Genomic DNA, 72,089 nt, shown 5'->3' on the forward strand with positions numbered 1-72,089 from the left:
AATGTGAAAATTGTTAGAAGTTGATATATAATACATTATTCATTTACATTTAATAATACATAGTATTTTAAATCAGACATTTGCAAAATACCCAAAAGATTGCCACAGAATCTCAGGTTCTTCAGAACACACTTAAAAAAAAACAAAACCTCTCTGCCTTATGTATAATTAACTTATGTTAATTATGTCTAATTAATTTTAACTTGGTTTAAAACATGACAAATAAGATCCTTTCCTTCTATGGTAACTCTCGTCCCTAAGAGTTCAAATCTAGTCTTTGTATAATGTCTTCAATTCTGGAAATGAGACAAACATTCCTTGAGCATAAGTTGTCTCTATTTATCCAAGGATGATGCATTCCAAGACCCTCAAAGGACACCCAAAGCTACAGATAGTAGCGACCCCTAGATACACTGTGAGCACGCCTCACTCCTGCTTCCATCCAGCTGTGGAACCACATTGGGCAGAGACCAACAGATACCAGCCACAAGAGAGCAGGTGCCTTAGCTAATTCTGGGATCTGTAACAAATTGCCACAGGTGGGGTGGCTAAAAAGCATCATGAAGCTTATTTCTTACAGTTCTCAAGGCTGGAAGTCAGATCAGGGGCCAGCAGGTTTGGACTCCAGTAACTGTTGACTTCTGATTGTGTCCTCACATGGTGGAAAGCACAAAGATGAAGCAAGCTCTTTCCTGACTTCAACAAGGGCACTAGCCCATCCATAAGGCCGCCACCCTCACGACCGCATCCGATCCCAACCATCTCCTGAGAGCCCCACTTCCTGACACCATCACATGGAGTGGCAGGGTTTCACCAGTTGAATGTGGAGATCATAGTTCAATTCTTAACTGAACAAATATCTGTGTGGCTACTGTGGCAAAGGAAGAACCAGAATTTTAAGAGAGGAGGGAGGGAGGGAGAAACTAAAGGATCTGTCCCAGGAACCACTGTCAGCTTTGTGTCTGATTTCATGACAGATCTCTGAAATCCAGGGCCCAGACCATTATGTCCAGAAAAGATCCCTAGTCAAGAAAAGTCACAAATCCCTGAAAAACATTGCGATTATTTTGAAATAGGTCCACATGTTCTGTGCTGTCCCTTTAAAAGATGGGATCTAAGTCCCCTCTCATGACCTATGGGCTATATTAATGGCTTACTGCTAAGAAGTAGAATGTAGCCACAGTGACCGAAATACTGGTGCAGGCCATTTGGAATCAGAATATGAAAAGCCTCCAGCCTCCCTCCTTGTAGCTTGAAGCCTCTGCTCCAAAGGAAGCCAGCTGTCATGAAGATGCCCCATCAGGCCACCGGGGCCCATTCAGGTGAGGGGGTGAAGCCCCTGTCATGGCAAATTGGCCACCCCTCTTGGAGGCAGAGCCTCTAACCCCCGCCAAGCCCTCTGATGTCTTCAGATTTGCCTAACAGCTTGGCTGCAACTCCCAGGAGACTTGGAGGCATACCTCCCAGCTAGGAGCAACCTTTCCGACCCACAGATAATAACTGTGCATGTATTTAAATCACCAAGTATGGGATAATATATCACTTAGTAATAGATACTCCACAACTCTCAGGGATCCCTGTAAAAGACTCAAGGAAGCTTCTCTAGGAGTCTGCGGAGGGGCTTCTGGCAGGCCAACCCCTCGCTCCATAAGAAGTGCTGGCCAAGGTCAGACAGGGCATTTTGCTAAGAAAAAAAAATGTGTTATGGCCATGAGAAGCCCCAAATGGAATCTAATATGTGTCTGTAGGAGCGAAACCACCCAGGTCTTTCTCCCAGAGATTCCACTTTAATAGGTCTTCTGGTAGGCTGGATTTTAGAGGGCTTGGGGACCTGAATTTTTCACAAATGCTCCCCATCTGGAGTGTGGACCCCTTTTAAGAGGAAGGGTAGGCATTTTATCTCTCCTGGGCTCACATGGCACACAGGCAGGGTTATGCTGGATGAGTTATTCTTGGAATGGCGTCCAACAATTTTCTAGGGACTATGTTTACTAACGTAAGAGCAGAAGCCAATAAACAAAATAGGGAAGGTGGGAGACGATTCAGTTACCCCGTGTGCCAAAGGGAGAGCGACCCCTGGGGAAGAAAGTCATGCTTTTTAGTAGCAAAGGTAAGAGTATAGCACAGCACCACCCCCAGGGGTTGGGCTGCCCTCCAGACAGATGTTGGATCTGCTACCCCTTTCACCTTCTAAATAATGGTACAGATGCCCATAGTTGAGAAGCAGTGAAGCAGACAGGGTCCCAGCTAGAGAAACATTAGCTCACAGCAGTCTGAGAAGGGTAGAGGCAGCCACTGCCATGAATGAGGCTCGGACCTCTTGTGTTCAAATTCCCGTTCTCTTCTTATGACCTGTGTGGCTTCAGCTCTGCCTCAGTTTCCCCACTTGTACCCTAGGGGTGATACTCCTAGGCTGGTTGAAGACTAAAGGAGACTTTCTCCTGTCCCCCCACCTCCCAATTGTAGCAAGCGAGGATAACGTGGGGTACAGAGGGTGACATGAAGGACCTGGCTGCATCCTTAGAGGACTGGCACTTAGTAGGGGCAGTGGATATGGCAGCCTCGTGCTGGTCTGATGGATTGGTGGTCTCAAGGAAATCTGCTGTAGATGCTCTGGAGCTCTGGGTAGAGTCCTGATCCTGCTGGTGGGAAGCATTCTCAGAGCATGTGTGTCCACCCTAGAACCCACTGTCAACTCCAGACATTATGAGGGGCCCAGGCCCCACCATCATTCTCTCGCAAGGAGATGACTTTACTGCTAACTGCCTCCAGGAGCTAACTCAGACAAGGACAGGAAAATTCTAGCTTTGAGCAGACCCTTCAGGAATGCCGTTTATCCAGGTGCCAGTGGTTCACGCCTTTAATCCTAGCTACTCAGGAGGCTGAGATCTGAGCATCATGGTTCAAATCCAGCCCAGGCAGGAAAGTCCCTGAGACTCTTATCTCCAATTAACCACCACAAAACTGGAAGTGGCACTGTGGCTCAAGCGGTAGAGTAATAGCTTTGAGCTGAAGAGCTGAGGGTCAGCGCCCAGGCCCAGAGTTCAAGCCCTGCAACTGATCAAAACAAAAAACCAGAATGCAGTTTAGCTCAAGGAAGGTCAGGCCCCCCTGGGAAGCGTCGTCCCTCACCATGTAAAGATCCCTTGGTTTCAGGAAAGCAGTCACATTCTAAGAACTTGGGACTCCCAGAGCAGCCCAGGGAGGAGCCCTTAATGCTTTCTCTGAGCTCTTCTCCAAAATGGCCACTTTTCCCACCATCTTCATTAAAGATGGTAAAAAGCTTCTAAGATGATGAGTGGTCGTAATCATTGTGATGAACAAGATAAATAACCCGGCCTTCCAGGAAGCCCTGTGAAATCTGAGATGATTGTTTCAGCAGGCAGACAGGGGGCGGGTGGGAAAGGTCCCCACAGGGCAGAGCATTTCTGTCTTAGCTCTATCAGCATCCCTACAAACCACTCTCCAGTCCCAAGTTTCCGTCCTTAGTGATTAAGCCCAGCTCCTTCGTTCCCCTGTGCACACTGTATACTTCCTACCCAGGTAGTGCTGACAGGGCAGCTAATATCAGGGCAGGTCTTCTCAGAGTTGAACCTATTCTCTCTGCAACCCTTACTCCTCCACCCAACTGGACACAATGATCGACAACTCTCTGGTGTCTTAAACAGAGAGGATCTCATCCCAGTGTTATTCTTTCATTTAAACACACCAAAAGGCCCCCAAGGTATTTATTTACTAAAGGAAGGAAAGAGGGAGATGTCTGCTATGGGGAACAGAGACACTGTCACGGCAGGCAGTTCCGAGGGAAGCAGACCCTTGAGCTCCTGGAAGGCATGTTCTATCCACCAACCAAGATCCCTGTTGAAAAACAGGGACAAAAAGATCTCTAAGTTGACCCCTTTCCGAACCCTAAGCATCTCCACCCAGAGGTTAGGGATCAGAGTTGGCAGCCACTGCATACAGAGGAGCAGTGAGCACACTGCCTACCTGCCCAGGGCAGCCCCATTGGCAGCCACTCTCCTGTGCCTTCTCCAGGCTACTCAAGAATCCCTTTTGATATGCCTAGTACATGCCAGGCACAGGACAAATCAAGACAAATGAAATCTACCCTTCTATAATTATATATCCAGTACTAATAAAGTCACACACACACACACACACACACACACACACACACACACACACATGTACATGCAGAGAAAGAAGGTGATAGCTGAGGCAGAATATTTCAAGAAAAACGTTAGGAATTTGGGCTGGGCATGGGAGTGCACACCTCTAGTCCCAGGTACTTAGAAGTTAGATGTAGAAAGATCATAGTCCAAGACTGACCGGGGCAAAAGCACAAGACGCTATCTGAAAAACAAACTAAACACCAAAGGCATGACTTAAGTAGTAGAGACCTTGCCTGTCCAGTGCGAAGACTTAAATTCAATCTCTAGTTCTGCCAAAAAGAAAAAAAAATAAACAATAACATTGGATAGAAGCCACAGACCATGCCAAGGCTTGCAGACAAGCTGTAGGCCAGCGTTTGCTAAGCAATGACATCACACAGCGGGAGCGTGTGAGTGTCGTAAGAGCACCTATACACAAGAGAGGGGTCAAAGGCACAAGAGGAAGCAAGAGTAGACTCAGAAGGGGAAAACACTCACTCCGCTCACTATCAGTCACTGCAGTGAGAAGAGGCTTAAATCCCTTCCATAGAAAGGGCTTCTGGAACCTCGTCCTCTCCGACCACGCCTCAACTCTGGAAGGGCCTGCCCTCTCTCCACATTCATGTATGTGCCACATGAATTTCGAGGGGGCACATCGCACCTAAACCATGACCCATGTTCCATCTCTAACATGTCTGGACCCCAAACAGCTACTGAATCTGAAAAGTGGAGGGGAGAAATTCGTTTCTAACTCAAGAGTAATCTTTACTCTCTATCAGCATGAAACTTTATGACCGGCTCCCACAACTCCTGAATGTGCTTCAGAAGAGTCCGAATGGGATACGAGAGGAAAGGAGGAGGGAAGAAGCAGGAAGAAGAGAAATAATAACTACCATCTTGTAAAGCTGCCCAGCATCTGGTAAGAAAATGAAAAATAGCTGAATGTGCAGCTTGGTCTCTGGCTTCAACTGCACACAGATCGATATGTGTTTCCTGGCACTGACTTTTCTTTTTGTTTATTTCTTCTCATTATACTTTTCTTTTTTGTCTTTTGACAGTGAACATTCTCTTCTCCTAGGAGAGAAGCGTATGTCCGCAATTTAATTCTTACAAATCCTATTTAATACATGATTATCCAAAGTTTTTATTTTCATCCAAGTAAGAGCTATCACTAAGTCCTAGCTTAATGCAAAAAAAGGAAGATATGGTTTATTAAAATCAAATGCTTGGAGATTATAGAATGATGTCCTCTATTAAGTAGCATGAACAGGACTTCCAGAAGCCGATGGTAACTAAGTGTTCAGTCTGGTCCCTAATGAAACAATTTTTGGAAGTGGGCATGGGTACCTGATGAAGAGGAGGGAGAAAGGAGAGGAAAGGGGGAAAAGGAAGAGAAGCAACTGACAAGAGACAGTTGTCCAATCCAAGAAAGCACTAATCTGTGCAATCTCTAATTATTGCATTTACAAAACAATATGTGTATAATTTGTAGACTTTCCTCCCTCTTTCCGGCACAATAAAGAATTCATCTCATAAAACCCCTTTTTGCTTTTCTTTGAGGAGATTTGGACAAAAAATAATGCATCTTTAACTATGAAGACAGATGAATGGATCTCAGGAAGATTTATCTGAAATCAAATGCAGTTGTCATTCTATATTGATAATCTTTGTTATTCATTATCATATTCAGCCATCATTTATATGCAGATAACACTATCACTTATGGTAGTAGATTATGCTGAGAGAAAGCTTAATATTATCTTCAAGCTGATTTAAATGAGCTTTAGGATCATCTGGCACAATCTAAATTACTCTTAAATATTAATGAAACAAAGATCATGTTATTTGGCTCAAAACAAAAAGTTAAGAGAATTGAAAAACTGGCACATACCATGACCTTGTAAAGAAAAAGCAAGTCTCAAATATCCAAGACTTGGGATCCATCCTGTTTTCTTCTGTGACTGATATCAATCTAATCTGCCCTGAAAGATTGAAAAATCACAACTTTTATGCTTTCTCTCTTTTTTCTTTCTTCCTCTTTCTCCTTTCCTTCTCTTTCCTTCCTTTTTCTCTCTCTCATTTTTAGAAAGTTGTTTTCTATCTCTCCATCACAACGATGTTGAGTTTGCTTGATTTTTTTTGTATCTGAACACAGCTCAACATTCGTTAGCCATGGTAACACTGCTTTATCCTCTTATCCAGACAGCTTTGCCTTGAACTATACATCTCATGAACATTACAGTCTGTCAAATTTTCAATAATTGGCTAAAAATTAGAGGATACTCCCATGGTGTTGGAATAATAGCTTCACCTACACACACTATTTCCCACCAGACTACTTTTTGTCTGCAGTCATCTACATTTTCTCATCAAAGAAGAGGAAATGGGGAACAAAGCAATAGCTGGAAAGATCCCCCAACAGCCCACGGTATTTGTGATTCACGTGTGTGTGAGTGACTGTGCTCGTGTACATGCGCTTCGGTGGGAAAATGCCTCACGTGTAAATGCCCTCTTCACTCTCAAGTATCTCGCCAATGAAGAGGAAATCCTTCATGCCATTCTTCAGTATGATGGAGCCTGTGGGAAGCACAGCTCAGATCAGCACACAATCATTTCCCTGGCCAACCTCTCTGGGGAGACAACAGATGCTCCTGTCTTCTAGAAGACTGAGCCCCACCCAGTACACCCCCGCCTAGGGGACATAAAACCAGCCAGTGATGGCAGGAACCAGAGGAAGATAATGATGAGAGTCCTGGGACATGACATCATGTTAATTGCTAGGGTTTTCCTTTACTCGCCTGCCTGACTCTCTAAAGATCTGCCTAGCCATCAGCTTAATTGAGCCATGTCTGTGACCTAATCATACTTTCCAGCCACAGCAGAACCATCAACTAACAGGGGCCTCTTAAAGGTGTCATGTCTTGGATAGTGTATGCACCTGTCTCACAGGTATCTCGTTTATTCCATATGGTGTCTCTCCCTTGCAAGATTTTCCTTTATCTGCCCTTCCATGAGAAGGAAGATAAAGCAGAGAAGGGTTGAATGTCCAAGTAGGTGGGTGAATGGATAGATGGATGGTCACTCTAAGAATAAAAATAGAGGAGTCTCTTTGTTGTCAGCTTAACTGACCTTTTATTTATATCTTTAAGAGAGAGAGAACTGGGCACCGGTGGCTCCTGCCTGTAATCCTAGCTACTCAGGAGGCTGAGATTTGAGGATCACGGTTTAAAGCCAGCCCAGGCAGGAAAGTCCGTGAGACTCTTATCTCCAATAAACCACCAGAACATCAGAAGTAGCGCTGTGGCTCAAGTGGTAGGGCACTAGCTTTGAGCTGAAGAGCTGAGGGACAGCGCCCAGGCCCAGAGTTCAAGCCCCATGACCAACAAAAAAAGAGAGAGAGACACACACACACATACAGGGAGGAAGACACACACACATACACACACACACACACACACACACACACACACACACCTGCAAACACATAAAAAGGAGGGTGAAGGGAGAGAAGAGAAGAATGTCAGACTAGCTTGGGAAAGCCATGGGGATGATACTGCCATCTCTCTGAAGACATAAGAGTCTGAAGAATATCACCTCCATTAGAAAAGTCTGGAAAACCTGCTCACCATATGACACTTCCTCTAACTCTCCCGGGAAGACTTTATTGCTTCCTGCTCTATACTCTCACAGTTCTTTATCTATACCTGTTTTCGAACCCTTCTGTTTTCTGTGCATTACAACTGCATATATGGTAGAATCTTCACTGGCCTACTTCAGGAGACATCTACCTAACCCTCCCTACTGCCCCTTTGTCCTGGTACCACAGCCCGGCTTGGTTTAGTATGAGCAGTCTAGGGCTTCAGGGGGGCAGACTCTTCCTATCCCCACAAGGTGAACCCCATTTGCCTTCTCCAGTCTCAATGATCCTGTCATGTGTCCTCTGTGTGTGTGTGTGTGTATGTGTGTGTGTGTGTGTGTGAGAGAGAGAAACAGAGAAACAGACAGATAGAAATAGAGAGAAAGAAAGAGTGACAGAGAGACACAGAGCAGAGACAGAGACAAAGAGATGTAAGTTCCACCCATGAGACTGAAGGGAAAGAATCTTTGGACGCAGACTTCCAAGAGAAGAAGTGTATCACCATGATGTAGGAATATTAATGTTCTGAGATGCGGCCACTATCCTGTGGCCAGGAGAGTCCAGATGGAGGATAAAGGCCAACAAGCCATGAGAAGCAGAACCCAAACATGAAAAGAGTCTGGAACCTAGATGTCATTGGATCCACCCAGGAGTCACACCATCTCTAGACTGCTTCACTTGGCATTGTGTTTTCTGAGGCTCTCGGTCCAAAGAACCTGAGCTGGTGCATGCCCTACCACAGTGCCACAGGCGATTGCTTCCACGTTGGATAATCTGTATTTTATTATGAGGTGTATCATTTAAAGTTCAGGTACTGCTCACACTTTGCACAGCAAGGACTCAGTAGCCTCGTGGGCTAGGGGGTCACTTCGGCACGGAGCACAGAGTAGAGAACAATTCGCACCCTCGGAAAGTTGAATGGAACAGCATTGCTCCAAACTGCAAAGTCCTCGAAAACAAAGACTGGATCATGTTCTTCTTGATTCCTAGTATATCAACATAACAATAACAAAAAAGATAAAGAAAAATTGCTAAAAATAAAAAAGGGAGGGGGTGATGCTGACTTTGACTCATTTTGCAAGTAGGGTGTACCTCTCTACCCTACAGACTTCTTAGTTCAGGCAGGTGACAATGTCTGTGCTCATAGTCACCAACTCAGGGGCCCTCTCCACCTTTCTACAGTTCCACTCAGTCTTTCCAGGGCCCCCTTCAATCTGTTCCCCTCACATCTCTCCACCATCTCCAGAAATCTGACTATTTCCAGCTTTAGTCAAGAGCCCCAGAACCTTCACCCATCCACCTAACTCTTCTCCTCTGAAGGTTGCATTCATAATGAATAACCATTTGAGTATGTCTGCCCCATGCTTAGAGTAGCATGGACAGGAGAAGTGCATGGGTTGGACAGAAGCAGCTCACACAACCAGACCGAACACCACTTCAGCGCTGCCCAGCAGCCAGCGACCCACCAGGGGTAGCGCTGCCCGCACCACACTGGCATCTGGGCTGTTGCCAAGTACATTTCATCAGCAAAGCCCATGACTGGGCTCTGCTCAGAGGGAGGCGGTGCACTTGGAACGGAGCCCGGGGCGGCAGGAAAGGTCATTCATTCCACGCAAACTTCTGCCGAAGCATCTGCGGCCGCTCAGAGTCCACAGGTGAGACTTCCTCCAGTGGCCGGGTTATTAGGAGAACCCAAGGCCCAGCTCATTAATCTGTCCCTTCCCCCAAATTAAAGAACCGCCCACCCTGTGCTCCCAGAGAATCTCCCTTCCCATGAAGGAAGGGGTACGGCATACACTGGGGTTTCTCTGCCTCCTTCACTCCCTACCTCCCACTTCTGGTCCATAAACTGAAAACTACCCGAGAGTTAGAGATCACACTCTCTTGACTGCTTAGGAGTCTCAGGCTCAGGGCCCTGCCACAGAGACGGCCTCCAATTCAGTCCTTTGGGCTGTTCCCAGTGCATTTAGACAGAGACTGTCATCTGCCTTCCATGGCAGCAGAACTGTCTTTTATTTTTGCATCGCTCCCCACCCCCTCCTTCCACCCACACCTCACAGGCACACACAGATGGTGCGGATAGGCCAAGCATCACTGAGTGGGCTGTGTTTTCCATTCTGACTGGTTTAGGCCACGTGACATGGATACTGAAGTCCTTTTTGAATCAGAAGGGTACCCAGAAATGTAGGATCTGTTGTTCTTCCTGGGGACTTTGGAAGGTTGCTCGGAGACACAGGCCTTGTCATTGTTTAGATGGGGAGGGGGGGGGCTGGGGGGAGGAGAGGCCTACGTGTCGGCCTCAGGGGTCTAACTCTATTGACCCTGAGATCTGAAGAGGCGTTTCATTAAGCAATGTCCACACATTCGGCTTTAATTAGTGCCTTCCCTGCGCATCGACTTCCTGGGCTCAGTTTTATGAGCGTGAACTTCAAACTGTGGCATGTCAAATGTGGAGAAAGATTTAAAGTCAGCAAAGCCAGGGGTGAAATATCCACCCTGCAGACAGCTGAAAGACAGGAGAGAGCCTGTATGCGGTAGAGACAGCATCGGGGGACGGGCAGGGCTGAGGGCCCAACAAGGCCAGCCCAGCCCATCTGCCCCAAGTACAGGGTGCTGCCAGGCCTCGCTGGAGAATTAGGTTCACTGGGACACCACACCAGCTCCTCGTGTTGTTCGCCGACTGAGTGCATCTTGGCTTCTCTGAGCCTCAGTTTCCTCACCTCTTACTATTTAGATATAATAATGAGACGGAGGCAGGCAGTAAGAGGAGGGTCACAGTTGCCAGGGAAACAAGTCTAAAGCCACTAGCCAGCCCAGGGATGTCCCCACAAAGTGCACCTCACCCCAAGATGACCTCCACCAGGGTGTCATAAAATGCTGCTGGTGAAGTTCATGAAGCCAGACAGACTGGTGCCAGGTCCTGAAAACCAAGGTGTCATCCACAGGTAGAGTCTCCACCCCCGTGCGCATGTACAGAAGGTAAGAACCATGACCCCATGGCAACTTCTTGACCCTAAGGTGCCCACAGGGTCTCAGGATTCCTCTACAGGGGGTCTGTGCACAGGATTTCAACAAATCTGGGCCTGTGCAGATATACTTTTGTTACGTTGTCACACCTGTCCATCTGTCCATCCACAGCCTATACTTATCCTAGAATTTTTTTTAATCCCCACTAAACAAAGCCTAGGGCTCTGGAGACTGGCTTAAGCCCACGACTCTCTTGCATTGTTCTCGCTTGCTCTTTAGAGAACCTCCCTCACATTTTCATTACACATCCTGTCTTGAATTATCCAGAAAGGGGAAAGACTCAAACATAAGCAGCAGACATTTTTCTGTAACTTTTTATGAGGTTTAGTTGCTTACCTTTCCAGTGATGGATTTTTCTCACCTCCCCCTGAAAACTGCTGTAAAGATTCCCAGAGAAAGTTTGTGGGTAATCTTTAGCAAAATCCTCAGCATGGTCCTAAATGCTCAGAAAATTAAAGGTGCCTCACTTTCATAAGAGAAGTCAGATTACGATTGTTTGTTCAAAACTGCAAGGCCTCTCCATCCCACTCAGTGTAAAAATCTCTCGTTTGGCATGCACTGTCCCTGTGCCTGCTCTACCGATTCTCCTTTGCCTTCCTGCAAACTAATAATTTTCTTATTCATTGCACAGGAAATCCCAGGTACCTGTGAGCCTCAGGCTCCAAGGAGACAGGATGAAGAGGCCCTGCACATGCTCAGTCAGGATGCACGGCTCTCGCCGGGGTACTGCGGGTGTTTGATTCATTTTTCCTGTAACACTGCTCAGCTCTTAACAAAACTCTCACCTTATCACTTCAATTAAGCACATTGACTTGTACTTTGGGGGGTTTGGCGCAGGGCAGGAGGGGGTTGAAGTCTGACAAAATGAAAGGCAGGAAAGCACTCAGCAAATTACATTGGATTTAAACACAACTGAAAATCATAGGGAACTTATTGCGAGCTTCTCTGCCTCATCAAATACACACATGGGAATATGACATGTTTGGTTTGAAATTTGTTTTGCTTGTTTGGTTTTTTCACCATGCAAGCGTGGTTAAAAAAATAAAACACGAGTAATAAATCCACAAATAAGGCAAGTTTATTGCCTGTTCCATTGGTCATGAGCCCCATGAAGATGGAAACAGAGATGTGGTTGCATCTACGATCACATCCCTAGCACCTTAAACTGCCAGGATCCCACACATCATTGGTGTTCCATAAGCATCAGGTCAATCAATGGTCTACACTGCTGTAATTATTAGTAAGTTCACCGGCACTCAAACAACTTTGCTGCTTTGCTTTGACAAGGGTCTTTTTGTCCTTCCTCCCTTTTTAAACTGTTACTTCACCATTTGGGGCTTGTTTAACCAGAGAGATGGCCTTGGTTTACTCATACAGAGGACTTTGCAAATAGTTGCTACTAGCCCTGGTTCTGTACACTATTCCTGCCAGGGCGTCAGGAACTAGGGCCGCACCCTTGGAGCTAGGGGCCACTCCTTTGCAGCTGGTTCCTTTACCATGTCAAGGATACAAGCCAGAGTTAGGCAACAGCCATAGTGGCAAGAAAACAAGAAGAGGTGGCCTCCAAGGAAATAAAGCCAATGAAATTGGGCCTTGGGTTAACTGGAGGAACAGTGGGTGTCCTGGGCTCTGGGGACCTCAGGAAGGGGTGTGTTCTGAGAGCTAACATGGACCCACAGAGGACCAGGACAGCATCCTCGCAGAAGAATTTTAAAGGATATTTTAGTGTGCTTTGGCCTAGAATCCTATCTAGAGAGAGAAGTCCCTGCCAAATGAACCCCATTATGAGGCTGGCTTCTTTTTTTAATCAATAATGTAGCAGATGGAGAAGAAAAGCCAACACATCAGGTCCTCCTGGAAAGGCCAGTGTCACTGTCAGCAGGAAATAGCTCATCTTGCCCCTGGCACCAGGGATCCTACCTGGAACCCACAATCAGGAACCAGACAATCAAGAAAGTTCTGGGAAGACAATGACTCTTAGATTTTTCTTCTTTCCTTCTATTTATTTTTGGGGGTTGTTGTCTGAGGGGACCTGTTTTGGTTGTTGGTGTTCATGGTTTCCTTTCCCTTTGATCGCCCTTTAACGTCAATTTCCCTTTGAAAGTTCTAGCTTCTCTAGCTTGTGTGGTGAGGGACGATTGTCAGAAAGAGGGGTGGCAAGGACCCCTCAGGAGGACCATCTCTACAGATGCTCCTACACACTACCACCAAGAGACCCTCCTCAGACCCCTCCACCCTGACCTTGGAGGGCTCTGGTGTCTTGCTTGCAGGTGGCTCTCTGAGACCAAGAATAGGGTAGTACTGTTAGGGGCAGGAAGACAGAAACACTGGCCTGCGCCATACTGGTCATTAGAGCAAGCCATACCCATTCTCCTTTCCAGATCTAGCCATGGGCATGGAAGCACCTAACAATCCAGCCAAGACCCAGCTGCACTGGCCGCCGACTGTGGGGAGCAGAGTCCTGTCAGCACACGAAGTGAGTTGTCACGCACACAGGAGCCACTAGCGCAGAAAACGTGGATGGCCGAGTTCCACACATTTCTCAATAATAGGGACTAACGTTTATCGAATGCTCTCCACGGGCTAAGCACTTTACCCGGATTATCTCATTTAATCCTCACAGCAGTCCCATGAAACTCAGGAAGGTTAAGTAGCTCGCCCTCAGGCCAGGGTAGCTTTAAGGGGCAGAATGGACATGCAGCTCCAATAGACTGCCTCCGGAGCCCACATTTAGTCCCTGGGTTCTTGGTGTCTCCTCACCCAACCATTGCTCTCATCCTAGAGGGGCTGCCTGAGCCCATATCCCTTCCTATGCTGGATCTTCTCCCAGGACACCAGCTCATCTGAAAGTTATGTCCCTAAACCAATGGCTCTTCTATCTAGTAAGTTCCAGGGAAGCTGAGATATGTGACCTATACCAACCCAAGAGGTGGTAGGAAAGGACCAGGTGCAAGGGAAGACATATTAGGTACAGTCCTGGGTACCACCTAGGAAGGAAGCTAGCTGTTAGGCTGGTGTTTGAGAGCTGCCAGCAGAGTTCTTTCCTAGGCGACTCCTCAGAAGGTCCTAACACAGCATAAAAGGGAGGCTGGAAATCAGGAAGAAGGAGAAAGGGTGCATTCCTCCCTATTTGCTGGCTGATCCATTCTTAGTTTCTTGCCATCCTCCCAGCACCAATGAACCTCCCAGAAGGAGGTCTGGAGGTTCTGGTTTGTTCTGTGTGTGTGTGTGTGTGTGTGTGTGTGTGTGTGTGTCTGTCTGTCTGTCTTTCTGTCTGTCTCTGTCTCTCTCTTTCTCTCTTTCCCTCTCCTTCTCTTTGTCTGAGAGGTTTGTTCTGTGTGTGTGTGTGTGTGTGTGTGTGTATGTGTCTGTCTGTCTGTCTGTCTCTGTCTGTCTCTCTCTCTCTTTACCTCTTCCTCTCTTTGTCTGAGAGCTCATCCTAGGTCCCAAGACTTCCTTCCAAGTTCCCAGTTTGGTTTCCCATCTTTTTCTCTTCTTTTGTCTAACTTAGAAGTGGCAACCACAAGTCCTTCTTCAAGGTTCTGTGCCCTCGTATTTCAAACGTCTATTTAACCAACTCCCTGCCGTCGGTTCTCTGTTACAGTCACTTAGGTGTACCCGATCATCCTGACATGCTATAGACACATCATTTTCTATGCATATCCCAGCAGTGAAAAGGGGTGGGAAGGAACCTTGTTGCCCAACTCCACCCTGATAAAATGGCCCAGAAAAGATGATCCACTAGACAGAGTTCATTCACAGACATGCCCATCTGAGAAAATCCCAATGTGAGAGTTGGAAGCGCTCCGAAGGAACATTTAATTGATCTAGACATATGCCTGAGACCTCCTAAGACCGGAACTGCAAAGCAGCCATGACTGTCATTAGCTCTGAATCCACTCCTGCCTGGGGGTGGGAGGGAGGATGGGATGGGATCTTCTCTTCCCAGCACCAGGGTTAAGCCATTATGACAAAGGAAGGTTTCACTTCAGACTTGTTAAATATTAAAAGCAGCAGTCTAGGATGGCAGTTCCACATCCAGTTTATCTTTTTTTTCTATTAATCAGTCACCCAGTATTTATGTTTCACCAGTAGACATCCACGCCAGAGGTGATGCATTTGCAAATGAGCATAGAAGGTAGCCTCTAGATATGCATTTATCTCCCTGTAAAGCACTACTGGGCTTTCAGCAAGTGCTCAATAGGTACTTCTTACAATTTCCCATTGTTGTTAGGCTATTTTTATCCTTTTATGAATCAAAATGTGACATACTGTCCCACTATTAAAAACCTTATTTTGGCATAAAAAACATAACTGTTTGTTTATTTGGAATCTTTTAAAAATTGTTACAGGTTGTTCCTCCACCTTGAAATAAAACCAAAATTATCTCATCATTAAATACTTTATGCTGAAAGGACTCAAGTAAATAACATCAGTGTGTGGAGAATGGACAGGAACTATAACCTGGAAAACCAGGTGAGCCACACTTCCAGGATCTGGATACACAAAGACAGCCTTCATTACATGTCAGATACCAGATTCCAGATGGCCTGATTAGAAGTTAGTCATTCAGGACAAGCTACATCCCAAGCGGTTAATAATTCTCTAGTACAACAGAAAATTCTCTGAGCCTCTTAGCACCTGTTTGGGGCTGAAGAAGTCTGTACTAACACCCAGGACCTACTTCAGGTGTGTATATAGGAAGATGGTGCCTTTAAAGGGGTCATTTTAATTAAGTTAAAATGAGGACAGTAAGGTGTGACCTCCTGTAGTATGGCTGGCATCCTCATAAAAAGAATGGATCAGGACAAACCAGGAGAGCATGCACGAGACACCACGTGAAAGCCTTGGAAGGAAATAACAATGCAAGGCCTTGCTGGACTATGGTTCCCTTGTCCCCTCTAGGAAGAGAATCTACTTTTCTGATATTTAAGTGCTATTTGAGCCATTTGGTCTAGGGCATTTTGCTATGGCAACCTGTGAGCTTTCAAAATATTCCTTAAATAGAGGGTTTACTTAGTTACAAATCCTTTCTCTACTTCTCAGTTGGGTAGAAGTAAAATAGGCCTTTGCCTGGGTCTCTCAACTCACCCTCAGATGAATGGATGAGGTTTAGCCCCGGCCTCGCATTTTGCTATTGGCTTATAGTTGTCCATCCAGAACCAGAGTCTGGGAGCAAAGAGAACCAACTCCTGATTCTCCATTATTAATGCAGACACAGGATCCATGCAGAAAGTTGAAATCTACATATACTCTATCCATATCAGCATGCTTAAACACTTCACAATTCATCCCTGCTGCTTTCCTTTGAGAAAAAAGGAAATCTCAGCAGTGCTAGGAGTTTATCTATTACCTCTAACTATTCACAAAATATCTTGGGTTGGAAAGCCTAAACTTCTGTTTGATAGAAACACTTTGAAAGTTTATGCGTGTTTTTATGGGGAAAAAATGGAACTTCTATATATCCTTGATTTATTTTAAAATTGCAAATGTCAAATTAGCATTTTGTAAAATGGTTCTGACACGCAAAATACTTGGCGTAATCCTACACGAGCCGGTTTTAAAGAGGGAGAAATGTATTTTTTTTCTAACTCTACCACTAAAAAAGGGTCTTAAAATCACAGTGCTAGGGAAGCTCTTATAGCTCACCTAGTCTGATGGTGTCTTTTTTATATTCTTTCTTTTTTCTTCACTTTCCCCTCTTTTAGCAGCAGTTCTGCTTTCAAAAACAACTGTGAAAACGTGAGATGGAAAAGAGATTCAAGCTGAGCATCTCAAGCTGCAGTAGACATGGTTAGCCTTGAACTGCTAATCCAGCCTCCTTGAATCTCATAGACTCTGAGTCTCTAAGGGAAATGCTTATTCACCATGAATCAGGCCTTTGGTTCTGTCCTCAAATGCTCAGCCTTGACCACGGCCACCTTTCCTACCATAGCCTCAGTTTCCAAATCTATAAAGTGAAAGGACAGAAATGGGTCTGTGGTTTCTAATCTAGCTTCCCTCAGACAGTTAGGGTCCATGAGATTCAAGGGGATGGGTTCAGAAAGTACTGGGTGGGGGTCAGGAGAAGGAGCTGGAAAGCCAGAGAAAGGGTAAGAATGCAGAGGAAATCTCAAAATGTGAACTGAGAAATTCCTGTGTCGAGTTATGCCAAAACCAGATGTTTTTTAGTCTTAATTATTATGATGATAATCCACTTAACTAGGAATAAAATAGGGCATGATTGTTTACTTCTGCCTGTTTCCCAAGACATGCAGAGAAATGAGAAGAAAAATCTCAGAGGTTTCACTCTTGGCTAAGTGGAATAATTTCCTCAATTAACCAGGAATAAACACAGCAACAAAATCATTTGTCTTTACATTACACAATAGTTGCAAATAGACTTCTTACATCTCCTTGCATGGGAAAGTCAAGGTAGAGATGGGTAGAGAACAGAAAACATCCCAAGTTTCCATCTGAAAAGACATAGCCCTTAGAACCCTCCTCAAAGCGTCAGCTGTCACATGCGACTTCCAAATGCTATTCTTGGTTCCTCTCCTCTGTGCTGAGCTCTTTCCAAGGCCACAAGATTGTGGGTTGGGTTGTAGAGAGATGGAAAAAAAATGCTTCTGAGAGCTTAGGGGAAAGCTTTCAGGGACACGAGAGAATGCAGAGAGAATAGCTAAGTTTTTAGGTGAATCTTTAATATCAACTAAGAATGGACACTGGTCAATGAACAGTCCTGCGATGCTGACAGAGCACACCTGTTAGGGAGTGACTCAACTGTCACGGTGTTGAGCTGATGGAGCATGGAGTGGAGGATTGGAACACAAGGATGTGTGACACCCTCACACAGGCCCCCGAAAAGGAAAGCTATTTGTACCTGTCAACTCTACATGAAATTAATCAGATAGTCTATAGCAGCAGCCACACTGTAAAGCACAAACTACATCCATGTATCTCCAATAGCAACTGCCTTTTCCTCCTCCTTACAGATAATTTTTAAGCACCTTTGTCTAACTAGAATCTCTGGAATGTTATAAATCAAAATACTTTTGCCCATTTTATCATTTTGTCACTCTGGTGCTCATTCTTTGCTACCTCTGTCTTTCCTTCCCACCCTGGAGATTTCTAGAAAAGGTCAATTGAGAGGAGACATCAGTGTGACCTGTCTCACCAGTGACGGTGTCTGTGTTCAGGACCAAGGACAGTGGTCCCCTTGCTAATCTGGTCCCTGCTCCCTCCCCCTTCCTTCCACAGGCTTCTCCACCAACATGTTAGTCACATGACATGTGCATCTGAAGGGGGAGGATATTAGAAATAAAAACAAGGCTGGATTCATAAGCAGAAGTGATCTTCCATGGATATCCAATTATTAGCAGTCTGCAAATACTTCCTAAGTCGGGGATGAAACCCGTAAAACTCAGGAAGTTTTTCCTCTTCTTCCTTGGGTAGCTCACAGAGGGCTTAGCTCTGCAGCTGGTGACTGCTGACAGGGAAGTGGGTGGCTGAGTCCCTCTGCCAACCCCACAGCTGCACTGATAGCTGCTCTCTCCACCTCTCCCCCATTCTAGTCCTGGTGCCACTGCTGGGCCAGCTCCATCTCACCTTAGCGTTATCTCTGAGACAGTAAGACATAGGCTACAACAAAGAACCTTCTCCCTGGCCGCACCAGCATCTTGAAGATACAGGCTAAGCTCTCCAGAAGCTCTAAGAGGCAGGAAGCTTGCTTCTTTCCTGCACCTTCTGGATAAGGTCAGAGCACAAGCATCTCCTGGAATAATGTGCTCTTGCGAGCTAGAACAGAAGGTACAGAGGATATAAATACCCTGCAATTCTGTGAAATACCTTTATTTATAGAAACGAGAGTTAGAGAGCAGGATTAATTGCTGCAATATGAAGAAAGTAGGAACTAATTAAAACTGAACATTTTAGCATGCTATCAAAGGGCCAGGGCTGTTTGTGAAGGTGACCTTCACAAACACAGGGAGGTTACACCACAGAGGGATTATTCTCTTCCTGATTTAGCCAGAGCCTCTCTCTCACCTTCTCCTTCCTTTCCCTCTCTCCTTCCTTCTCCTTCTCTGCCTCTCCTCTGCCCTCCCCTTTCTCTCCCCCTCTTCCTCTCCCCAACCTCCTTCCTCTTGCAAGCTCTCTGTCTCTGTCTCTGTCTCTGTCTCTCTTTCTCTCTCTCTCACACACACACAACTCAAGATACTTAGAATACTTAAGTCAGAGGAAAATGACAGAGAACAGGTCCTACTAACCCCAGCACTCATTGTGCCCATTTTCTCCATTTTAAAGATGAAATGAAAGATAAGATTCAACTGAATCTAGAACCCACATCAAAGCTACCAAGGTGTCAAGTGCCAAAGATGGTATCTCAGATCTTGACAGGGTAAAATAAGGCCATGCTTCCCATTACCATTGCCCAGAAACCTGGTCAGTGCCTGTCCCAGTGACCTCCCCAACAGAGCTGGCCAGCCGTCTGGGTAGAAGAACCTTCCATCTGCTTGGACAACTTCACAGGGAAGAACTCTGTAATCTTGCTCATTCAGCCAGAGTTTCTTGAGCATTTAGCATGCACCAAGACACTGAGAAAGCACTGAGAAATTAAAAATAGAGTTAAATAAAGATGTGCTTAAATAACCGTATGCCTCCATCTTTCAGTTGTTAATAATAACTAATAATTAATGTTAATAATAAATAATAATAATAATTAAATTAAATGTTAAACTCAGGCCCTGTGGTTGCCATGAAGGTAATCCCATATAAGTTTAGTTGTTTTTCAAATAGAGGTTTGCTTTTTGTGGACTGCAATCCTCCTACTTCTGCTTTCCACCTAGCTGGGATGGTCAGTACATGCCACCCAGCCCAGCTTTCATTGGTTGTATTTTCCTCAGCTGGCCTCCATCCAAATCCTCTCTATTTCCATGTCCTGATTCATGTGGATTACAAGGTGTAAGCCACCATGATGGACTCAATTATTATTGAAAATAAAAATGGACCAGTTGTATCTTGACATTGCAGAAATTTTCCTCTGTGATACCTAATTGCTCTTGAGCCTAATTCCCTTCTATATTCTCAGGCAGCTTTTATTCATTGTCCCCTAGAGTCTGTTCTATTGGATAAAATAAAATAACTTGGCTTCTTGGGCTGAAAGACTCTAACTCTCATTATCCTACCAAACAGAAAGTATCTCTCCTGGTTTTCTCACCACTGTCTCCCAAGTCACTCACAAAATGCCAAAGCTCCCTCCCCGAATCTGGTTTTCCTCCAGCTAAGCTAGGGACTACACTGTCTGCTTGAGGAGAATGAGCTGTTTGGTGATGTTTCTAAGACTGTTAACTTGGACAGGACCTTAAGAAAAAGAAGAGAGCTGGACCAAGAATGAGTAAGTTCTGAGCTAGGGCCAGTCTTCATAGCAGTACCTGGCACTTAGTTTGATTAAATTTCTTCCAATTTTACCTTTTTTTTTGGAGAGGGAGTGGCTCTGTCTTCTCTTTCCAAATCCACCAGACTAAAGAGAGTTGGATTTTGTGCAATGCAATCAATGTTTGCACCTTGGGCACCTGACTGCATTGTAAGCAATCTTGCTATCGATTCTTCCAGGCACTTGGTACTGACTGCTCATCTGATTTCAAAATTGTCATGGCAAATGGCGGCCTTTGAGGAATGCTTGTGTAGGTCCCCCTTAACAATGGAATTTGGTTACTCCCACACAGATTTGCTCTGCATGATTTCTCTCTAGCTATTACCTTAGGAACTGTCTCCTAGGGATGGACTAAATCAAAGCCCAATCATACTACTTTTCTCTTCCAAAAGAAGATGGCCCTCTTGGGTCACTTAAGACACAGCTCACGTGTATTTACAGTGAGAAGTCTCAGTTTCAGATGGTCAGTCGTTTTCTCTCAAAGATGCTAATTTCAGCCACCCAAGAAACATTATAAATATATACAACATATACACATGCTTAAAAATCAGGTCAGGAGCAGCCCACAGTTGCTGCTGAGGGGAGATACACAGAGGCCCAGAAGTGATCTTGCTTTCAGACAAAGCCTCCTTCTGCCCACTCTCAAAACCCACCACCTTCTGGCCCACAATCCTCACATCTGGCTTCACCTTTGTCCTCTGACCTCCAAAGTCGGCAAGCTTCCTTCTCATGGAGACAAGCTCAATCTCCACCTTAGGAGTAATTTTTGTCAGCCATGCCAGCTATACCCACCACGTGTCTTGGTTGGAGAGTACCTCCTCCTGATCCCAGAGGGAATTAAATAAAGACCTATAGAAAAATTAAAACCCTGGATGGCAGCTGTGGGGGCTGAAATGAACCAGCCTATTACCCAGCACCTCTCTGACGGTGAGGGTTAATTTATCACACGGAATCCAATCACTTCTTATAAAACCAGTGCTGGTTTCATTTAGTTTGATGAGGTATATTGCAAGATTTCAGAAAATCAATTTTACTGAGAGCCATATTAAGCCCCAGGGAATATAACACTACATGTACCTCACATAAGTTTTTGTTATTGCTCAGAGGATCACTGGGGAAATTATATACTTAGCCTGACTAAGGGTAATGGCCACCTTCATTGTCTTCGGCAACTCCCATCCTGCCTACCTCTGTGAAATAACAAATAAAAATGGTAGCACTCCAAATTGGTACTTCCCTGAGCTCTGCAGAGCCCAAGGCGTGATAAGAGAGAGCAAAAGTGAGGGGATTTTCCAAATAACTTAACTGCTTACGGTCTGGGATGTGACTATCTCACGCTAAAAACTAATAGGTAATGTGAATATTGTCTATTTTAACCCAAGCCTTCTGACTGTGCTTTCTACTTTGAGTTCTCAGAGAAAGTATTTGCACAGAAAGCCACAAGGCACTCAAAATTGCTTTCAACCCATCTGCCAGGTTAATAGTTCCAGAGAGGTATATTTCTTAGTAAGGAACTTTTCCACTGTGGCTAAGGAACATTCCTATCTATGCTCATCTGGTCTCTTGGAGACTTTTGTATGCAAAGCAATAAACCAAGCTAGCCTTTTATGGGACCCCCAACTTGAAGCTAGTGGCAGAGAGTGGATATTGGAGCCAACTTTTTGCAATAGCTTTTTTTTTCTCCAAAGGCCAGTTCAAATTGGAAGCAAGAGTGCTGAGTGTATGTGTTCTCATCTTGCAGGATGCCACTGATAACCAGGCCTACATCTGCTTACCCACAGTCTAAGAATCGGCAGTCCAGAATGGTAGCAATTAAAATTGAGATGACTGAAAATTTAAAACTGGGCATATCTAGTCACCTTTCAAGTAGCTAACAGTTGCCTAAACTGAGCAGCTAAGACACTGGATAGGTACAGAACATTGCTACTTCCAGAGAACCTTCTATTGAATATAGTTATATGGCCATACCACTCTCCACTCAGTTTCAGAGACCTGGTAGCCATTACAGAATCCTGACAGCTTAGTTCAGCTAAAGCTATTTTTCATTGACCCCAAGTGTCCTCATTTTCTACATCCCTCTTCACCAGCATGAGTTGGGGCCATATGATTTCTTTATGATCTTTAGGTCAAAGTAACTCTCTTCTAGCCTACCAGAATCAACCTCGGGGAAAACTCACATCTGGTTTTAGAAAATAAGAAGTAAAAATGAAAAATGGAAGCTTCAGTATAAATCTGGTATTTGAGAAACTTGGGGGAAAAAGGGTTTCCAGCTGAAGAGATTGAACGGATGCCCTATACCTAGAGCACAATTATTGGCTGAATTATGTCCCCCCAGTGACAGTCAGTTTGCTGTTACTGTAACAAATATCTGAGATAAATAAAATTATAAAACAAAAAGGAACTAAGGATATAGTCCAGTGGCAGGGCTTTTATTCATCATGTGCAGGGGAGTTATTTGAGCTTTAGATACAAACACAAGGAAGGAAAGTAGGAAGGAAGGAAGGAAGGAAGGAAGGAAGGAAGGAAGGAAGGAAGGAAGGAAGGTTGGTTTGTTTGGGCTTACAGTTTTGGATATATCTGTCCATAGTCTGTTGGCTCTATTGCTTTTAGATATATGGCAAGACAGTATATTATGGTGGGAGAGCATGATAATGAAAATCTATTCACCTCATGGCCAAGAAGTGCGGGGTAGGGTCCTGCTATCCCTTCTGATGACTGAAGCTCTTCCACAGGGTGCCAAGCCTTCACCCCTCCAAATACTACCAATCTAGAGACTAAGCTTTTAATGCATGGGCATTTGGGGGATATTTCAGATCCAAAAGAAAGTTAAAAGTTGTAGTCCTAATCTCCACCACTTCAGAGTGTGATTGTGTTTGGAGATGGCATCTTAAATGAGATAAGTAAGTAAACAAAGGAGTTGGTAAGATGAGCCCTGGGGAGTAGAAGTCAGGTACACACATGAAGGCATAGAAAAATGGCAATATCTACAAGCCAAAGAGAGATGCCTTAGGAGAATCTAGCCTGGACGATACCTTGATCTTGGATTTCCATCATAAGCAAAATTATCAATATGTCAGACAGCCAATGAGAAGCTACAAAAAGCCAGGTGCCTAGTCTGTCATGTACCACGTGATTTCAGGGCTGGACTTTCTCCCTCCTGCTGCAGAACTATGAGACAACAGACTTCTGTTGCCTATGCCTATGCCCCCAACCCATGATGCTTTGTCATAACGGCCCTAGCAAATCAACACCCCCAGCGTGCAGATGCTTCAGAGCGAACCACAGGCCTATGAGACAGGCTGTCAAGATTTCTTCAAATCAAGCTGGAGATTCTTTTTTAGTTTACATCGCCCATCACCACCATATTTTACCTCAAGCATAACAAAGCAGCTGTTTTCACAGAGGATTATTGCTCATTCCATGCCTTTGCCTGCAGGGAAATCGGGCTTTGAAATCCCTGGCAGAATAGAGCTGGAGGCTGGGAGTGGGGGGAGGTAATATGGAGCATCACAACTTGACAGACAAATTACCCATGAGGAAGGACAGAATGCTCAGAGAGTGTCTCAAAAATCATTTGCCTCCACTGATACTCTTGCTGTGACACCCATTACCCATTTTCTATGTCAGCTCTAAATTAGATCTGTTTTGTTTACACAGATTGGGTACAGAGTTTACATAGACATGATATATAGATTTAGCAGCTGGGCATGGCGCTGGTTTCCTTCAAGGTGTTTAACCAAAGTTAATTAATATTACATGCAACCCACCAAATGTGCAGCAGAACATGCAACAACATACAGAGAATTTGATGAGAACTTGAAATCAAAGTGACATTTTCAGTCGGGCACCAGTGGCTCAAGCCTATAATTTTAGCTACTCAGAAGGCTGAGATCTGAGGATTTCGATTTGAAGCCAGCCTGGGCAGGAAAGCCTGTGAGACTCTTATCTCCAATTATTAATCACCAAAAAGCCAGAAGTAGTGCTGTGGCTCAACTGGTAGAACACTAGCTTTGAGCACAAAAGCTCAGGGACAGCACCCAGGCTATGAGTTCAAGTCGCAGGACTAGCATGTGATTCACACCAAAAAAAAAGTGACATTCTTATTGCAGAGAATGCTCTGGAATGTTCTGAGTAACTCCAGGATAGACAGAACAACAGCTCTAAGGCTGTGCCTAACCTTGACTAGCTCCATTTCATAAAGCAACAGTTTGGATCTCAGCTACCCTATCTTGAGTATTAGTGCCAAAACAGAACAACCGTACACCTTGTTTATGCAACTACATCTGGAAAAATTGATAATTTAATTATGCAAATAAAAAATTAATACCTATTAACTTATCGATATAAATTAAAAAAACACATGGATGCACGAGTCTATCAAACCCAGATCAGAAAAGCCAGGCCTATGAATTGATCAACTACTCCAGATGCAGGATCAATGCAAACTGCATCCCCTGAATCACATGACAGGAGGGACTGTGACACACAGCAGCCTGTAATCAGAACATCCAGTGTGCACATCAAGGATCAACAGGCAATGAACTCCTGACTCTGTCTCTGGGGCTTCAGCTCAACTCCACCCCCTGCTTGACATAACCCACTCAACTGCCATCTGTCCAGATCCAGGAAGCCAGATAATCAACTCAGCACCTGGACTCAACTCTGCCTGAAATCAAATCTGCACCGTGAACTAGTATTGCTCCGCCTGCTCTGCTGTCTGCTCTTGCTTAGGCAAAACTTCTTTGGACTTTGTGGCTACCTTTTAACCCTTTCTTAGCCATCCTGTAATCTCTACACTACTGTGAGTGATCTGAGAGTTATTATCAGTAATTAAGATGAGAACAAAGAACCTGTTTGCTAACTGCCTATGCGATCAAGTGACCTCACCAGTGCTTGGCGCATTAATCCCAATGGACTGGATGCAGCTCAAGCTCGTGAATGTGTTGTTAGTCAGTGAATTCTGACACTTTGGGGAGACACAGCCAGCATGTACCTCTGTTTCTGACATAGTTCCCTCATGACACTTGTCCTAAGAGTTCCCGTTTGACCCTAGTCCTTGGTATCTATCAACTACCAAGTAAAGCTTTGAATATTTAGTTAAAGAGAAGGGATCAATAGTATCCACTTAGTTATCTTTCTCTTTTAGCCTTTATCTATAATAGAAATTTCAACCTTAGACTTTTTCTGTTTTCTTTTTCCTGGTAGCATAATGATAACGCTTTCCAGAATCCATACATAAAAAAAGAGACAGAGGTGAGAACCACTGGGATTAACCCTGGATCATCTGCAGTCTTTTCCACACTCCTCACCCGTCCACACGCAGAACAGAATCTCTCATGATGTTGGCCTTCCTTATATTTGAGAAATACCCAAGGAATTTTGAGTCAGGCTTATGATAAGGGGCTGCTATGTCCTCAGCTCCATACTAAGGAAAATCAACACGGAAGCTTGTGTGTCAAGTATAATGGACTCTTCATGCTACCTAGGCAATCACTGACTATATCCTGCATTGGTGCTCCAACAAACACAGACTGGTTATAGATGCTCACCAATAGAAGTGCTGTTGATTATCCAATCACAAATAGGCTCCATCAGCGGTCTCTCTTGATGTGTACCATTGCTGGAATGTGAACTCAGGCTGTATCTTCAATGACTCAAGTCCTCCAATCTGACAGTCTCTACCAGGTTGAGAACCATAGTGCCTGTGGCTTCCAAGGAAACATGCGTCCTCTGCCCTTTTCTCTGACATTTACACCAGGCACTGGTGGCTCATGCCTATAATCTTTACTACAAAGGAGGCTGAGATCTGAGGATCAATATTCAAAGCCAGACCAGGCAGGACAGTCCATGAGACTCTTATCTCTGACTAACCACCAAAAAGCTGGAAATGAAGCTGTGGCTGAAGTGGTAGAGCACTAGCCTTGAACAAAAGAGTTCAGCCCAGTCTCTGAGTTCAAACACCAGGCCTGGCATACACACACACACACACGCACACACACAAACACACACACAACACACACACACACACACCTTTGCCAAAGGAGTTCTGGGTAAGTCCTTTCTTGGCATCCCTACATAATCCACCTAATGAAGAATGATTTTGCTTGAGAAGTCTCGACCCAAAGAGAAAGGTAACACACAAATAGCATCACTAGCTCATAGTAGGACACAGGCCCAAGAATCAGTTATTGAGTTAATCTTTCCACATTTCATTTACTGTTTCCAGCATCACTGGGCTATGGAAAAAAAAAATACACAGTGAATGTTCTCCCCCCAAAGACTCCCGTAGACAGTAGCAAAAACTGTCAGAACAGATAAAGCATAGATTATTGCTTTCTTTAAGGTCTGTTGCCTGATTTCCCGGAGGGCCCCCGCTGCGGACAGTAGGGATCTGCCTAGAAGTCAAGCGTGTGCTAATTTGCATGATTGTGTTAACTAAAGTCTGCCACTCCATCCCAGGCCCAGTATAACCTAAATTAATTCAACAGGAGCAGGTGGCTTAATTTGTACATTATTCACATTTGCTAATAAACAAGCAATTTGGGTTGTAGCTAAAACTCCCTCTCAGGGACATATAGGCCAAAGATGTGTGCTCAGAATTTGGCCAAAGGAAATTCACACGGTGTGTTCCCCTCATCCAAACACTAAACCTAAGTCAGCCTGTAAAGCTTTTCGTACTGAGCTGATCTGGCCGGGCTTCCTAGCCATCTCCCCCACACTCTGGCTCTCCAGAGTTCCTCCTGGCCATGAGAAGTAATCTCTGTCCCAGATACGAGGGCTGTGTTCACCTTTGCAGCCATGGTGACTGGCTGAGTTCTCTTTGCGAGTGGTTTCTGGGAGCTGGTTTCCAGGAGTCCGGCAGTCTCTGTTTTGGAATGGGATTCCTGCCTATGTTAATATTTCTTGGATTTTTTTTTCTAGCTACTTGCTTAGCTTGCCATTTTTCTTTCTGAAATAGGACCTGATGTTCAGGCTGTCCCCACTGCTCCTCCTGAGACTAGCATGCTATGGTGAACTTAGTGTGGTTGCTGGATTTTACCACCCTGATAATCCTAAAAAGGGTAGTCTATCTGCCCAGTCATGCTATCCCTACCACTGGGTTTCATCTGTCCATTAAATGCAATAACAAATACCAGGAATTTTTCAGGAGTTATTGCTAATCCCCGCACAATTGGGCAGTTGGGACAATAGTTAAGTCCTTCTCCACAGTCATTCTGAAGGTAGTGGAGAGCTGGACTTGGAGCTCAGGTCTCTCTGGATTCAAGACTCCGGTTCACAGCCATAGTCCTGTTACTCTGCCCCTCACTGCCCTTTGTCTAACCCAGGCCCGCTTCTTGACCTTGCTTCTAGGCAGGAAGAGGTGACATGGTTGGCTGGGCAGGTCCGGTGTTAAACAACAGACTTGGGCAATGGGATGTTCCAATAGAGATGCAGTTATGGAAATTGTAACAATAAATGTATAGGTGTGTGGGTGAGAGAGAGAATGAAGGAATGAATGAGGGAATAAGGAAATGAGGGAGAATCAAAGCCAGAGAATGGGGGAGGGGAGGGGAGGAAGGGGTGACGTCCCCCTCCCAAAAAAGTACTCATTTGCCTGACTTACAAAATGGTAGCCTCTCTCTACAACACCTTAATAATAATATAATTATTTTTGAATGTATAAGAACTAAAAACTAAAATCAGAGGAAATTAAAAAGTAATTTCTGTTATTTAAGCCCCAGTCCATGTATGGCAGCCCCAAGCTAACTAATTCAGGAGCAGAAGGAGGAAAACTGAAGTCAGCACTCATCAACAGGTTCAGCTGCTCACAAGAAGGCAGAGTACTGGTGTTCTCCCTCCTCACCCGAGACTTCCTCTAGGAAGACCTTCCATGTGTATAAAAGCCCTTATCAGGAGTCGGACTAAGAATTCAGCCCACCTCCTGTGTCTCCCATGCAGTCCCAGGATCACTTTCTCCTGGAGCTGGAAGGGATTTCTCCCGCTGCTGCACTTGCATACAGGCCTGGCTCTCCTTGCTACAGGAGGCTCATTGTGTGTCTTAGGTCACCAGGACTTTTCCTTGGAGGAATTAAAATGGGATCAGGGCTGCTGGGCTGGCATCTTGACAAGGTGACAAAGGTCACGAGATCTTGGGGTTCAGGAGCTCAGTGATGTTCGGGATGGTTGACTCACTAATCAAACTCAAGAGACCCTGGCAGCTGCTGAGCATTTTCATTTTCCTGATGTGCAAAGAATTTTTGAAAAACCAAATGACTGACACCAGGCAAGGTCATAGAGCAGAGCCTGGAAGGCTGTTAGCGGCTGCCGTCAGCTCTCCTCCACCCTGCCGAGTGGTAATCTACTCATGGGGGCAGATGCCTCCTGGAGCTAGCCAAGGTACCCACCTTCTGGAGAAGGCCAGAGACACATGCTCACTCTGCAATGCATTCTTCAGTTTCATTTTTACACGTAGTCATTTCTATCCTGACTATGACAATGATGCCATGATAACTGTTTACCTTGGCTTGAATTGCATTCGGGCCAGGTCTTTGTGACGGAGTCTGGAGAGACTCAGCGGGTCTGCACTGGACTTCCTGTCATCTGGGCAGCAGATGGCTAACCATGCACTGGACACGAGGTCTGTGAGTCTTCAACTATAGACTGTGGCATTTCCCAGTTCTGTCCCCCATTCCACCCTCATTGTACAGAGCTGAAACAAGGAGAAGTTGAATAACTTAAGTGATTGGCAGAAAAGAAACCACTGGACTAGAGGCTCCATTATGGATGGAAATACGTTCATCTGACCTCTCATTACACCCTTGAACTGTGATTTAGACTCTCATGGGTCAGAGTTAAGTCTTATTTCTCAGGCTAAGCATTTCTATCACTTGGTGACCATTTTCCACATTGGCAAATAGGAGATTGAAACAGACAGATGGCATCAGAAAGCCTGCCTGTTCCTTTCAGATGGATGGCCAGTAAACTGTCCATGTCTTGGGGGAGCATTTCCAGTCCGGTTTGGAGGCCACAAGAAATCCAACTATAACTTTCTGTCCCAGAGACTATGAAATTACCTCTCTCCCTCATTTAATTTCTCCTTCTTCAGCTAATTTTGGTATATTTCTTCCTTCTGAAGTTAAGTGATCATGACCAGGAAATCTTGGCGTTTTCCAGAAGGTCAGTTGTGCTAGTGGATTAGGAAGGCAACCACTTGGTTAGCTGATACCTGAAGCATACAACACAGGTTGAATGACTGACAAGAAAGGAAAATAGTCTAAGAACCAAGAACTGGGAGTCAGAGACAATGGCGTAAGTGAAGAGGGCTGTGGGAGCAGACCTGATTTACTCAAGTTGAACTTCATAGAATCCACAGTGCACCTGATGTCAGTCAGGTCTCCAGCAAATGGCTATGGTTGCATTGTTAAGGGACCGAAAGCTTCAGCATTTTACCCCCAAGCATGACAACTGCAGAAAAGGTAGGCATTTTAGAGCTGGAATTCTCTAGAAGCCTTTAGCACTAATCACATCCCTTGGTTAATTGCTCAGTAACCCACTGCCCTGTAATCCTTTAGCTTGCTTAAAGAGAACTTAAGACTCCTTGATTTTACCACTCGGTGTTGGATGAGAGCTAGGGCAATTGCTTGCTCCAGTCATCCTTTCCTATAAATGCCTTCTATTCTCTGAAAGTTTAAGCAGATTGAGGGGAAAAAAATTTCCCTACCGTAGCTTGGAGAAAAACTCAATATTTGTTATTCTCAGATCTTAATGCCTGTTCGTAGTGATTTTAATCCTGCTTTTTAAAACTACTGTGGTATTTTAATAATACAACATTCTTTCGGGTATTGTTGAAATATTACATTATTCAATGTATCCGATTGCAAGGCATTTTTCTCTGCCCTTGTGGTGAGTTATTACTGTAGACTCTGCAGAAGCATAATTGGGGGAACAATTTCCTAGCAAGCCACAGAAGGTATTGCATTGAAAATGGGAGGTTCTGAAACTGTATTACAAGGCTGGGAGCCTTTCGGGGGGTAAATAGTGTTTTAGCCTAGTGACCCCTGTGGAATCCACACCTCCTGTTTTACCCACCTCAGTCAGCCACATCCTATCTCCAGAGACCCACTTACAAATCCAGTCTCTGAGCAAGAGACATCACCGCCCTGTCCTTGGAGCTGGATTCCAACTAGGCCAGGTTGTGCAAATGGTGTTTGGATTTCCCTAAAACAGAACCACGCCAGTAGTCAGCAGATTATCTCAAAACCTCATATGTGAGGTCATTTTTTCGTTTGTTTGATCATTTATTTGAAACTTGATTTTGTTTTTTAGACACTTACAGCAGTAAACTTCCCTCTTATCCTATATGGTTTTTTTTTTTGTTTGTTTTTTGGTCCAGTCGTGGGGCCTGAACTCTGGGCCTGGGAACTGTCCCTCAGCTTTTCAGCTCAAGGCTAGCGCTCTACCACTTGAGCCACAGCGCCACTTCTGGCTTTTTTCTTTTTGCTTATGTGGTGCTGAGGAATCGAACCCAGGGCCTCAGGAATGCAAGGCAAGAGCTCTACCACTGAGCCACCTTCCCAGTCCATCCTATATGTTTTTGTGTCTTGTTTCTGTTTTCATTGGTTTTAAGAAAATTTCAAGTTTCCCCTTTGATACCTTTGATCATCTCCATGTCTTTGTGTAATTTCTAAAATTTATTTTGTCACTGATCTTTGTTTTCATTCAGTTGTGATCCCCAAAGTTATAGGGATATATTTCATTTTTAAAAAGAGATTTCTTGAGCCTTGATTTTGTGGCCTAATATATGGTCTGAAGTTTGAGGTATTAATTAGAGGAATGTGTATTACTCACTGTTGGATGCAATAGGCTATGTGTATTAATTCTATTTGATCTACAACATGGCTTACCTATTTCATTGTTGATATTCATGTGTATAAGAGGTATTGATGATTGCAGTCTCTCTTTCTGTCTTTTTTCTTTCTCTCTTTCTGTATAATAATGTTTGTTTGATAAATCTGGGTGCTCTGATATAAGGTGGGTATAGACTTATAATCACTCATATATGGGGTCTTAATTTTTTAATTAAAAACAACTTAAGCATTAGCTCTACTAAACTTACTTTTTTAGAGCACTTTCAGGTTTAGAACAAAACTGGGCTAAAGACATGGAGTTCCATATACCCCAGTCCCATGCACTAACATCTCCCAGTGATGAGTACGTGCATGAGCATTCATCAACACATCCCTGTCATCAGAACCCACCACTCCCACTGGGGTTCACGCTTGGTGATGTATATTCTGTGGGCTTAGACAGATGTAGAGCAAGATGTATTCACTATTGTGGTAGCATGTAGAAATTTCACTCTGCCTACCCCCCCCCCACTTTTTTTTTTTACATTTTGAACATTTAAGCCATTTAAAAAATGGATGCACTAGTTTAAAAGGTAGGAATGTTTCCATTAAAAAATCAGGACTTCCAGATTGTCTTGGATGTTCTGAGTACGGTTTCATACCATGTTGCTGGGTTATTGTGCCTGTTTGTTCTCCTAGGTACTGACTGTGACCCCTGTCATCAATATTAGGCTAGGCAGAATTCGAAGACCCCTGTCCCCAAAGCCCTGCCACTTGGGATACACACTGTAAATACCCCTTCCCCTTGGTTGCACACCAGACCTGTGGATATAGGTACGTACATTGCTCTAGTTTATGCAAAGAGATTTTACAGATGTCATCAAGGTCTCTAATCAGTTGACACTGAGTTAATAAAAAGGGAAATGATGCTGGGTGAGCCTGAGATAAGCAAGAAGTACCCACAGATTATCTGCTGCTAGCTGGAAGAAAAGAGCCGCCCCACTAAGAAAGCACAACTTGCTAGGACCAGAGGGCTCACCCAGGAATGGGGGGTCCCTAGGACCACAATGGTAAGAAAATGGGGACCACGTACTTACAATCACAGGGCACTGACTGTCACCAATAACCTGAACAAATTTAGAGGCAGAGCCAAGCCTCAGACACAGTAGCAAAATACCTTTGTCAGAGAACAAAATCCCAACAAATTGAGTTGTGAAAGACACATTGGCTTCTGTTAGTGATTCATGAATCAGAAAATATCCAGTCCACAAAAGAGGAGTTCCGCCCAGCTGAGCAGAGGTGGGAAGGAAGGGGTTTTAGACAGAAAATGCTGAAGAAAGCAAAAAACAAGTAATATAAAACAGATTGGACATTTCAAAGTTACTTTCTTTATGTGAATGAAAGCAGGGGACTTCCTTATCTTGTGAGCTCAGGTGGAATGTCCGCTTTTGATTGGGTGCTGTGAATTGCATTGTTTGGAAGACAACTTATTTCCTAATTTTTTTTTCTGTGTGACAATCCACACTTAACATGAGTGACTCCATTATGGGTTGGTCTAGTCTATGGTGGCTAAGTGCAGAAACTTAGTTCAACAGCATGGGCTCCTATCAATTTTACAGACCAACTTAGACCGGGTAATTTATAAACAATAGAAAATCATTGTTCACAGTTCTGGAGGCCAATTCAGTGACTGGTGAGGGCTCACTCTGCTTTAAAGATGGTGTTCTGCAGTGGTGGAAATAACCATCAAGCTTCCTCCTCCTCTCCCTCTCCTTCCCTGTCTTTCTCTCTCCCTCCCTCTCCCTCTCTCTCCCCCTTTTCCTTCTTCCTCCACCCCCCCTCACTTTCTTTTTTTGTGCCAGTACTAGGGATTGAATGCAGGACCTGGGCACTATCCTGTCACTTTTTCACTCAAGGTTGGTGCTCTACCACTTGAGCCACACCCCTACTTCCAGATTTGGGGTGGTTAATTGTAGTGAACAGTTGCCCAGACTTTCCTGCCTGGGCTGCCTTGAACCAAGATCCTCAGATCTGAGCTTCCTGAGTAGCTAGAATTTCACGTATCAAAACCCTCCCCCACCCCCTGCACTCCCCACTCCAAGGCCTTTTTTTTTTTTTTGCTGGTCCTGGGACTTGAACTCAGGGCCTGGGCTCTGTCCCTGAGCCTCTCTGCACTCAAGGCTAGTGCTCTACCACTTGAGCCGCAGCATTACTTCCAGCTTTTTCTGTTTATGTGGTGCTGAGGACTCGAACCCAGGGCTTCATGCATGCTAGACACACCCTCTACCACTGAGCCACCTTCCCAGTGCTGCACCCTCCCAGCCTAGGCCTTTTATAAAGGCATTATTCCATTCTCAAGAGCCAAGCCCTCTTGCCCTAATCTCCTCTCGATGGCTCTACCTCTTAATACCCCGACAGCAGAGACTAAGCTTAAAACCACTAACTGGGAAAAGAGAGGCATCAGTCTTAGCCTATGAGCCCTCACCTCAGCCAACATTTTGACTTCAGCCTGAGGAGACCCTAAGTGGGGGACCCAGCTAACCTGTCCTTGATTCCTGACCCACATTTGTGTTGTTGTAGGCCACTGGCTTTGTATCAATTCATTATGCAATAACAGATTAGGGTCATTTGTCTGATCATTTGTTTTCATACCTAGCTTTATATCCCTAACCAAACCAGAATGGTCTGAAGTGCTTGTACCCTACACCAGGAAACACATTGTAGAAAATGTTCTATGTTGTGGCATAAGTAGTTTTTCCCCCAAAGTCATGCATTGCAATCCCAACCAGCAAGGCAATGGTATTAGAAGGAAGAGTCATTGAGAAAAGGTTAGGTGGTGAGGGGGGAGCCTTTGTGATTAGGATGCGTGCCCTAATAGAAGAGGTCCATGGGATTTTGTTCTCAACTCCATTGTCTAAAGAGGCAAGGACACCCTACAGCCTCCAAAGGAAAAGTGGAAGAGATTGCAAACTCAAAAGTCTCAACCAAAAAAACAATTGTTTGGGGAATGACCAAAGAATGCTGTAATCCAGATGTGGTAACATGAGGTTAGACATCACCTAAGCAAGCCCCACCCTCATTGTCACATGAGCCCTAATGGTGCTCAGGAGCCGCTGAGCCACAGGAAGTAGCACTGTGGCCTCTGCCTTCAGGAGTTTCTAACCTTCTCGTTGGGCAGAAACTTGCTCACAATTTAACCCACGCAGAGATTGACCAGTCATTCAGGTCAAGCAACCCACAGGTGTGCTAAACGTGGGGACTGCTACCTATCCTCCCCCCAAATCCCTGACGCACAGCAGGGTCTAGGAGCGGGATGATTTTTTGATCGTTTCTTTCTTTTTTCTAGAAGAGTAAGAACAGCATTATTTACCTAAGTAGTCCATATTACTTTATCTTTCCCACCATAATCCAAAATGACCTGTTTTGAAATGGGTTTTCTCTCCAAACAAACAAAATTAGAGAATATATCTTGTGTCTGTCACTGTATGGATCTTTTGTTTTACAATGCAAGGTAAGCATCGGTAGATCCTGAAGGGAGTTGTGGGCAGCAGTTTGAGACGCACAGCTCTGGAAAAGGGAAAGATGGTGGATTTTATGAGGACGGAGGGATGGGAAGGTCAGTGGCTAGTGGAGGAAGCGGCCACAGAAGCCACTGTCTCTCTGCCGCCCACCTCCTGCTTTCTTTTACCTTCAAAATGTTCCACCTTCTGCTCAGGGAAAACTATTTCACCAAGCTCCCTGATTGAAGATGGAGCCACGCCCTAACCAACAGTGACAGCTGCTTCCTCTATTATTAAACACATCCAAGGATAGAGATTCTAAGACGTCCTTAACCACCTCTCCTGCCCGCTGCCCCGCCCTGCACACCAGCTGTCTTCTCCAGGTTTACCCTTCCCTGTCCAGCTCTCACTTTCTTACCCACCACACTCAAACCTTGTGACTCTTGATCTCTGTCCCCAGGAGCAAGCTGTGACATCCTGGGGCCTTTCTGTACCTCAATGAGTCTGTGTCACCGCCCAGCCCCCCCCCCTTTCCACAGCTGTCAGGGGTCATGGGCCACCACAATCACCTCCAGAGGTGACTCTCCTTCACTCTTTCCAGTGTCATTCTCTCATGGCTTACTTCTGCTATAGGCTCCCCATGACCCCCGCAGAGTCTCAGCTGGTCACATGGCGTCTCAGCTCAAGTTGTGATTCTCAGTCTCTTCTGTAGCTTTGTCATTCAGCCCATAGCATCAAAGTGGAAATGATGTGTCAGAGTCAAGTGATCCTAACCTAAAGCCAAGCATCTTGCCCAGACTTCCTGCTCCCTCTTCCCCTTTACTCCACAGCAAAGATGGATTTGATGGTATAGTACTGAGTCAACAAGGCACAATGTTATGTGAGAAGGAGAGGGCTCTCGGTGTTTTTTAAGGTATAGTTAACTTCCCCCAAATGTACAGACCTTAGTTGTTCCCTTCTATTAGTTTTGACGGTTTTATGATCCTCATACCAAACAAGATCTAGAAAACGGCATCTATGTTACTACATGAGCCATTGTAGTGGGACCTCTTATACCAGCTTAACCTGTAACATGACTCAAACAGCTTGTAAATGGTCTCTGTCTCCAGCTCTGATGACATTCTGAATAGCCAAATTAGGTATCCTGCAATCCTGCTAAAGGTTACAGAACTTTCACATTAAAATTAACCTGCCTGGCCAATCATCGTGGCTCATGCCTATAATCCTAGTTAACTCAGGAGGCAGAGGTAGGAGGATCACAGTGTGAGCAGTTGGTCCCAAGCAAAAAATGAAAGATGTTATCTGAAAACAAGCTAAAAATTGAAAGGGCACATGGCACAGGTGGTAGAGCATTTGCCTAGCAAGCCCAAAGCCTTGCTGTTCAATCCCCAGTACCACAAAAATAAACAAATAAATAACCCACTTGATCCTTTATAGAATAGCATTGCCATGGTTTCCCATCCATGGTCAGATTTTGGTAAGGTTTGATGGGATTGAAATAAAAGGCTGAAACATTTCACTGTTCTGAGTCAGGCCAGCATTTGTACACACCTATTTTTCAAGTCTGAATTTTGTGCTATTTAATGTTTCTACAAAAGAACAGAAAGTTGACCTGCCCGGGAAATCCTTAATTGCGGTAATGGGTTTTGATTGAATTCTACACCTGCCAATTATTTCTGTTTTCAAGGCAAAAAAAAGGGGAGGGGGTTGCTTGCCTGGAAGCCAATGTCCTATTGTGACCCAAATCTATATTCTAAGAGGAAGGGTTAAAACACACAGAGACTTGGGACAAAAGGTTGACTTACAAATGGTGCGCTAAAACAAATAAGGTAATATCTAAATTATTTTACCATTTTATTTTGCTAGAAAAGAAAGGAACTGAAAGTTTGCCTCAATCAGCCTCCTGAAGTCCTAAAATTTCTTAATTATGACTTATTTGAAAAAGAACAGAGCATGGAGATGGATGCAGGGAAAGAAATTATTGGAAATTTTAGCATGAATGGAATCCAGTATGGCTGCTGAGGCCCCCGTCTGTTGAACACATCTGTCTCTCTGAGCCTGCCTGGCTCCTGGCTTGGAGCTTTACCCCACATCTCTGTTTCTGCTTCCCACAAAGCAAAGCCCTCCAGCGCTCTGTGCTAGAGTTGCTTGCAGAATCATGTGGGCCCTAGATGCCATGCAAGAGAGACGGGATGGCTCCAGCCTTACTTCTCAACCTCTGTCCCTCTGCCAGGAGAGCTCTCAGCATGGGCTGAAAGTTGACTGGGGCCTGGAAGGAGGAAGGAAGCTTGCTGTGCTGTCTGTACAACTGTAGGGAGGGCCCCCATGCAGGCTGCTGGGGGCTCCTACCAGGGTACACTGGGCAATCCTCCCGAGAAACACAGTCTCCTTAACATGGGTGAGTTTCCCATCATTCTAAGGGGCTGAGTGAGTCCCTGAGCCGCATTGGACTCATCCAATAGATGCAGTGCGATCTTCTGCCAGGAGGTTTACAGAAGTGGTAAGAACTTCTCTCCTGGCCAAGAATAGGCTGATTCTGATTCTCTGCTCAGTCCTACAATTGCTGACTCGGGCTGACTCCCATAGCAGCTTCCATCGCAGGCCACGTCCTGGCCCGGGCTGTAGGACAGATGGTGACCTCAGCTGAGAGGGATTGGAAGCTTGAGCTCAGCACCCTGGCCTGGGCAGCCTTGGTGGCCCAGTTGTGTCACCTGGGATGCTCCCTGGTTTCTGAAATCATGTCACCCTCGTGACCCCTGGTTCTGGGCTTGGCACCTCCATCTCATTCCTATCTCATCTTCTGTGCAGGGAGAGGGGCAGGCAGGTGCTTTTAATTCGCCCCAGGCAACAGGCCAAAGCTAGTAAAACTGAGTTCCCATGTACACTAGCACACACACACACACACACACACATACACACACGTCTAACTGGCAAGGGCTTCAGTTCAGGCCCTGGCTTTGTGAAATCTAAATCTCACGGAGGGTCTCCACACACCAAGACTGGGTCAGGACCCGATTCTAAAGTTTCACAGTGGCCAGAAAGCCGGAGCTGAGAGGCAGCAGCCTCAGCGAGCAGAGCCGCAGTGGTCTCTGGCACTAAGAGCCGTGTCATCCCAGGATCAACAACGGGGTGTCAGCCAGGGACTGCCTGGAAATAGTTCTGAGACTTGATGGTGTCCAGCAGCCTCTGGCTTAGATCCAGCCCTCAGATAGCCCTAGTCCTAGCAGGGAGACGCAAGTCACCAGCCATTAAAGGCACCGCACGAATGCATAGTTCCTTTTCTCTTCCCTACCTCCTGCCCCTCACGTAATAATGTATCTTGAAGCCCAGGCCCCAGGCAACAAAATAAGCAGAGGCTGCGAGGCTTGGACTAGTCCGTCTCTGGCAGCACAGGGATAATGATGTAAAATTTCGTGTTCCATCATGAGCACGTGTGCAGGCAGAAAGCGAGAGGCAGGCTCAGTGTGGTTATTCTGGGCAGTGGGATTGTGAGCGCTTTTTTATATTTTTTGGTCTGCTTTTCTGCATAGCTCAAATTTTCTGCCATGAATATGTAGTACCATGATAATCTGTAAAAGGTGGGTTTTAAAATGCATATGAAATGATAGTTTATGGGAGTCATTTTGCAAGGAAATCGCTTTTGCTTACATGTGGAGTTCTTGGTTTTGTTTTTTTTTTTTTTACGAACAAGAATTCTTTGATGCTTTTTTGCCGTCTCTATTTTTAATGCGCGGATAGGCCAGCTGTCCCTTCTAGCCAGGCAGCGGGTGGGATCTGCAGGGCTGTGGGTACAGAAACAGATCTAACCACGCGCAGGGTGCACACCACACCACGCCAGCGCCTGCCCTCCACCCCAGACGCACTGACACTTCTGAGCTTCGTCCTGCTCGATCACTACAGTAGAATCTACTGCTCCCTCCCTGACTCCAAGAAAGCCTTCTTTCCTTCCTAAACTTTGGGTCCTGCAATAAGCTGACTCAACTCACAGCATTGTCAACTCACTAAGTCCAGGGTCAGAGCCAGAAACGGGCCTCGGCCTCAGTCCCTCTCCAGCTGAGAACACATCCCTGGACCAATATGTCTTGAGGAGTCATGAGCAAGCCTGGCAATGGTTGGGGAGAAGGGGCTTCTGTTTTGAAGAATCTACTAACCATAGCAATAGCTGATTTTATTAGATCATATACATCATCCACATATATATGTGCTCTATGTGTCATTACTGTTCTGAATACAAGCAAGCGTTTTAACATGATCCTAATGTAGTTGTGTTATCTGAGGTGTTGGCAACAGAGACGGGAACAATTGCATCTTCACTTATTTGCATTTCTTTTGTGTCTTGCTGTAAGGGTGTGGCCAGGCAAGCTTGTCTCTACTTAAGTAATGTCTTGTTTTCTAGTTGTTTCTATTTGTGTATCTTCTCTCAGCTAGATAGTAGTTCCCTCAGGGGAATGAACCACTTTTGACAAATGTACCCGTTAGACCTCAGCATAGTGCTGGACAAAGAGGTGAGCCATTGCTATGCTCTGAATAAATAAATTATTATGTTTGTTATCATATCGATCTTACCAGCAAGGAGTTTTATCATCTAAGTGCATCCGGTGGAAATCAAAGACTCTTTAACTCTTTGCATTGGGTTTATATGTAATCACATGCAGAGCAAAGCTAGATAACTAATATGTATATAGAATGCCTACCACAAAGGATGAGTTCAGAAAATTGTAATAATAGTATTATGAATTAATTATGATATTATTATAAATTGAGCACATGCATGTGTGTGTTTCCCATCACATCTACTCAATACACAGGTCTCTTCACAAAGTATTCAATGTGTGTGTGTGTGTGTGTATGTGTGTGTGTGTGTGTGTGTGTGTATGTGTGTGTGTGTGTGTGTGCTGATACTGGCTTGAACTCAAGGCCTGGACACTGTCCCTGAACTTTTCCACTCAAGGCTAGTGTTCTACCACTTGAGCCACAGCTCTATTTGCATCTTTTTCTTTTGCTGGTCAACTAGAAACAAGAATTTCATGAACTTTCCTGTCCTGCCTGGCTTCAAACTGCAATCCTCAGATCTCAGCCTCCTGAGTAGCTAGGATTACAGGCATGAGCTACTGGCTCCCAGCTACAAAGTGTTCATCTTAACCTGTATCTGCACCAAAGCTACATTTAGCTGCATAAAGTGTGTTTTCCTCTTCCTTAAACTTTCAGATGGATTCATGCACCAAATAACTAAATTATATCTTGGTAGCTAAACAAATTATGCAAAATTATATGCTATGAATATTTTATAATTCTACACCCCGAAGCCAGACTCCAGACAGTTTTATGTCTGCAGCAACCCATATCATACCCCAAAGAATTCAGCTAAAGACAAACGACTTCTTTCTGAAACTTAACTTTTTTTTTCTGGTTGCATTTTCTTAAGGGATGCCTCAGTTTTTTTTATTGTAAATAATGATAGTGGAGGTTCTCCACCTTTCTCTCAACAGAAAAAAAGAGCAGGTGTAAGAGTCTGCGCCTAGCTCAACTTATCTTCTAAAGAAGCATAAAATTGCTTAAGGTAAGCCCTGGCCCAAGTCATGCCCGCACTGAACAAACAGACTGCATGAACAGCTCATAGTGCTTCAACTGGTTTCACATACTTCCATTTTAGAATTTGTCTTATCTATTGAAATTTGCCTATAAAATACACTTTTTTTTTTCTAAGCAGGGCGCTAGTGGCCCACACCTGTAATCCTAGCTACTCAGAAGGTTGAGATCTGAGGAGTACAATTTAAGACCAGCCTGGGTAGAAAATTTCATGAGACAGACTCTTGTCTCTAATTAGTCAGCAAGGCTCAAGTGATAGAACCACAGCCTTAAGCTAAAAAGCCAAGGGTAATTCCCAGGTTCTGAATTCAAACCCAGTACCAGAAAAACAACAACAAAAATACATTTTTCTAAATAATGAAGTTTTTAGACACCTGGGGTGTGTGTGTGTGTGTGTGTGTGTGTGTGTGTGTGTGTGTGTGCGCATGCACGTGCACGCACGCATGTAGACATGGGGGAGGGGAAGGCAGAAAGAGAGAGACAGAGAGAGAGAGAGTTGCGGCCCTGAGTGATCTCTGTATTAAGGTTGGAATTGTTCATATATTACAGTTGGTTTCTTTCTCCTTCTTCTGTCTCAATTACCTTTGCCAGTTCCCATCTTCCCCTTCTCACTTTAAAAGAAAGAGCTTCCCCACCAAGGTTCATGGCTGTGTTCTCAAAGAGGCTAGTGGAAGAAAATGCTGAAATTGTAAGTTAATAAGGCTTGGCCGGCTGTCGTGCTGGCTCCGGGGTGCACAGTCCTGTAGGTTAATGCTGCAAATTGAGGGACTTCAAACTAACTCTGAATCTGAGGAGGAGAGATTGACCTGGATCTCTCCTGTATCCTCTCACAGGTTTTACAAGCCCAGGGAAGAAGCAAATCAAACAGGGAGACGCGCACATGCATCCAGCATCCGGAACCAGGACCACCACCAACTGGGAAGACCTGATTCTGTTGTTTGGACAAGTAACACACAACGAGAGGCATTCATTATCATCCAAGTTAGAATGGAGAAATTCTTGAAAATGACCTCTCTCCTCTTCCTCCTCTTCCTTTTCTTCCTTTATTAGCTTTACAATAGGTATGTGTGTGTGTGTGTGTGTGTGTGTGTGTGTGTGTGTGTGTGTGTGTGTGCACGCATGCCAGCACTGGGGCTTGAACTCAGGGCCTGGATACTGTCCCTTAGCTTTCTCAGTCAAGGCTTGGTGCTCTACCACTTGAATCACAGCTCCACTTCCAGCTTTTTGCTGGTTAATTGAAGGTAAGAGTCTCACAGATTTCCCTGCTGGTGCTGATTTTAAACTAAAATCCTCAGACCTCAGCCTCCTGAGTAGCTAGGATTATAGGTGTGAGCCACTGGTGCTCAGCCCTAACCTTACAATTCCACCTGTTCAATAGATAATCTTGGTTTACAAATCCTGCTGCCTCGTGAGCATTCGGCAGCAGTCCTGGGCATCTTTTCTGTCTCATCAGCAGGCTGAGTTGCAGAGATAATGTTCTCTCATCTTCTTTCCCAGAGAAGGGAAAAGAGGGGAAGAAAAAAAAAAACAGGAGCAAATGAGCAAACAAACAAACAACTCTTGTTACTTAGAGGCCATAGGACAGGCCAATCCCTCACTATGCTCTCAAGTCTGGGCACCAGCCCCAGAATATGTCCAGGCCCAGGAGACACCAGCTAGCGACCACCCATGCAGGGACTCATCGCTCATCTCCTCTATCAAGCTGACAGTAATGGAAGGGACACAGGGGTGCAGGGATGCCACAGCCATGTTAGTGGCAATAGCAAGAAGCCAGGGTTGTGGGGAGGAGTCTGGGGGCGGGCACTAATTAGCCAGTGGCCATTGCCAGAGCATTTCCACCTGGATGAGCTGGGTGCGCTCAGCTTTCAAATGGCTATCCAGGGTACTCGCTTCCAGGGTTGCTATCAGAGCAAAATGAAATAATGGCCTGAAATCACTAGAGTGGCCATAGTGCTGTAAACGCTGAGAGTGAAGGGGGCTTTGGCAAAGAGCCCCAGCTCCCCTGATTCTGCACCTCCCATGTGCCCCCATGAGCCCACGCTAGGACTCAGAGGCCTGCTACCTATGCATTCCCCCCCACACACACATACACCCCATTTCTTTTTTTTCCTCCACTTCCAGAAAGGGGATGAGGATAGGATGGATTATGAAGCATACAGGACAGCACACCCCCAAATGGCACCTTGAAGATCATCCGCTGACCTTCTTCATGAGAGCTATCCATAAAAAAAGAATTCTTCACCTATTTCTCCTGAAACTAAGTCATAAGAGCTTCATATGAAAAGATGACCAGTGCCTGACCCAAGAAGAAGGAAGACCTACTTCTTTCTGCTTTAAAGGTACGGTCATCCCTGGGCCTTTGAGTCTTCTCTTCCAAAGGTTGCTGGTCTCCTAAAGCTTTGCTAAATAAATATGTCACACATTCTCTTGCTGATTTCTTTTCTTATAGAGTTGTGAAGGGTGGGGAAGAGATGCTTTGTTTTCTTTCCCTACAAAGCATTCAACCAGGAAAGAGTATCTAGTAGGTTTTTCCTTCTCTGGGGAATACTTGCAATTTTAGGGTAAGACTTGGGCTTGAACTCCGGGCCTTGAGCTCTTAGTTGGCTTTGCTCATGGCCAGCCTTCTACCACTCCAGCCATGCCTCTAGTTCCAGCTTTTTGTTTAAAGTGGAGATAAGAACCTTCTGGATTGATCTGTCTAAGCTTGGCTTTGATCCTCAGATCTCAGCCTGCTAAGTAACCAGGATTACAAGCTTGAGACACTGGCGTTGACTTGAGTGTTGGCATATTAACTGGGGATTGAAAACAATTATTTTAGAAGTGCCCTGTTAGGTATAGGACAGGTTAAGTCAAGTGGATTCTGTTTGCAAATAATGAATCCTGCAGTGGCCCTTAGAATCATGCAAACAAACATCTTTTTAAATATCAGGCTAAGTCTCTGAATCTGAGTTCACAGAAAACAGAGGACAAAGAAACAGGGGCAGAGACACAGAAAATGCAGCCAGCAGCTTTGAGACTTGAGTGTGGAGTAGGAGTGAGTGAATAGGGTCAAAGATAGGAGAAAGGAGCCTGCTGAGTTATTTTGAAAGCATAGAGAGGTGATGAGAAGGTAATACTGGGAATGAATTTGATCAAAGTACAGTTTATGCACATATGGAAATATCACACTAAATCCCTTTTGTTCAACTAATTTATGCTAATGAAATATTTTTAAAAATTAAAATTAAGAGGAAAAAAATCCATACTACTCTACCACTTGAGCCACGGCTCCACTTCTGTTTTTTTCTGTTTCTTTGGTGGTATTTTATCAGTGATAAGAGTCTCAAAGATTTTTCCTGCTTGGGCTGGTTTCAAATATCAAGATCTCAGCTTCCTGAGTAGCTAGGATTATAAGTGTGAGCCATTGGCATCTAACAAATAATACATTCCATTTTTTTGTTTTGTTTTGTTTTGTTTTTGCCAGTCCTAGGGCTTGTACTCAGCCTGAGCACTGTCCCTGAGTTTCTTTTGCTCAAGGCTAGCACTCTACCACTTCAACCACAGCACCACTTCCAGCTTTTTTGAGTACTTTATTGAAGATAAGAATCTCATGGGCTTTCCTGCCTTGGCTGGCTTTGAACTGTGATCCTTAAATCTCAGCCACATAAGTAGCTAGGATATAGGCGTGAGCACTGGTGCTCAGCAATATACTCTTTTTTTTTCTTTTTGCCAGTCCTGGGGCTTTGACTCAGGGGCTGGGAACTGTCCCTGAGCTTCTTTTGCTCAAGGTTAGAACTCTACCACTTCCAGCTTTCTCTGTTTATGTGGTACTGAGGAATCAAACTCAGGGCTTCATGTACGCTAGGCAAGCACTCTACCACTAAGCCACCTTCCCAGCCCTATATTCTTAAATTACTTGCAAGATAGAAATGTTGGGGGACTCTGTACCTTAAAAGATATATTTTAGGGGGGAAGGGGGGAGGCTGGGAAGGGATGTGAAGGGTAAACAAAGGAGGAGGCTGCAATGCTTGGTAAGAAATGTACGCATTATCCTGCCCATGTCATTGTAACCCCTCTGTACAGTATGTTCACAAATAAAATAAAATTAAATTAAAAAAATAAATAATCAAATAAATAAATAAATAAAACAGTATAATAACCAGGCTCCATTTTCTTTTCCTATTTTTCAACAACCAAACCAGAAATATGTAAAAAAAAAAGATATATTTTAATGTATTTAATCCTAAGGTATGGATCCTAACTAAAATAAACAAATGCAAAACTATGCCATAAATGAGACAATTGGAAAGCTAAACATTAATTTTATTGAATATCTGATGTTTGAAAAAGAGTCCTTATTTTAAATGCATATGCTGAAGTATTTACTAATAAGACAGCTTGTGGTGGTTAATTTTGTGTGTCTACTTGACTAGGCTGTGTGCCCAGAGTTTGGTCAAACAGCAGTGTAGATATTACTGCAGGGGAAGTTTTCCAGTGTAATCCACATTTAAATCAGACAATGAAGTAAAACAAATCATCTTTCATAATGTGGCTGGGTCTTGTCCAATCAGGTGAAAGCCTTAAAACCAAAGACCAAGGTCTAGAGGAGGCAGTTGTGCCTCAAAACTGCAATGCCAGTCAACTCTGCAAAGTCCCGGCCCTTACAACTGCATGACGCATTTCCTTATGATAAACGGATTGGTCAGTCCATCGCTAGATACAGCCTATTGGCTCTGTCTTTCTGCAGAACCCTGACATGCCACCTTGTATCTGAGGTTTCCTTCAAAGGAAGAGAAATAAGGGAGAGTGGTTGGGAGGGTGGACAGCATGGTTTACAGATGGTGGGGCTGAGTAATGGATACTTCCAAAAGGATGAGTCATCACATCTAATTTTATATATTTCAAATTTTTCCATAATAGACGATTGAAAAAGCAAACAGGAAATTCTTGACCAATTACCTCTGGGGTATACCTCCAGAGTTATGTGCAAGATACCAAGGTTATAGAAGCAAACTTTCAGCATAGCTCTGTCCAATATTTATAAGCCTTCCCTTCTCCTGTGTTCTCCCCTCATGCCAGCATTTGAGCCCAAGGGCCGGCTGCTTGCCCAGACACAGCACCACCTGAGGGGCTAACTCTACAGCATGGCTGCCTTCCAGGACCTCCTAAGATGATTGAAGGAATAAGTCAGATGCACTTCTTCGAGACATGGGAGGACCTTCCATTTGAGAGGAAGGGGCTAAGCACCAGGAGAGGTGAGAGCACACGACAAATTACTCAGCTCTGAAAGAGGCTCAGTTGGCTCCAAAACCTTGTTCTGTGAAGTCCTACCTGTGCTGACCCCAAATGCATTTTTGTCTCCATGGGAAGGTCAAAGAGTTCAAAGAGAATTGAGAAGTCATAGTCACCCTGTATCAATCAGCTTTCCATTATTGTTACAAAATGCCTGAGGTATCAGCTCAAAAAGAGCAAAGGTTTATCTCAGCTCACATTTTCAAAGGATTTTTGTTTTGTTTTGTTTTTCTGTTCTTGTTTTTGTTTTTCATCCATGATGGGGCTTTAACTCAGAGCCTGGGCTCTGTCCCTGAGCTTTTTCCACTCAAGACTAGCGCTCTACCACTTTGAGCCACAGCTCTACTTTCAGCTTTCTGGTGGTTAATTGGAGATAAGAGCGTCAAAGCTTTTCCTGCACAGGCTGGCTTCAAGCTGCGATCCTCAGATCTCAGCCTCCTGAGTAGCTAGGATTATAGGCGTGAGCCACCAGCACCCAGAGGTTTTAGTCCATGGTTGGTAGGCACAGGTGCTTTTGGGCCCCTGGTGAGGCAGCAGTTCACCGCTAGGAGCCCGTGATAGACCAAGCTACTCACCTCATGGCTGAGGAAGTGGAAGAGAAAGGGTCTGGGGTCCCAATGTCACCTTCGTGAACACTTCCTAACTTCTTTCACCAATGGTTCCATCACCTCCCAACAGTGCCATAGACTGGGCATCCAGGCCTTCAATACCTGGGTCTCTGAAACATTCAAGTTCCAAACAGTAGCACTCTTCCTTCTTGAGACTTTTCCTGTCATTCCTCAACCCATTCCCCAACAAATGGTACTCCCAGCTCTCCTTCCAGACCCCCTCTTCTATTCCTTGTCAAGTGAACCATTCCAGGCATACTAACGATCATTAATAATAGCATAGGAAACTCCTTCCAAATTGCCATCCAGCTTTTAAAAATTTAACTGTGCAGACTCAACTGTAAACATTTAGCCCTCCCAAGATTCCCTCCCTCCCCCTTTCCCCAAAAGCGATCACTATCCTGAACTTCATGCGGGACATTCTCCTGAATTTCATTTTTTGTTTTTTCCATTAAGAAGGGGGGGGGTGGGGGGAAAGGGATGTTGGGTTGCTTTTTGATTACCTTATGTTTGAAAAATGCTTACACCACATATATGTGACCCATAAACAATGCAGCATAATGATCATTAGGTTTTTACAACTTTGCAAGTGTTTTCACCCCATTAGACTCCTGTGAAGCTTGCTCTGGGGCTCAGTGGTAGGTTTTGAGATGTATCCGCGGTGGTGCCTGTAACTCCCATTCATTCTTTTTTACTCCACTGTACTGTATTTCACTCCATGAACACAACACCATTTCTCCTGCAGTAGACACATTATTTTCAGTATTTTTTGGCAGTCCTGGGATTTGAACTCAGGGCCTTGTGCTTGCTAGTCAAGCACCCTACCATTTGAGCCATGCCCTTAGTACTTTTTGCTTTAGTGATTTTTGGATAGGGGTTCACATTGATGTCCAGGCCAGCCTGGACCTCAGGCCAGACAACCTAGGGATCAGGTTGCTGGGATGAGAAGCATGTACCATCACACTCTGCTTTTATTGGTTGAGGTGGAGCCTTGATAACTTTCCTTTTGGCCTCATACAGCAATCCTCCTAATCTCTGCCTCCTAAGCAGCGGGGATTCCAGGTGTGAACCACCAGTGCCCAGCCTCAAGTCTTCCTTTTCACAAACAAAGGTAGAATGGACACTTACAGTTCCCTTGCATTGCCCAGAGCCTTTCTAGCTTTTCTTTCAGTTCCCTTCCCCCTCGATTCTCTACCGTGAAGCTCTCTGTGGGTTAATGCTCACTCTCTGCCTCCCTGGGCAAAATGAAGGAACCCACAGAACAGTTATTTAATGAGTTCTGGAAGGCCTCACTGGACGGCCAAATGGTTCCTCCTCGGGTCTCACTTTTAAGAATGGGGCTGGGGGAGTTTAGTTATCTGAATAATTGCTCTGTCTAGACTCAACTGCCACCTCCCTGAAGTTCTTGGCAGTGTCCAAAAGGGGTCAGAGCTAACAGAGCACAGTTAAATATAGACATCTAGGAATAAAAGGCCTAATTAAGAACCAGGAAGTTGCTCTTGGGAAATTAACAAAGTTTGCCAAGGCTCCTTAGGTGTGCCAAGGACCAATTTGGCAGGAAAATACTGATGAGAGTCCCAAGCTAAGAGGAAGGGGGAACAAACTCATCCCCAAATCACTAGGGCTTGCCGGCTGGCTGCTTCTGTGTCCCCCAAGCCACATGCTCTTGGATAGTCAGGAAATCACTAGGAGGTAATTGGAGGAGATTTCCTCTGCTATCAAAGTTGTTCATCTAATTTCCCTCAATGATGCATTTGCCAGAATGAAGAATTTAGGATTCCAGATCTCTGTCTGATCCTTCAGATCTGGGAAGAACTTACAATGAACTCTTGCTACATGTAATAGTACCATGCAACGAATCCTACATGCACATCTGGGAATGTGGCCAGGTCTCGAGCAGCTTCACACAGATAAAAAAGCTGGGTGTGGAGATGTATTCCTGTAATACCAGCACTTGAGAGGCAGAGGCAGATTCAGAGTTCTAGGCCAACCTGTGGGACACAGTGAGATCCAGTCTCAAAAGTAGTAAATAAGAGTTAGGGGTGTGGCTCACGGGTCTGCCTAGCAAGCAAGACGCCCTGAGTTCAGATCCTGCAAATACATAAATCAGCAGCGTGTTCTTCATGCAAATCTAAAGAAGTTTCAAAACGAGCTCTAACATGCCTTGCATGTCAAATATAAAGTCAGAATTTTTACTAGGGTATAGGGGATTTGGGGTGATCCCAAGCTCAGCCTGCACTATGAGCTCTGACTTTGCTGGTACAAGGATCTGTCTACCTCCTAGGGTGCCTGGGTAGATCAATGGAGATAATGTACTGGAAAGCACTTTGAAAAATACAAAGTGCAATTCAAATGGATTATTGACAGCCCTTTGTTAAGGGTTCCTTTGATTGCCCAATGTCCTTGAGCGCAATGAGGCGTCATTTCTTATAAACCGTTTTATAACTCAGACCTTTTTACTAATTCTGAATGACCTTCCCTCCGATCAGTTCTGCTCTTGTGCTTCCCACACCCAGGGAGCTACTGTGTGGAATGTTAGGAAGTAGAGAAAAGGACGGCGGAGGTTACCTAGTATCCCACTCACCCCCATGCTCCCCGTCCTGGAGATGTCCTCCTCCCCATCCCTCACCCCCACAGCCCAGCAGATTCTGCCTGGACCCCTGGCAATCTCCAGTCAGAGCAGCCCTCTACTGGCTCATGCCCCATTTCTAGCCTGGTTGGGGGGTGAGGGTGGGGTTGGGGGTTCTAGGAGTCCAAAATTATCTCCACCTGGGTTCCAAGCTGTTGTCCAGAGAATAAGTCTGCCAGCGATGGTCAGCGTCACATCTGAAACTTTGTTCTAGAACGTCTGCCAGCTAAGAATGGTTTCTCACCATTTTAAATGTAAAAAACAAAAAACGTTTTATGTTTTAAGGAGACTATTTCATGGCATGAAAACTCCATGCGGCTCACATTTCAGTCTCCATAAGTCAAGGTTGCTTGTGAGCCAGCCATGCTGCTTGTTTCCGGGCTGTCGCTGGTTGACTTGGCATCTGTGGACAGGGCCTGGTCTTTGTGACAGAACCCCACAGCCTGCAAGGCGGAAAGCATTTACTATGTTGGCCTTCACAGAAAAAAAAAACATTACCAACCCTGTCCTTAGTTATGTTACAATGTCTGAACAACATTATACATAGTTCACATCCCCTAACAAACCTTCATAGAGGCCTTTGATAGTCCAGGGCCTGAGCAGAGCGCCAGGAAATCTGCTAAGTATGTTGCATGTGTGGAAAGGCGCTAGTGGGAACACCTGGTGGTCATGACCATGTAATTTCTATAAAACACGCATATGATGACAGACACATAGAGAAGATCCTGCATTGTGGAGGGGGATGGAAAGTCCTGGGGGTGAACAGGGAGGTGATGAAGGTCGTAAGGACAAATAGGGGTGCATAGTGAGGACTGGGGCTTCTAGCTAGGGCTGCAAAGCAAGGCTCTGGCTCTGTGGGTGTTGGGGGACCAGCAGGTGCTTCCCCAGCCCATAAGTGGAAGGGCATATTTTAAGGAGGCTACATTTAAAGAAGCTGCGTGAGCGAAGCTGTCCCCGCACGACCTCATCTTCTCCCTCTCCGGCGCTCCTCCTCCCCTGCTCCTCAGCTCCGTGATGGGGCGCTCTCCAGTCCTGCTCCATCACTACCAGCTGCTCAAGACAGAAACCCAGGGCTCATCTTTGACCCCTGCCTCCTGCCTCCTCCATCAGGCTTGCTCTAGCTTCTGAGTGTTTCTCAGCTCCCCCCGTTTTCTTTCTGGGCACCTCTTATCTCTCCAGCTCTTGATGTCCCTCCAGTCCCCCTTGGGAATTTCCTTGATTTTTCAGCATCAACTTCCACTCCGTGGGTCAGACCCCCAACTCCCACCTCCTACCTTCTACTTCCCAGCTGGCCCAGCTTTTCCTTACATCCCTGAGCTCCCCTGCCGAAGGCTCCACTCCCCCCCTTCCTGAGCTGTTCACAATCTTCACCATCTCCTTAGGGACACTTCACTGACTGGGGCACTAGGCTGAGGTCCTCTGGAAACTCTCTGTATTTCCCACCCAATCAGTACCGAGGACCAATCCACAAGCTAGGTGGAAATCCACAGCCCAGCCCATTGGCCCTCTGAGGACCCTGCACCCCAGAGCACCAGGGAAGGAGAAATCCAGGCCCAGCTGAGGTGGCTTGGTCCTTGTCAACCCGCACCTCAGGGTCATGACCACCACGTTGTCTCCAGGATGTCCTCCAGTTAACCCCTCCATGACCAGTTCTTGTCTAAGATAGACAGCAAGCTCACCAACCCAGGATCCTATAGCATCTAGCTACACTTCCCCTGGCAACCTCTGGCCTGTCTCTCCTGCCTCCATCTCCTGGGCTGGAACATGGGTACGTCCCTTCCATTGTCTTTCGAAGTGGACTGCACATCTCCCTTTATTCTTCACTTCCACATTCTGGTACTGTCTCTTGTAACCATTCTTGGTTGCATGCTTTTTCTTCATTTTCTGTGAAAGCCTTTGTAAACACCTGAGCATCTTAAGTCCACGGCTACTCTGGCCTCTTTAAAAACTTGCAAGTTTCCTCCTCAGAACCCGCTGTGGCTGCAGGGACTGGGTCGTTTCTGGGAGCTCGTCCCTGTGGGCAGAGTGAAGGATCTCGAAGGCATCCCATGAACCGTGGGCACGTCTTGCCTCCTGCCCTCTCGATCTTCACGTTCCCAATGGTTTTACCCAGGCTTCGTCCTCCCATCTGTGGAGAGCTCTGGCGGATAACATGGCCACTTTCCTCTTTTGCACAGCAGACCAGGTTTAAAATGGTGATTTGCTCCTCACTTCTCAGGTTAGGGGAGACCAGTGTGCAGTTCAATGAGCTCACTGGAGAACTGACCATAGCCAGGAAAGCTGTACATTAGAAGTCAGGAGTGTGCTTTTTTGTTTTTCTAAAAAGACCTTTGTGAGTAATAATCTTAATGAAATCTTGCCGAGTGCTGATGTTTTATTTATTTATTTTTTTGCCAGTAATTTTCTAAGAACTTCATTCTCCCAACAGCCCTTTCGGGCAGGGTCAATTGTTGATTACTTCTATCTTCTGATGAGGGCTCTGAAGCCAAGGGAAGTGAAGACATGGTTCCGGGATCACAGAAGCAGCAAACATATCACAGAGCTAGGATCACATCTCAGGCCTATGGCTCCACAGGCTCTGTCTTTACCCACTGATCACACGGAGGTGTGCCTAGTCTGCTATTATTCTATTGGTCCACTGAAACGAATGCATGGGCCAATCATGTATCTCCATGGAATGCCACCCCTGCCAGGTTCACCTAGGACTTAGGCCCTATGGATGTCCTCTGGAATTTTAATTGTCTAAACTCATTGAACATTCCTACACTTATGAGAAACTTATGAGAGAAACTTACACCTTCTACAGCTCCTTGTATCACCACCCCGCACCCATGTTGACATGTCTATGAGCGCCTTCCTAGAAGGGTCTTTTGAATCTTGTCGAATGAGGAAGGAACAGATGCATTCTGTGCATTCCTTCTCACTACTTCCCAAGTGTGGAATGGAGGGGTTCTTTGATGGAAACTAAAGCAGCTGTGTCTTTTCTGTTGCAAGGAAGCATTGACCTTTCCAGGTGGGATGCCCAGTGGAATGTTATAAATCACACACACACACACACACACACACACACACACACACACACACACACACACACGCCTGCAATCCCAGAATTACAGATTTATTCTCTGACCTATACCTAGCCAGGCAGTCTGTATCTCAGTCCCAGCTTCCTCAAAGGAAAAAGATTTCTGGGCTCAGAAGACTGGTACACAAAGACCATAAAAACTGAGTCAGGAAACATTGGGTGCCTCCCAGAAAGGATGTCACCCATAGTGTGGTGGACACCATGATTTCTATTCCCAATAGGTGACTCTCAAAACCCTTGCAAGTAAGCAGGCCCACACTGTTAACCAGATCTGCTGTTTAACGTTGAAAGTCATTACCAAAGTAATTCTTTAAGAAATAACCTCAAAGGCTTTGGGGAGAAAAAAAAACCTTAATGAATTAAGACCAAATGGGGTCAGTTTAATATGTGCTATGTGCATCTATAAAAATGTGAGACAAATCGAATAGTACTTATCAACAAGCACTGAGTCGGCATAAGAGCCCACTGAACCCCGAGTGCCACTTCTGAACGCCATCGTTGTCTCTGGCTTTATCTTGGCTGGGTGCCCATCCCTCTTCTCAGCACATTTCCCTTCCCAGCTCCCCACACCCAGGGCCGGCTTAGAAATCAAAGGTTGGCGTTATCTTGAGTGAGCTAGCCCTTAGGTAGGCATTCCTGTACAGCAACAGTAGCGGCCTTCCCACCCCACGCTCAGAGATCCTGAAGCTGCCCTTTCTGCTTCCTGTGTCTCTGTTTCTGCATCTAGGCCTAGGGATGAGAGCCAGGGAGGAGCAGTGATGGTTACATTAGCAAAGTATATGCCCTCTCTCTCACTCTCTCTCTCTCCCATTTCATTACTCCATTAGCATCTTCCTTCCTCTCTTCCTCACTGGGGTATTTTGAGAACTAATGAGATAATGGTCTGCAAATGGTAGGAAGCCCTGGGGAAACACACAGAGCATACCCAGGACCCTGGTGCTCTTCCTCCAAAGTTAAGTCTGGCTATTAGCGATGCTCGCTTGTGTCTGTAGGTACAAGGAGTAACCGCCTGCTGCCAACATTGTCCCCAAGAGCTACACACATTCCTGTCTCAGGGCAGGAAACATTCTCAGGGTTTTGTTGTTGTTGTTGTTGTTTATTTATTCATAGTTCTGGAGTTTAAACTCAGAACCACACATCTGCTTGGTAGGTGTTCCACTTGAGCCATGCCTCTAGCTCTTTTTGCTTTCAGGTAAGTCTTCTACTTTTGCCTAGCACTGTACTCAGATTGTGAGCCTCCTATTTATATTGCTTGTCTAGCTGGGATTACAGACAGAACCCACGATGGGTTTTACTCATTGAGATGAGGTCTTGCTAACTTTTTTACAGTGGCTCACCTCAAATAGTGATTAGAAATCTCCATTCCCCAAGCAGCTAGTATTACAGATATGAGCCACTGCAACAGCGCACATCCACAGGATTTATCATGTCAAGTGAATCCCCAAAACCAATGGGTAAAGCAAATATATAGCCCAAGAATTATGCCTTTGAAAATAACAAATAGTAAATAAATAATAGCCGGAGCTATTAGATTCCAAGCTAGAAGCAAAGGCTGCCCAGAGAGCTAAGCAATTGTGCTAATAACAAGAAATCCAAAAGCCCATTGTAAAAAATCTGCTTGTGTGTCAGATAAGGTATCAGTAAAGGAAAAAAAGGTATCAGTAAGGGATGTGAGTGCTTTCCTGTGTGCCTTGGGTACCAGCAAAAGAAGTTCACTGCCGACTGCATAACACCCCAGGACAAAAAGAAAAGATTTCACTGAGAGTGGCTTACTTTGGAGCAAGGGAAAATTAGAAAATACACTCAAGCATCTCTGAGAAAACTGACCAGTGAGTATTGTACAAATATGTAGAGGGGGAGGAATGAGAGAGAGAAAGAGGTAGGGAGGAGGAAAAGAAGAGACAGAAGAAGGGGGAAAGAGGGAGGGGGAGGGAGGGCTCTCCACAAGCCCGTCCTTGGCCTCTGGTTGGCAGGCTGGAGGAGGAGGACAGCCCCCTTTCTAGTTGCACAGTTTTGCAAAAATGCAAGTGTTTCTCGGTGTTCCTTGCAACCTTGCATTTCAGAATCCTGCAAAGGATTTTGTCTTCTGCTCGTTTGTATGGGCGATTTCAAGATGGGTGTGGAGCGGTTGGACTGTGGGAATTAGGGAAATAATGTTAGAACCATTTTGTTTTGTGCTTTTCATTCTACAAATACAAGGGGAAAGACTTTAAATATTAGATGAGGAAATAAAATATGAATAAAGGGGTATTTGGACTCTGTCTTTGTGGGATGGCATTTACAACCCTTCCCAATTCTTTGTCCTCATCGCATCTTACATATTGAGCTTGCCTCTCTTTGGTTTCTAGGGTTCATTTCACTTGTGGGACTATGGGGAGCCAAGACAGGGCCTGAGCAGCCCCTGCTGTGGCTCTTAAGTCTGGGGTTCTTACAGTTGAGAAATGTGTTCAGCAAGGCATCTATTGCAAGTAATGAAAAATTGAACTTTATCCATGATTTATTATATAGCCATTAAACAGAATACCTCAGAATTCCTACCATATAAGCAAACAGCTTGCTCACTCAAATTCTAGCTTGAATTTCTCTCCCCCTCTCTGTCTCCCTCTCCCTCTCCCTCCCTCTGTATATCTGCCTCTCTCTCTCTGTCTCTCTGTCTCTCTCTGTCTCTGTCTCTCTGTCTCTGTCTCTGTCTCTCTCTCTCATGCTGATACTTGAACTTCATGCCTTAGCTTTACCACTGGCTGGTGCTTTACTATTGAACTACAGTTCCACTTCCAGCTTTCTGCTGGTTAATTAGAGATAAGACTTTCATCAACTTCCTTGCCCAGGTTGGATTTGAACCACAATCCTCAGATCTCAGCTTCCGAGAAGCTATAATTACAAGCATGAGCCACCGACTCCCTGGATTTTCTTGCAATTCAAAAAGGCAGTTTGAACTGCACATCCTCAGATCTGTATTCATTTGCCACATGGATCCTTACGAGCCCATCCTCAGTCTCACTGTGTCCCCTCCTATGACCTCAGCTCCACTCCCATCCCCGCTTCTACCCACCTCTACTCCCTCTCTATCCAAATATATGAATATCCTTGAATTATATCTGGTATGGCTTTGTGTATGTGTGTTTGATTTACAAAAGTCAGTGTGCTACAAATCCATTGTCTTACTCTCCTCATCCAGCTCTGTTTGTAAAATCCATCCTTGCTGTCATATTTAAATCTAATCATGGCTGCCGCCTGCTTTCTATCTCTTCTGTTGTTTTGATCAATACCCTGACCACAGGTCTTTGCTTGCATACCAGCCAAGGAGAGATTTCACCACAAGTTGGTACAAGCCTGTCTCTAGGAGTCTACACCAGGAGTGAGGTGCAGAAATGTGGGTATTATACACTCACCAGCAGTCCCTCACACCCCAAGTCCCTTTTGGTACTTAATAGTAATAAAAATTTCAGTTTTACCAATCTGATGATTTTAAAGTGGATGGGGTTGTCATTGAAATGTACATGTCTCTGATTACCAGTGCAATGAGTAGCTCTTCATATGCTTATTGGCAATTCAAGTTTCTCCTTGTATGAACTGCCTCTATCCTTTGACCAGGGTTTCATAAGGTGGGGTCGGGGGAGGGAGAGAGAACCCTCATCATTTTCAAACCATTCTGCAAGAATTCTTTAGGAGATAAATTCCTGATCGATTTTAGGCTCTGAAAACATCTTTCCCCCGCTGATGGCCATCCATCAGGCCAGTTAACCCCTCTAACTCTGCAATTTTCCCTTTATGCTTTCTGTCATTTGAGTCTCGTTTAAGAAATTTGCCCCCAAACTCCACAGCCATGGCAATATTCGTCTACATACTTTTCTGCACAGTCTGTGCCTCTCTCCTTCAGACTTAGGTCCTTAATACATTTGGAATTTACTCGAGTCCAATGTTGGGAGGCAAGAATCCATTTTAGTTTTTTGACCAGCATGAGTCAGCTTTCCCAACCCTGTCCGTGAGGCAATCCAGCTTCTTCCCAGTGGTTTTTGGAAGCAGCTGTGTGTGTGTGTGTGTGTGTGTGTGTGTGTGTGTGTGTGTGTGGCCAGTTCCCCAGGGACGTGGGCCTTGGTCTCTGGACTGGCATTCCAGTTCCTGCAGTACCATCTCCGTGGGTTTATCATAGCAGCTTTAAAATGTATCTCAGCTAATGTGACTTGCTAAGCAGAAGAAGAGAGACAGCCTGATGCAGGGGAAGGGGGTGTGGGAGGTGGACTGAGAATGGTGTATGATGGCAGTGTTAGAGTCCCATGGCGGTTCACCCATGGAAGGGCCATCATGGCGGCATCATCTACAGCATCAGTCAAATGGGAAGAAAAGTCTGGAGTGTCTGAGAGACCCCCAGCTGGTGGCTTGGCAGGTCTTTCAAAGTAATGAATCAAAGTTTTACTCTGACTTAAGAAAACCTATAAGGCAATTCTTCCATGGAAAAGTAAAACAATTTAGGAAGGATTATATTAAGTCCGGGAGAGTGACTAAGGGATAAGATGTTTGCAGCAGTCAAGGGACAACGTCGTTAGTAATCTGCTTCACTCCTAAGGTAAAGTGCTCAATTCTTAAAGAAGCTTAGTAGATGTCTGTTTGATGTGTCAGGACTGTCAAGGAGTTTACAGAATCCTTTGGTAATATTTCTGCCATCTCTTTTCTGATTTGTGTATGTATGTGTGTTTGTGTATGTGTGTGTGTCTGATTACTTGTACATAGTTTTCCCAAAACTTTATATGATCATCTGAATTAGAAATCATCAATCACTCCCTAGAAATGATAGAGTAATTTCTGCCTATTCCACTTACTTCACAAATACCATGTAGTGTTTATTTTACTCACATCACATAAATATGCAAACATGAATTTTTGAAAATACATTTTTCATAGACCAGATAACAATCAGCTTAAAAAAATTTTAAGTAGACTCTGTCATGATAGATTTACTAACCATATATAGACCAAGCCTATGAGCCAGATGAGATACAATGCCAAAAGACTGAAACTATTCTTCTTGGGGTTTCCATTGAAGCCACCTTAGAGTGTTCTGGATACTGAACAGTTAAGCTGTTTCCAGCTGAAGGAAGACTATTCAGTCAAAGAAAAGGAAAGGAGAAGGAGGAAGGAGGAAGGGAGAGAGGGAAGGAAGGAAGGAAAGAAGGAAGGAAGGAAGGAAAGAAAGAAGGAAGGAAGAGAGGGAGGGAGGGTGGGAGAGAGGGAGGGAAGGAGGAAGGGAAGGAGGGAGGGAGAAAAGGAGGAAGGGAAATCCTCTCTGATTTGACCACCATTTTACTTAAAAGGAGCCTGAATTACTTGTGAATACTATCACCACTTTGAAAGCACAAATAAGGTGGGCCTGAATCACAAAAGTGCTCAATAGTTAGGAGATGCTCTAATAGTAGACAAGGATCTCTTAGGAAGGATGGCTGGAATGAAGGACCGTAACCAGCTTCCAGTTACAAACATGCACCAAATTGAACACTGTTCACTTGGCATCTTTACCTTCTGCTTTTTCCTCAGCCCCATTCCTGAAGAGATCATCTCATTGAAAAGCAACCCAAGTATTCCTAATCATAGCAAAAAAAAATAAATCAAAGGAAAGGGAAATGACTCTAACATTTAAATAAATTTCAACATGTACATATTTTGACATTCCACTCCGTCTTCGTTATCACTCAGAATCATGAGGTAAAATAGCAGAAATGTGGAAAGTGATGAAGTGTTTGTCAAAAGGAAAAGGCAGGTTAGGTAATTGTATAAAGCATGATTTAGCAATTGAGAGCCTAGAGACGCTGGGTTCAACTCCCACCTCTTCCATTTAACTACCTGAGAGATTCTCAGCAATTTTCATTTGCTTGCTTGTTTGTGTCTGTCTGTTTTGACATCAGACTTTGCTGTTTGTCTAGTCTGGTCCCAACTTCTTGGACTTACAACATGTTCCAACCTTAGCCCTCTGAGCAGCTGAGACTTCTGCTATATACCATTGTACTTAGCATAAATGATCATTTTAACCTCTTTGTACTTGTTTTCCTCATGTACAAAGTGAGAATAGAAATTAAACCTACTCTACTGAGTTCTTGAGATGATTCAATGAATTAATTTATATCTGGAAAAGCCATTGGAATAATGTCTGTTACACAGTAAGGAGTTGTTAAATGTTAGTTGTGACTGATATTGTTATAATGTATCATATCATATCTTTCGATCTATCTAGAAAATATCTGTAAAAATATAACATACGATTTCAACCATAATTATCTCTGGAAGGTGAGAGTATGGATTTTACTTCTTCTTTTTACTTATTTGCATTTTTCTAATTTTCCCAACCATGGAAATACATTGATTTTCTAACGAGAAGCAACAAGTTATTTTCAGTTGCTGCACAAAAGATCACGAGGTGGGTAGGGGCGGGCAATGCCTGCAAAATCAAAAGAGACAGAATGTGAAGCTACCCCCTCAATAAGGAGGATACAAGGGGACCAAATTGGAGAATGGAAGAAAGGGGAGGAGTCCTTTCTATTTGGTGGTCAAGGGAAAAGTTGGATGCAGCATCAAAATTAAGAAAAGGACACGTTTCTGTGGGAGGTTATGGGGAGAAGAATTGGCTGGCACTGGGGTTTTGAAAGGCATTGGATCATTTCACAACCATTAATAACATCTGCAGTCCTGCTGAGCAGGCTAACGGCAGGGGTAATTAGAGCCCTGGCTCTAAGACAGATGAGAACTTGTCAGCTGGGAGAGCAGGCCCACCTTGGGGTGGGGGTGAACGCTGGACATGACAGTCCTGCCAGGAAGGACCCTACCCTATCACAGGGAAAGAATGATCAGACTGTCACCTGTGGGTAGATTCCTTGCTCATAGAGGAAGTGGTGCATAGACAAAGATAGCTTGGGGTAGGGTCAGGATATAAAAAGAAGCTACATTAAGATCCTTCAGTGAAATATTTTCACAGGTCCTGTGTCCAGATGGAAGCTTACAGAAAGATGTTAAGTCCACAGAAGTTGTGTAACTAATCCATCTTACAATTAACTCATAGTTACCTAGCAGTAATTCTGCACCAGAGACTCAGGTTAAGCTGTAGATAGGCTTGTTATCCCAGCTACTCAAGAGATGAGTATTGAAAAGATCCAGGTTTGAGGCTAGTTGAGCAAAAATGCTAGCAAAATCTTATCTCACCAAAACAAGCTGGGCAATGGGGGCTCTTGCCAGAAATCCAACTGATTGATGCAAGCACTGGAGATAGGGAGGATCATAGTTCAAAGCTGACCCCAGACAAAACATAAACAAGACCCTATCCAAAAAATAACTGAAGCATAAAGGGCTGGAGGTATGGCTCAAATGATAAAGCATCTGCCTAACCAGCACAAGGTCCTGAGTTCCAACACCAGTAGCCTGAGAAGATTTCATCTCTCCTCACGGACAAGGAAAACAATTGGTTGAATGGGAACATTTTGATCTTCCCTTGTCTCTAGTTCCAATTTTTTAATCATAATGACTAATGTACCTTTTCTAAGAGTTCTGTTAAAAAATGCAAACATTTGTTTTTGAAGTAAAGCTTTCCATCCAGATGAGTCTCAGAAGGAATCCTTTCCTCAGGATGGTTCAATTCCGAGGAAATCACATGAAAACCCTTGCCATGACACTTAGGAGTTTGTTCTAACTACATCAAGTGGTCATTTCTGTAGCTTCTACCCAAGTTTGCTTTCTTGTAAATTGCAGAGCTCCTGATGTACTTATTTTAAGATTCTAAAAAAAAAATGCCTTACATTCTTCCATTTAAACATTTCAGATTGTATAAAAGTGCTTATTTTAAATGTCTCCCAGCAGCCTTAAAATGATAGGAAAGGAACTGAAAACACTTTAAGATCACAAAAGCAAAAAAGAAAAAGACAAGAAAGAAGAAAACAGATGTGATGCCTCTTTAGAAGCAGTTGGTAAATATTCACTGATGAACGAATGACGAAACTGATAGGGAGAGAATCAGTGACCACAGTGCAGTGGTAGCAGCCAACCCAGATGGGAATAACTATGTTCTCAGTGCTGCCAACCAGGCAGAGGTACCCCAGTGTGCTGGGGTAGAGTCGGGACAGACCTAGGGCTGGGTATGTGGGGGAAGAAAGTCAGGACCAATCGCTCCTTACACAAACTTCATTAAAGCAAGTGTTCTCATTTTCAGGCCCACCTTCAGCCCTGCCTTCTGGAATATGTGACACTTCCAGCTTCTAAAACTCCAGAGCCTTGAACTTGAACATTCACTGTGGGACCCTCAGACAGAAGTGGAAGCCAGATCTAATCTATAAATACTAGCAAACACATGGGGTTGTAGGCAGTGTACAAGAACAAGTATGTATATGCAGGGGAGAATTCAAATAATGTAATTTCTTAGACAAACGAATCCACAGTTCAACAAAGTGAATACCAGAAAGCTGAAACTGGAGATGTATTGGACGGGGAGCAAGGGGTGTTCAAGGAGAGAGGGATAAACAAATGAAGATCTGAGGATCAAGGTTCAAAGCTAGCCTACATGGGAAGGTTTGTAAGACTCTTATCTTCAATTAACCACTACAAAAAAAAGCCTGCCGTAGAGTTGTGGTTCAAGGAATCCCTCCACACAGAAGCATCCAGAAGCACACTGACTCTGCCCTCCTCTCCACTCCCCCCCCCCCTCCGCCAACACCTCCTCATCCATGTCTCCTGGTTCCTCGGTTCCATTACCCACAGTCCTCCCAGGTCAGAAAATATTTCCACAGTGCAATGCAGAATTAAGATATTTTGAAAGGAAAGATCACACGAGAATTGCTTTCATTACAGTTATGCTTCTATTTTGTTTTAGTTATGGTTGTTAATCTCTCAACTGTGTCTAATTTATATGTTAAACTTTATCATAGAAACTATGGGTAGGAAGAAAACTGTCTATATAGTGTTCAGTACTGTCCACAATCCAGACACCCACTGAGGATCTTGGGGTGCATCCCCTGCAGAGAAGCAGGGAACCACTGTCAGATTTTTTCTGCTTCTCTCTCAAGCTACATCACCAAACCTGACTGTTCTGCCCTGCAGAGTGTCTGACTCTCGTAGACTGGATGGTGCCTGGTTAATAAATCATTAATAAAAGCCCATTAGATCTTTAAAGCTCAATTTGTTGAAATTTTGTTCTTTCACACACACACACAGACACACACACACACACACAGTTTTTCCCTATGGCTCGGTTTCTTAGAGAAGAAGAAAATCCAATGCTAGATAATGAAATTTTAACCATAAATCACCGTGTAAGTAGAGCACAAACACGTACACGTACACACACACACACACACACACACACTCACTCACATATACACACACACACACACACACTCACTCACATATACACACAGACTGACACACACTAGCTCTTTCTGCAAACCAGGGCCTCCTACTTGCTGAATTTATAGAACTCTGGAAAGCAAGGTGGCTGGAAGAAATGTGAATCCAGCACCCTATTTCTTATTTCAATACCAAGCCGGAAAAAAAAATTCTTAACTGGTAATAGGATTTCCTAACAGAGCCATGCTAGGCCAGAGGACCAGAGTGAACTGGATCTCTACTTTTACTTCTTGTGGTCTCCCTTCCAAACCCCAGACTTCCAGTAGCTTGTCTGGTTCCTTACATTAGGGTAGAATGGGGAGGAGGAGGGACAATGAGCTGGGAGAATTGGAGGAAAAAGTAAGGGGTGACGCGAGGCTGATGAAGGCCTCCTCTAGGGAAGGAAAGTGAAGTTCCCTTTCTGCAGGTGGTAACTGAGGTGGGGGGGTAGTTTTCCCATGTCCATGTCCATTGTGCCCTACCAGAGCCTGAGGGAGGCGGGACCCATTATTAAACAGATTGTTGAGTCGGCCTAACAACATTGTAGCCACTTTCAGAGTCAGTCCCCGGTCCTCCTTGTCTAACTGACTCATCTCCTTCCTCACATGAACAGATGCTTGAAATGAACGGCACAGAATTCCCCACACTGACGGCAACACCTGTGAAAGCTCAAACCATCCCCAGCATTTATTTCCTATGTTCTTGTGGGTAGAGCAGGTAGCAGAGATCCAAAGTCAAGGGCAGGCTTCCCTAGAGTGAGATCAAAGTCAAATTCACATCTGTTTAGACCAACTAGACCCTCCTAGGTAAGTGCGTGGAGGTCTCCCCTGGCTGGCAGCCACTGCTGGCCCCAGGTTTGCAGGTCAACAGGCCAAAGGGAGGCAGGCTGGCCAGCCTCACAGCCTCCTCCCCCAGCTTCGGCTAATGATGCTGTAACCTGCACTCCCTGGGCATCTCTCCCCAAGGCAGAAACAGCCATTGCCTCATTCTTCATCTCCAAGAGTAAAACTGCCTTAGTTCCAAACTAAAAAAAATGTTTTATATATAGCATCTGTCAATCATTAGCAAATTATCTCCCTCTACCTCCACGTATCCTTCATTCAGGTCATCTTTGTAGTGCTGAGGTTCAAAGGCAGGGTCTCAAGCATGCCAGCAGCTCTACACTAAGCTATAGAGCCCAGCATTATTGACTTAAGGAGTAGATGTCCATGCCAGTTCATTTCACTACCCGTTGCTTCAGGCTGGTACATGACCAAGATGAGAAATTCCTCACTTTCCACTGAAACCATGAGACACTCAAGTGAGTGAACACATGGCCAACACCAGCAGCTTAGTCCTGTTGGGCTTCAGCACTTCCTGTGTAGCTGAGCTGCCTTCAAGCCTTAGGTAGGAACTGGATCCAGGAACTACACTGATCTACTTCCACCTTATTCCCTTGGCAAGCAACATCTGTCCAGGCCTCATCTCCACAGCTGTAAATTAGAAATTGATCCAAATGTTTTCTAAGATCTCTTCCAAGCTGGTGGCTCACACCTATAATCCTAGCTTCTCAGGAGGCTGAGATCTGAGGACCACGGTTCAAAGCCAGCACGGCAGGAAAGTCCATGAGCCTCTTATCTCCAATTAAACACCAGAAAGCCAGAAGTGGTGCTGTAGCTTAAGTGGTAATGTGCTTGCCTTGAGCTGAAGAGCTCAGGGACAGCACCCAGCCCAGAGTTCAAGCCCTGAGACTGGAAGAAAAAAAAAAAACAAACAACTCCATCAAACCAAGATGTAATTTGTCTATTAATATTAATCCAAGTCCATCAATGATCAAACTCCTGGGCAATCCCAACCACGATCTGAGCTATTGTCAGCTTCAAGACTTTTACTTAAGAAAGAATAAAATATAGTGCAATGCAATACACTTACAGGACACTGCCTGCTGCATTTCTTGCACTCTCATACTCATCCATAACTCCCTGACCAAGAGACAGCACAGGCCCATTCTGTGCCCCAAGCCAGGCCCAGGTGGTCTTTTAAGGCTGCACACATAACAATTTTTACTCTACAGATAATCTGCCTCTGATTGTGTCATTTAGGCAAATTCACAAATAGCTCACATATGCATGTGATCAACAATTGAAACAAAGTAAGTAGTTATTTCAGAGAACCCAAAGGGTCCTTTATTACCCAGAGAATGATTATCAAGCACACAGAAGAGTACATGGAAATATGAAATGGGAAAATGGCTGAAACCTGACAACTATGGCCAGCTGTGGCCATTGCCATCCATTCACTGAGTGCTCAGGTCTGTTCACATACAATCAGCCCATTCCTGCAGGGGAAGTGAGCAGCACTGAGACATGGCCGGCACACATGCATGCGCACGTGCACACATACACACTCACTCATGAGCATGCACACATGATCACACGCATGTTTGTGTGTATGAACACATGTGTGTACATATTTGTATATAGACGCATGCATATAAGCATATGCTTGCATACCTGCACACATCTGGATACACACATATATACATATGTATATAAATGCACACACAAATGTGAGTACACATAAACACATATATTCATATATGTATACATGCATATGCATATACACAAGCACACACAAAAACAAACATAGACATCTATGTACAAACATACATCCACACCACACACATGTATCCATGTAAGCACACACATACACGAAAATGCCAAACACACCCATACACACATATACAAACACACATATACATACACATACACATACCATGATCAACTTGGTTTCATTCCAAGAATGCAAGGATGGTTCTAGAGACACAAATCAATAAATGTAATACAATACATACATAGAATCAAAGACAAAAAAATCACATAATCATCTCAGTAAATGCAGAAAAAAGACTTTGCTGGAGAAAAGACTCCAATTTTTCTATTTTTGCATGTAAGAATGCAAAGATAGGGTTTTTTTTTAAAGAAAAAATAGTTCTAAAAAATTTCAAATATCTACCTAAGGCACAAGCATATTGAGCCCTGGGTACCCACAGCTTCAGCACCTGTCAGCACGTGGACAGCCACATGTCACACCCATTTCTGCACACTGGCCTAAAAAGCAATCCACAACATGGGGTCATTTGATCAGAAATCATTTCAGCAGGTATCTCTAAAATCAAAGACTCTGAAGTATCACTACACATCATCACCACATCTATAGATGAATAGCATGAAGACAGATTTTTCTATACTTCCAATGGTCATGGCTATTGTATCCAAACCTGGCTCCTTTGTCTTATGTTGGTCCTGCCTAAAAGTCTCATTGTCAACTTTTAATGTTTGCTGCTCCATTACCTAAAAATGTAGACAACAAATAAAGGCTAGACAGGGAATTATTAGATAAAGATAAAGGGCTCATCCAATATTACAATATTACAATATTTACTGCCTTTGGAATAAAGTCTTTAAGAAAGACCTATTACCATGTTTTTGTTTTATTTTGTATTTTATTTTGCCCAGGACTGAACACAGGCCTCCCACATGCTAAATACATGTGGTTCTAATAAGCAACATCCCTAGCCACCCTCACCAAGCTTTAAGACCTAGAAAATGGGGTGCTAAATATACATCTAAGTTGGAGACAGTGATACATACCAGTAATCCCAGCACTTGGTAGGCTGAGACAAGAGCATCAAGGTACAAGGCCAGCAGGGTTTGCTCAGTAAGACTCTGTCTTAGGGGAAAAAAAACCCTGCAAATGTGTCTAATTCAAGGGTAACAATAGCTATTTGATAAAGTGCTATTTAAAGAACACGTTTCTCTCCAGGATTTTTTTACCTGTACTTTTTTTTGTCATTTCTTTTCTTTTTGTACTGGGGATCGAACCCAGGATGCTGTGCTTGCTAAGCAAGTGCTTTGCCACCAAGCTACATCCCAGCCCTGTTCTGTAGGATTCTGTAAGAGAGGAAGACAGCAGCCAGGTGTGCGCTTACTCCTTACTTGCTCTCCCCTCCCACCTTGGTTTCCCAGGAGCCCCTGCGCCCCAGCTATCTGGATGGGGTTCATACAGCTGACTGCACAGCTCTGGCTAGGTAATGTGTATTCCTTTAATTTCTTGCAGGTCGGGGCACCTGTATTTAAAGAGACAGTCATCTTGTGGTCCTACTGCCATTTTCCCAGATGAGTACTTTTTTTAAGGAGGAAAAAATAAACCCTTTGCTTTCTTATACCTTTTTAAAATGTAATGAGCAGCCGTTTGTCTTTATTTTCTATTCCCAAGATGCATGCTTTTATAAACTCAGAGGGGGAAGGAGAACCTTCTCTTCTATTTTTTTTAAGATATTACTTTGCTTTGGAATAATTTTCTGAACACCTCATTGGGGATTTGTGGATAGCTGTGATGTACATCTCATTTCTTAATTTCCTTCTCAAACATGTGCCTGGTTTGATCTCTGATTTCCTTTAAACTTACAGTGAGGCGAACGTATTCTCTCACAACCTCCTTTAATGCATCCCAAATTATACCCCTTGGAATTGCTTCAGTATTATTCATTTCAAAATGGTTCCTCAACATCTCTTGAATTTCATTTATACAGGTAAAGTCTTTAAGCAAGAGGTTATTTTGGGGCCAGCACTCACAGAATCCTGAGCTTATTCAGCCTCGAGATGATTTCCTTTGGAATCAACCCAGGAAAGAATTCAGGTTGAGAGCTACAGAGCACAGCAAAATGGGCAGAGAAATTAACTTTGTATCTGAAAGCATCTGCACCTAGCAAATGGCTGGAGTAGAATGCCTGATATTTTTTCAAAGATTTATTAGATGGATATGTTTGTTTATTTCATAATTTAATCTTTCAATTGCAGACTTAATATCCAATTAAATCATCCTTGAAAAACAACACTGGTCTCACAGAATAATTAGCATGCTAAGAAAAAGAAATGCACTCATTATTGGGGGTCTATCTAGAGCTGAAGAACTACAGTCGACCTCACTAAAATGATGATTTCCAGGAGCCAAGTAGATGATTGGTGAAGTAATTATGTTATTTAGGGTCTTTTTTTTCTGGCACTGCAAGATGAATCACATTTGCATGGGGGAAAACAAAGACTCAAATGGGAGAAAATAAACTAAAGTTATTTCTCAGAAACAAAGACAAATAATGATTCTGTGGGTTTTCTGCTGGAAATATTTTTTTTTCTGCTACTGTCAATTAAACAAGTTAGAAACAGAGTCCTCAGTAGGGCCTGACTGTGATCCTGGATGTGTCCCTGAGAACCCAGGTCCCCATAAAATAGCTACAGCATTATTGCTGTGCTGGGTAAAGGGTCATTCGGTGACACAGGAACCAGGGATAAGAGGACAGCACACCGTATAGCTGAGATTACAGCAGCATTATTCTCAATCGCCAAAACACAGAAGTCAGCCAGGTGTTCATGACATGTGAGTGGATAAATAGAGAGCGATAGGCAAGACAGATTTAGAGACAGATATAGATAGATATATAGAAAGATATAGATACATAGATACACATAGATACACACATACACACACACACACACACACACATACACATACACTAACACACAAGGATTATTATCCAGCCTTTAAAAAGCAGGTAATAGTGACATCTGTTATAACACCTTAAGGAACTAAATGAAATAAGCTCACACAAAAAGATGATTACTGTACAATTTCACTTAATTGGGGGCGAATAGTCATAGACATAGAGTAGAAAAGAGAGAGGTGGCTGGCAGGGGATGTGGGAAAGAGAAGTAGGAAGTTCCTGCTCAGTGACAAGCACAGAGTTTCAGGTACACTGCACAGGAGACTGGTAACGGCCACCCCACAATTGGGATGTACTGCACACTCAGCACTGGCTGAGATGACCAAATCTATGCTCTATGTGTCTTAACATAATTTTTAAAAAAGCATCTATCAAATCAATAAAATTTGCAGGATTGTACCAGCTGGACAACTCCTCGAAGGTTGCACCGTGAAGATCGCACATGTGCGTAGAGTTCTCCAAAATCTCTCTACTCCCACATCCCCCCCCACACACACCGGAAGCTCTGGTATTGACAGACGCCCTCAACCTCACTATCATGGCTTGACATCAGGGCTAGCTCCCAGGGGGACAGAGATGCCTGTTACATTCTTCATCCTTTGAGCTTGGGATGTGTGTTATTATTGTGAAATCGACCTGGACCACAGAGCAGGACTGAGATCGCAGAGCCTCATTCCAACACAGCCCAGCTTCCTGTTCTCATCCCATCTCCCCGAGTTCACAGCTCCCTCTTTTCCTGGCCCTGCTCTGTGACCACTGCCATCCTCTGCCTATAGCTGACTGGGAGCTCTGTACTGTCCCAGAGTGTGTGGCTTGAGGTAGATGAGCCCTGTCTGTTCCAGTGGTCACAACACCTTTGGATGGTAGCTTCCAGTGACCACCCCGCCTCATGTTGGTCCATTGAGCAGGGAAGCCAGACAGACTTAGCAAGTCTCCTGTAGCCTGGATTGTGCAGAAGGGTCCGGCTCCTCCTCCTGGAAGGTGGCACCTTCTGTTTCAAGTGTCCCTGTGCTCAGCTGTGTTCTGTGGGGGGCAGGGGGGTGGGGGTGCCTGGCTTCTCAGTCTGGCTTGTGTTCAGTCCCTTTTAACTACTGGAAGCTCCTCCAGGGACAATCATGAAATACAAATTGTGTAATTTCAGTGATTCCAGAGTTAAGTGCTCATATTTGCATTTAAAAGGTTTTTGCACAATGCAAAGGTACCTTCATGCTAATAAGTTGAATTTTTAATTTCTCTTTACTTGAATGACATGCAATAGCCAATAAGAAAACAACATGACAAACTGAGGAAACAGGGGAAAAAAATAAGGAAGAGTTTTATATTTTAGGACCTTTTTATTTCCTCCTTTTGAAGAAAGGGTCTTGTTCAAAGATCAAGCAATCTGCATTTTCATATTCCCTGGGCTTTGCAAGTTATATAATGGTTCTGGTTGCAGTTGGCATGAGCTCTAGAAAACATGCAGGGTCTTTGTGTTAGCGTAAGGTGGGGCTTAGCAAATGTTTACTGAAAGGGTCTGAGAGAATGCTTCAGTATTTTAGGCTTTCGCTTGTCATATGGTGTTTATTACAACACTGCGCTTTCCACTGTAGGGGGAAAGAAGCCATAGATAAACACCCGTGCATAACTGGGTTTCAATAAAGTTTTTTATATAAGTAAAAATGGCTTTTGGCCACAGTTTGCAACTCCTGTGTTAAGGAGAAGAAAACTTGTGTCCCTTTTCAACCTCATTTTTCAAATTAAAGAAAATGATGTATCTTTGGTTTGATTCATTAAGCAGTGGATGCTCATGGCCAAAGGCCTTTCCAACCTTTCCAAAGGTTGATGCTGCCAGCCTGGAGTACGAGGGCAAAAGGGGCCCTTGCTTCTGCTTTTGCATTTGGTCTAAGCACATACACTGGACTTGGAACCTGCCACCTTATGCAGGAGCAAGAAAGGAGATTCATGTCTTTCTTTGAGTCTCACCATGTGGGTCTTTGTCCTAGTCACTTTTTTCTATCCCTAACCGGACTAACTACGATCAGATACCCATCCCTTACCACCTTAGAAAGTTGGCACAGACCTATAGGAACAGAAAGAGATCCTTGCTTAAAAGTTTTGTTTTAAAGGAAAAAAATAGTCTGGAAAACTCTAGAAAAGAAGAGTATATGTTGGAACTCCTATGATGGAACCAATGTAGCATTGGTGCATGAAAATATCTAAGCAGGGAAAATTCACTGTAATAACGGAGGAAGAAAAATGATGATGTTGGGCTAACTGAGGAGTCATGTGGAAAAGATAAACTGGGGTCCTTCATCCAGTCATAAGATAAATCTCCAATGGATCAGTAATTTAAATGTAAATAAAAATGAAGCCATGAGCATATCAGAATAAAATATGGATAAAATTTCCCTCAGCATTGGAGTGCTGAAGGCTATCAAAACAATAACTCAAAGTTCAGGGCCATATGGAAAAGAAAGATGCATCTGACTGCTGGTTAGTCTGAAATAAGGCACTGAAATCAGCAGAAAGTATCATAAGCAACATGAAAGAGAAAGAAAATAAATAAACTGAAAAATAGGTTCACAATGAATTGAAACAGTAAGATCGATTAAGGAAAACCCCTATAGTACTGACGTTGGAGTATCGGTAGGAACTTAAAATGTAATTTATATATATAATTGATATAACAATTATTAATACAATTAGTATATAATTATATGTATGCGTGCATGTAGGTATGTATATAACTCCCACAAACAGGCCTGTGACTGGGCAGAGACACTCAGAAGGGGCCATGGAAAGTGAAGATAGTACTGTACAGATATCTAATACATCCTGCCAGCTCTTGGTCTACTATGAGAGAGAGAGAGAGAGAGAGAGGGTAGATAAATGGATAGAGTATGAAAAGACAAGACTGGGAGAAAGTATTTACAAAAGTCATAGCTGAAAAAGAACTGTTCCAAAATACACAAAATCCCTAAAATTCAACAATGAGAAAACAACGGTCGCACAAAACAATGGGCCAAAGACTTGAATGACACCCCGCTGAAGAAGACTTGAATGACACCCCGCTGAAGAAGACATGGGGGTAGCAAGTATGTATCTGAGGACGTGCTCTACCTCATACCTCAGGAACTCGCAAGGCCACCACAGTGCCAGAGCCCACCTGTGGGGAGGGCAAGCTCCAGAACCTGGGCACCACCCACCTGGGGAGGGTGTGGAGCCCTGGGGCCCTTATTCCTGCCAGCGGAGATGGAGGAATGGCCCAGCCCTTCTGGAAGACAACCTAAAAGATCCTGAGAAACTAAGTGTCCTCTTACCCAGCTCTGGACCTTCCTCTCAAATTTTCTATGAATGCAAAACTTCTCTAAAACCAAAATCAAAAGAGACACTTCAGAAATATTCACGCTGACTAGATCTAGAAAAGCAACTCCATGCTAATGGCCACACCTAGTGCTTCAGCACCATTCCCACTAAAAAGAACCAGAGGACAGTATGCACGGTCCCTGGAGAAAATGCTGGCTCCTGGCCAGGGCTAAGAATGTGCAGGAAACCTGGCCTCAGAAAACAGCCAAGACATCCAAGACTTCTAGAGCCAGGTCAGGGGTCAACTTAAAAGAGATTCCCCAGGCCCAAAGGGAGACTGAAACACACCAAAGAGATTTAAATCCATAATTGGTAGCCCAACCATCTCCCTTCCCATAGCTTAGCACGCCCCTTCCCCTCTCCACAGCTTAGCATGCTCCTTTCCTAGGCAACACTAGGCCCATGCAGCACAGGCAGTAAATAATCAGCCTCCAACCCCCCTTTGCCTTGAGCTGGCACTGCTCTAGAGAAGCTCCCACCATAGAAGGCAGCAGAGCCCCGTAGAGTGACCTTCAGCTCTGGGCAGCTGCAGGATCCCTTACCTACTACTTGGGCAGCAGCCATCAATCCTAATCCACCATGATGAAGCCCCTGGTCCACACGTCCACACCGGGGCCTCCGCCTCCTAGCTCCTTCTGGCCCCTCTAGCCTCAGTAGCTTATATAGGTCACTTCAGACAATAGCCAGCACTTCTCACCCCTCTCTGTGAGAAGGGGTCTTGCCGGCCCCTTTACCAGCAATAAACTTTTTCTTTGTTCTTTGTACTGGGATGTCCGCATGGTTTTCTGGAAAAGTCTACTCTAACAACAATAATTCCACACAGAGCAACTGAATGGTTCTGAGGAAAGCAACAATTTGGAATCAAACAAAAATTCTGTACCTCCTCCATAAACTCTACCTTAAAAATACCGAGCAGTTGATATAAACCTCCTCTGACCACTGGCAATGCAGGGGAGACATGTGTCTCTTGCGGAGATACACAATATTACCCAAGAGCTGAGACCCTCGGCCTAGAACTAAGAATCAATTTTAAGGAAAATACAGTGGAGAAAGGAACCCTTTAAATTACATCTTAAGAGATGTGAGAAGCTGTCGGACAACAATCCTCTTCAACAAATGAAATGGAAGGTAAAGAGAGAGAGAGAGTAGAGGAGAAGGAAGAGGAGGAGGACAAAAGGTTGGAAATCAAAGCCAATATAATCAGCCTATCAGTCACCACAGGGGGGTTGAGCTTATTTAAAATACGATTTTTTAAAGAAATGATAGAGAGACATGGATAATTTGGGAACCTTGAACACTGAATAGTCGTTAACACAAAATAATTATTAATTGAGTCACCTGGTAATGATGATATCTTCATTCCATTTGAAAAGAATTATTTTATTTTAGAAATACACACAGCTGGCACAATCAGTTTCCAGGTCCTGTTGCTCACTCTCCCGAATGGCCTTTACTTTCTCTTTACCTTTACTTTCTCTACACTGAGACTAAGAACCCACTGCGCTTGTGCATCATCTTGGTGCAGAAGACAGCAAAAGGTTCTTCCAGAGGTCACCTTTTAACTAAGCACGTAAGCCATGCAAAGCTGAGGAGGATATTACATCACATCCCTGAGATCAGTTCAAACCACAATCATGGATATAAAAACTAACCACCAAGGACCTGACGACTGAGGACCAGCAGCTCTGCCCTCACTTGAAAGTCCCTCTGTCCCCCTGAGTCTCCTCTAGCAGTTGTCATGGGTCCCCTTCATCACCCCCATTTGGCAGGAAGTAGCCAGAATAGAAATCAATGCTCCCCCCCACCACCACTATGTCCCAACAACCACCAGGGAAAACTCAAAGGCAGGAAATGAAGGAAAACATCCACCTACCCAGGCATACCAGCTTGCTCTTCCGCTCACCTGGTGGCCACCACCCAGGGGAGGGTCTTGCTTTCTCAAACAAACCAATCACAATCAGGTGAACTGCCAAAAGGGAGGTAGGGAAAAGGTGGGAAGGGACAATGCAAAACAGCTGGTCCCTGACCGGGTGGTGAACAACTTGTTTCCGCTGCTCGCTCTCCTGAGTGGCCTTTACTTTCTCCGTACGCAATAAACTCTTTGCAACTG

Source organism: Dipodomys ordii, unplaced genomic scaffold (genome assembly GCF_000151885.1).
Source record: "Dipodomys ordii isolate 6190 unplaced genomic scaffold, Dord_2.0 Scaffold122, whole genome shotgun sequence".
Taxonomy (NCBI): Eukaryota; Metazoa; Chordata; class Mammalia; order Rodentia; family Heteromyidae; genus Dipodomys; species Dipodomys ordii.